This window comes from Argopecten irradians, chromosome 8, assembly GCF_041381155.1.
Source record: "Argopecten irradians isolate NY chromosome 8, Ai_NY, whole genome shotgun sequence".
Lineage (NCBI taxonomy): Eukaryota > Metazoa > Mollusca > Bivalvia > Pectinida > Pectinidae > Argopecten > Argopecten irradians.
Genome location: NC_091141.1, coordinates 19,063,990 through 19,136,078, shown reverse-complemented (window position 1 = coordinate 19,136,078; position 72,089 = coordinate 19,063,990). Strand labels below are relative to the sequence as shown.

The following is a 72,089-nucleotide window of genomic DNA, read 5'->3' as shown; positions in this document are numbered from 1 at the left end:
AAAAACGACACTAAAAAAAAGTATACAATTTTGTATAAAAAACTGATACTACATTAGAAATATTTTGTATAGCTGACACTCAAAAAAGACAAATATTGGTAAAACGGACACTAAAGTCGACAAATTTTGAGTATAACGTATACTATAGTAGTACTTGTTTTGTATAACGGAACACTAAAGTAGACATGTTTATTGGTATAAAACGACACTAAAGTAGACATTATTTGTTAAACGGACAAACTAAAGATAGACTGGTTTTTATAACGGAGCCAGACACTAAAATAGAATTATTTTGTATTTACTGTACACTACAAACGTAAACATATTTTGTATAACGGACACTAAATTACAGAGTTCACCATATTTTTGTATAACGTAACGGAAACTAAAGTAGAAATATTTTTGTATAACGTATACTAAATGTAGACATGTTTATGCATTAACGGAAACACGAAATTAGTAAAGATTTGGTATAACGCGGATACTAAAGTAGACATATTATTCTATGAACGGACACTCAAAAAAAGTAGACATGGTTGTATAATCACTGACACTAAAAGAAGACACATTGCTGTTTATACATAACGACTACTAAAGTAGACAGGTTTTATATAACTGACACTAGAAGTAAGAAAAATATTTGTGTAAAACAGATACAAAAAGTAGACATGTTTTTGTAATAACGGGACACTAAAATAAGAGTAGACACATGTATTTGTATAAACGACACCTTATCGTAGAAATATTTTGTAATACAACGGGATAACTAAAGTAGACATATTTTAGTATAACGACACTAAAATAATGTAACAGCGTGTTTTGTATAACGCACACTAATAAAGTATAAATATTTTGTGCTATTACGCGGACAACTTAAATAGACATATGTTTAGTATAACGGCGGACACTTTAAGTTAAGTATGAACCCATCTCTTGTTATAACGGACACTAAAGTATAAAATATTTTGATATAAAACGACACTAAAAAAATGTAGAACATGTTTTTATAAAACAGACACTACAATAACAGTAGACGTGTTTTTGTATAACGGACACTAAAGTAGAATATTTAGTATATAACGGACACTAAAGTAGAACAAATTTTGTATATAACGGACACTAAAATAGACATGTTATTGTATAACGGGGACAACTAAATAAAAGTAGACATGTTTTTGTATAACGGAAACACTAAAGTAGACCACATTTTGTATAACGGATACAAAAGTAGACATAATTTGTAAAACGGACACTTAAATATAAAGTAGACATGTTTTTGTATCAAAAAACGGACACTAAAGTAGAAATATTTTGTAAACGATACTAAAAGTAAGACATCGTTTTTTGTATAAAAACGGATTCTTAAATATAAATATTTTGTATAAACGTGGATACAATAGTAGACATTTTATATATGTTATAACTGGACCACTTAAAATAAAGTAGAACATATTTTTGTAAAACGGACACTAAAGTTAAACCAAGTTTTGAATAACGGATACTAAAGTAGACATGTTCTAGGTATAAAAACGGTGTACCACTAAAGTAGAAAATATTTTATGTATGACGGATACTAAAGCAGTCACATATTTTTGGTTATAATAAGCGGAACGACGACTAAATTGAGAGTAGACAAGTTTTGTATAACGGAATACGAAAGGAAGAAATATTTTCGCGTATAGGCGGGACAACTAAAAATAGAACCAAAATATTTAGTACCTGGATACTCTAAAGTAGACAAATTTATGTAAAACTGACACTAAATTAAAGATAGAACATGTTTTGTATAAACGTACACAAAGTAGAACATGTTTTTTGTAAACACACTAAGGTAGAACATGTTTTGTATAGACGGACACATGAAGTAGAAAGACAGTATGTTTGTTATATACGGACACTAAATTATAAGTAGACTTAATTTGTATAACGGACACTTAAATTAGGAAATATTTTTTGTTGTTATACGCGGACCTAGACAAAGTAGTAACATGTTTTGGTATAACGCGGACAACTAAAAGTAGAAATATATTGGTATAAACGGCACTAAAGTATACATATTTTGTATAACGGAAACTTAATTAAAGTAGACTATGTTTTTATGGATAGACGGAACACTAAAGAAAAATATTTTGTATAACGGAATACTCAAGTAAGACATATATTGTATAACGGTACAACTAAAATAAATTAGAAGTGTTTGTGTATAACGGAGCACTAAAGTAAACATTTTTTATGTGTATAACCGGGATACTAAAGTAAGCAATATTTTGTATAACAGACAAACGGATACACTAAAGTAAAGAATATTATTGTATAACGCGACACTAAAGTAGACATATTTTGTAATAACGGAGGACACAAAATAGACAAGTTTTGTATAACGGACACTAAATAGAAATATTTTGTATAACGGACACTAAAGTAGACCATATTTTGTATAACGGAACACTAAATTAAAGTAAGACCATTTTTGTATAACGGATACTAAAGTAAAATATTTTGTATAGGCGGACACTAAAATAGACATATTTTGAATAACGGACACTAAAGTAGACAAATTTTTGTATAACGGAATACGAAAAGTAGACATGTTTTGTATAACGGACCAGGCTACTAAAAAGTAGACATGTTTTGTATAAACTGGAAAAGCCAAAGTTGAAATATTTTAGTATAACGGGGACACTAAAGTAAGACATGTTTTTGTATTAACGGATACTAAAGTTAAAATATTTTGTATAAACGGACACTAAAGTAGAATTATTTTTGTATACGGACACTAAAGTAGAAATATTTTGTAATAACTATACTAAATAGAAAAAATTATGAATAACTGATACTAAAGTAGACATGTATTATATAACGGACACTAAAAAGTAAGAATTTTTTTTGTATAATGACACTAAAGTAGACGTATTTAATATTTTTGGTGGCGTTCCTTATGATAGCCTTTTTAATTCGATTTAATGCGGTTGTATTAGTTTTATCAAATACTCTAATATATGGCTTGCTTTTGATTGCTCCTGAACATGTTTTTTTTTACTACATAATCCGTTTACAGGCGGTAAGTTATTCGTAATTCCGAGCCTACCCGTATTCTAATTAAGTATGTGGGTGATATAGTTTGAATAGAGTTACGGATAAATTCGATGGTTTGTATGCAATGGTTTGTTGTGCACTATTTCTAAGGTCGTTTTCAGTAACATAAAAGATAATATTGGATTTTTTTTTGGAACCGTGGTCTGTAAACGCCACATGAGCGACAATAATTATCAACTGACGTCCATATATTCACTAACAAGATCCACAAACACATAACTGAATTAGACCAACCAATTTTAATTAACACCTGTGAAAAAGTGAGCGCACCGGGGGAGAATAATATTTTTCGGGGAATTTTTAGGCCATAACAAATAAATAATGTCTTACATGTGATCCTATGTGATACACATTTTTCCTCCCGCCCGCTCCCGCCCACCCGCACCCCGCATGTGCCGCATTCATTGGGAAATGGTACTTCCATACTTTGTACTAAAAAAATAAATACATTTAATTATCATACTTACGCTGATATTTTCTGGAAAAATATACACGGGCCTTTTATTTTTTTTACTTTAAAAAAACGGGCTTTAATTTGCAGAAAAAGTGTATTTTCACAGTGTCCTGTGATATCGCCCCCCAATGAAATACTTCCGGTAGACCCTTCTATTTCACGTCATTAATTGTCTGTTAATTGGCCGCCGTAATACACATTTAGTAAGAGCAAACGGCAGCCAATCAACTTCGCTTCCGGTTTTATTTTTAAATATCCACGTGTAGTTGAAAGATAAACAAAATGCTAGCCAGTTAGAGTTTTTAAAGTAAAATCATGGTCGACATACACGACATGTTGTCAAATATTCAAATTGAACACGACTATTGCTGGTACCGCATAACTTTCGCGATATTCACGTTGCATATACATGTAGCATATACACGGTAGAATTTTGTTTATCTTTCAACTACACGTGGATATTTAAGGATTAACTTGAATAGATTTTTTATGTTATGGAGATATAACACAAAAATCTGAGTGTACTCTAAATAAACCGCGAAGCGGTTTATGATGAGAGTACACTCAGATTTTTGTGTTATATCTCCATAACATAAAAAATATATTCAAATTAATCCTTATAATTCAATTTACTAAAGATAATCTCTTCAACATTTAAAATTCATTTTGGGACTCTTTTGTCTATGAAATTATTACGCCGTCATCTCAGCCAATCAGAAGCGACGTTACAAACGGCGACGCCATTTTTTCCTTTATGGGCTGATAAAGTAAATTTTTAAGCCAATGAAAATGCTCGTAACAAGCAAAAATGAATTATTTAAAAATAAAACCGGAAGCGAAGTTGATTGGCTGCCGTTTGCTCTACTAAATGTGTATACGGCGGCCATTACAAATGTGTGAAATAGAAGGGTCTCGGAAGTATTTCATTGTACACAGTTGTTTAATTTCATAAATGGGATGTAACATGGGGGCAAAGGAGTACATAAGATCCCAATATAAAGGTATGTGTACGTTTTCCTGGCATTGCATGGACGATATATTAGAAATATGCCGCTGACGTAGCGTAGGCCAAATCTGGCCTACGATTTCACATTTTTAAGAGGTACCGCGAGCTGACTATATATTAGGCAAAATTTTTTTTTTAAAAAAGCCTAATAATATAGGCAGGTTTAGCGGACTATATATATACTAAAGTATACCGCTCTGTAACCTCTATATGTATATAATAAAGTATACCGCTCTGTAACCTCTATATATATACTAAAGTATACCGCTCTGTAACCTCTATATATATACTAAAGTATACCGCTCTGTAACCCCTTTATATATACTAAAGTATACCGCTCTGTAACCCCTTTATATATACTAAAGTATACCGCTCTGTAACCCCTTTATATATACTAAAGTATACCGCTCTGTAACCCCTTTATATATACTAAAGTATACCGCTCTGTAACCTCTACATATATATACTAAAGTATACCGCTCTGTAACCTCTACATATATATAATAAAGTATACCGCTCTGTAACCTCTACTATATATATAATAAAGTATACCGCTCTGTAACCTCTATATATATACTAAAGTATACCGCTCTGTAACCTCTATATATATACTAAAGTATACCGGTCTGTAACCCCTTTATATATACTAAAGTATACCGCTCTGTAACCCCTTTATAAATACTCAAGTATAATGACCGCTCCGTAACCTCTCTCTATATACTAAAGTATACCGCTCTGTAACCTCTCTCTATATATACTAAAGTATACCGCTCTGTAACCCCTTATATATACTAAAGTATACCGCTCTCTGTAACCCCTTTATATAATACTTAAAAGTATAATCCGCTCTGTAACCCCTTTATATAAACTAAAGTATACAACTCTGTAACCTCTATACATGTATGTATACTAAAGCATACGCTCTGTAACCTCTAATATATATACTAAAGCATACGCCTGTAACCTCTATATGTATACTAAAGTATATACCGCTCTGTAACCCCTTTATATAAACTAAAGTATACAACTCTGTAACCTCTATAGTGTATATAATAAAGTAAACGCTCTGTAACCTCTACATATAAATAATAAAGTATACCGCTCTGTAACCTCTACAAATATAATAAAGATATAAATAATAAAGTATACCGCTCTGTATCTATATATATACTAAAGTATACCGCTCTGTAACCCTATAATTATAATACCGCCTACTAAAAGTATATCCTTAACATGTATATAATAAAGTATAACGCATCTGTACTGTATAATAAATATACCGCTCTGTAACCTCTATATGTATACTAAAGTATAACCGCTCTAGTTCCTCTTACATATATATTTATAACGCCTGAAACCGTCTTTATGATACTAAAGTATACGTGGTGGTAACCTCTACATATATATTAATACAAATAATCTGTGCTCTACAAATATTTAACCCGAGGTGGTGGTAATCAACAAATGTAATTATTGCACGAGGCCGAAGGCCGAGTGCAATATAATATTTGTTGATTACCATCACCGAGGGGTAAATATTATGAACTAGAGCACAGTAACCCATGAAATATTTGTTTTATTACATAATCACCAGTTTTTCAGTTGAATATTATTATAAAATGAATACGACAATCACTTAACAAAATCATCAGCACCGTACCGTACGGAAAAGCTTCAAATCCTATTGAAGATTGACGTATAAACCACGTACGTCACGTTGTAACTCCGGTTTGGATCTTCTTTAACAATATTAGACCTGCATGCAGCCTTTTGATCTAATACATTCGCCGTGTCCGTCCTCTACTCGATAAACGTCTACATGACGTGCTTGTTTCGAGATCTATAAAGCTAGCGCGAAATTGAACGTGAACCTTTGTGACGTCATAATAACGTAACTCACTGTTACGCGCGATTCCTCGGAGGTTTTCTACAAAACTAGACAACAACAGCGAGGTGTTCCTAAAGCCGTGCAATATAACATCTCGAACCGTGCAATATAACGTTTCCATGGGAGCGTGCAATATAACTTCGAACCGTGCAATATAACAAGGTTTTATTGAACGGTCGGTGTAATAGTTGAAAATATTATATTTCTTCATATATAGATTGGTGTAAACAAATTATGTAATAAATATATATATATATGTCTGTAACCTCTACATATATATAATTAAGTATACCGCTCTGTAACCTCTACATATATATAATAAAAATATACCGCTCTGAAACCTCTATATGTATACTTAAAGTATACCCGCTCTGTAACCTCTACATATATATAATAAAGTAATACACGCTATGTAACCTCTACATGTATATAAAGTATACCGCTCTGTAACCTCTATATGTATACTAAAGTATACCGCTCTGTAACCTCTACATATATATAATAAAGTATAAACCGCTCTGTAACCTCTACATATATATAATAAAGTATATACCGCTATGTAACCTCTACATATATATAGATAAAATATACCGCTCTGTAACCTCTACATATATATAATAAGTACTAAAGTATACCGCTCTGTAACCTCTACATATATATAATAAAGTAATACCCGCTATGTAACCTCTATATGTATAATAAAGTATACCGCTATGTAACCTCTACATATATATAATAAAGAATACCGCTCTGTAACCTCTACATATATATAATAAAATATACCGCTCTGTAACCTCTACATATATATAATTAAGTATACCGCTCTGTAACCTCTACATATATATAATAAAGTATACCGCTCTGTAACCTCTTGATATGTATATAATAAAAATATACCGCACTGTAAACCTCTATATGTATATAATAAAGTATACCGCTCTGTAACCTCTATATGTATATAATAAAGTATACCACTCTGTAACCTCTATATGTATAATAAAGTATATCGCTCTGTAACCTCTACATATATATAATAAAGTAGTATACCGCTCTGTAACCTCTATATGTATATAATAAAATATACCGCTCTGTAACCTCTACTTATATATAATAAAGTATACCGCTCTGTAACCTCTACTTATATATAATGAAGAATACCGCTTTGTAACCTATACATATATAATAATAAAGTTATACCGCTCTGTAACCTCTACATTATATATAATAAAATAAACCCGCTCTGTAACCTCTATATGTATATAATAAAGTATACCGCTCTGTAACCTCTATATACATAATAAAGTATACCGCTGAAGAAGAAGAGTTTTTACGTTCCGTGACGCTTTATAAAACGTTTCGGGGCACGAGAAAAGTAGGAAGAGCAAAGTATATAGAGAAAGCATAGAGTGAGGAGTCGTCTGCTATACCTATATCTATTAATTTGGAAGACGACTCCTAGATCCTAAAAGGTCCATGGCATCGTCTAGCAAGTAACTACGACTGTATCCCATAACCATCAGGAGCAGGGTGAAAAGGAAGGAAACCTAGCCTATCAATTTGGTATATTAGATTCAATAAGTTTTGAATGCCCTTCTAATTTATTTCTATGTAAAAATATTTAAACTATAACCTGTTTACCTATACTCTATATCCTCCTGGGCCGGCGTTATCACAACCTACTCACTTCTTGCGTGAAAGGTCCCGCAGAGGGTTTTTTATCGTGCATGGCTGGGCAATACCTCACACGGGGACCGTTATCACCGCTCAACTGAATGCAGTCAAGTTTTCACGTACCGTGATGCGCTAAAACCACTATAACGTTTCGGTCGGGGCCCGTATACCGCTCTGTATAACCTCTAATAGATATACTCAAATTAGTAAATCACGTGACCAGAAACTACAGGATTCTGATTTGGCTACACACATGGGTCACTATTTGCAATAGTTTCCCGGGTAGGCGGGCACTATGATAATACTAAACATATATTTCTTTCATACTCTAACGTTCTCTCTATTCCTGTCGCGTACGGCAATGGCCATTTGAGATTGAGATACTTTTACATTGTAATCGATCTACGTAATCTTATCTTCAAACATACAAATTATTCTGAGATGATAACTGTGATTCTATGTCCGTTTTGTTTTGCTTCTATTCAAACCGCAGGCTAAAATTTGATTCCGCTATGATTTCTCGATATTTCAACATTTATACCACTAGGCAAAAATACTAAATTTGTATATAAATCACATTGTTGAAATTCCGAGACGTTAACCACTTACAGGTAGCCTAAATGTATACGTAACAACTGTACATACATGTAGAAGGTATTGTCCTCTGACCCCATTACATTTTTTCACAAGCTTCTCACTTACAAGATAAACATGACGACTTGTTCGGTAACAGTTTACGATCGATACTAACGTCGTCTGAGTACGTCAACGGAGATGGCGTGATCGGAAACTAGCTCCGTCCAATTGTTACGTCACCTAGCAACTGATGGCGTGATCGGAAACAAGTTCCGCCCACCTCAATTCTGATTGGTTAAACGGAAATACCCGAGTGCAAGGGTGTGCTAGCTTCCAGGGGTGTGCTAGTTCGATGACTAACACACAGCTGAGAGAGGTTTATTTAACAAAGTATCTTTTATATAGTGTAAATAAAGTAGAGGTATATTAAATGTATATAAAGTATACCGCTCTGTAACCTCTATATATAATAAAGTATACTGTACGTTTTTTTACCGAATTTCTAAAGATCAGGAACAAGTAGGAAAATACATAGGGATACAATTGTAGAAAGCGATTCTCGATTTGTCTCCCCTGATCCGTTATAATGCGATATATAATAAGCGACCCCCTTCCCTCCGCATTTAGTCTGGCTTTTTAAATGATTTAGTCGGATATGGATGATACGTATGTACTTACATGTATGTCTTTATGCCCATGATTAAAAAAAATAAATACATTATCGTTTGTCAGCAACGAATTCTGATATATTTTTTTTTCGTTTTGAAAAACAATAATTTCCCGATCTGTGTTAACTCAACATATGTTTTTGGACTTGTCGTGAAAACCACAGGAATCTGAGAATCAGTTATATGTTATGTAATCATGGACCAACCAGAATGCCCATAGGCCCTTTTTAGGCGTTTTAGGGGTCTAGGTGTCTAGATCACAAATCGATAAATTTCGTATTCTACAATATTACAGAAACCTATATATGTTTCTGACTAAATAATTACTCTACACGTACAATGTATATACATGTAGTATTATGAAGTATGCAGAATACAATTGTTACCGTTTTTTATCTAGACCCCTGGCTAAAACGTCTAAAATGGGTTGTGGACATTCTGGTGGCTCCATATTCATAGATCCATATGATCTGTGTCAACTCAACAAATTTTTTCTTTGCTTTACCGTGGAAACTACATGTACCAGGCCTTTCGAAACAATTACTAGAATGTCCAATGTTCTGTCATAGCGCACTTTTTTCTTCTTTTTTTTTCTCAACAATTTACATGTGTCTCAAATTAATGGAAAATCCAAAAACATAACACCGAATTACATTCCTAAAATTGTGCCTACACCCAGTGTTAAATATGGAATTTGTCGTTGGTTATTTACAATTTATAAATGTAAGTTGTGATAATACCCTTAACTTGGTCATCTCCTACACAAGTAATTATAACTCTACATTGTTGATGTTTTAGATTGATGTAATCAAAGTTTTACTATAGTAACACGTGTACTGTTTATTATTAGTGATATAGATCTAGTAGATGTACAGGACCAGACAATCACACCCATTCACATATAGACATTTAGCTGCCACCAAGGACATATTAAAAGATTAATTTTTCCACACACAATTACAATGGAACATCCTATCGGTGACTACAGTACAAAGCTCTACACAAGAGGTCTTCAAGTCACATATCCTAAAAACAGAACTTGAAGACCTAAACCGCATTCCCTAAAACTCGATCAATTTTTTATCTAAAACTATACACTAAAAACATGCACCTTCACAATAACTGTAAATAACTTCACTCTTTTTTTTACAATCACGCCCCTGCCAGTCCACTCAATACAATCATCGACATCGATAGAATTGTGTCTACTATAAGAAGAAGAAGGCCTATTCAGATATTTCAATCTTATTTCTGACCTATCCTAATTGTGATTTATCAAGGATTTATAAGTGAATATACGTCCTTGGATTCACAGGGATCTGAGAATTAGTTACAGATATTATAATCATGGAGCATGGACCCACCAGAGTGTCCTAAGACCATTTTTAGACTTTTAGATTTTTTAGATAATTTAAAATTATCGTTATTTTATCTAGAGCTCTAAAACGTCTAAAATGGTCTTAGGGCACTCTGGTGGGTCCGTGGTTATATAATCTGTAATTAATTCTCAGATCCCTGTGCTTGGACTTTGTTAATGTTTCTGATCTTAATTTCAAATTTCATCAAGGACTTATAAGGATAAGTCACTCGGGGTTTTAGACGAATACGTTTGACTTATAAATACTTGCAATTCATTAGTTAAATTTTTATTCTTACGTATTTGCCGCGCGTATGTACTATATATAGCTGTAGCGATAAATCAACAGATGGCGCTGGTCAAAGACAAGGTCAGAGGTCAAAGCATCTTCCGCCAGGTGAAAGAAATAGAGAGTGTCCAGAAAAATGACCACCCATAGTACGCTCGATGAGAACATGGTTGTCAAACGGTTTATTGAAGAGGTAAATTGCATGCTTATTGTTACTAGAGTAGTCGACATTTGATTGAAAATTCGTAGAAATATTCCACACATCGATCTGGTACGCGAGCTGTATCAGCTGACTGATCTACGCGGCCAGGCCGACAGGTGTAGTTGTTTATAAAACACAGGTATAAAATTAGGTAGATAGTGGACACACTGAGTGTAGTCTATCGTCGAGTTAGGTTTGAAAATGTACTTTACTTAAAACACAATAAATCTGATAAAGAAGGTTATAAAACATAGCAGCCCCCCTACTGTGATACCGTTATCTCTACGTGACATCGCTGGTATGTGGAGTTGTTTACGTTTGTCATAAAGGGGACGTAACTCGTCGTTTGATTTGACAGGTCCTCTTTACTTTTCTTTACTTTTGTGAACCACTAATGCATCATACCTATGCGTGGTGATTAATAAATTTTCTTATATCTATAAAGCTCTAAAAATTAGAAATTGCGTAAAATTAATACACTGCCCATTTAATTGCATTTAAATTATTAATCAATTTGTGACCTGTACATGTATGGTACATTGTATAAGCAGAAACATGTGTATATTAATTGTTTCTGTATACTTATTGTTAAAGAAGTAATATTAGGCTGATAAAACTGAATAAAATTTAAAAACCGATCGATCAATGCGTATAAATATAATTTCTTTTTTTACGTTGTATGGTACGTGTCATATTTTTCATACTCACAAATCACAAAATGCTTTTCATATGGTGTTCAGCACTAAAAGTTACCAACAATTTGATAATAACAACACTTTAACAAGTACAATTTATAGCTGAAAATGATCGCTTGCAGTACTGCCAAAATTTTATATTTAATATAAACACAAGAGTTTTAAAGTACATAGCATCCATGTTCTAACTAAATGTTTATAAGGCGTCGTACATGTTTTATTGTCCATATGAATGGTTTTCAGTTTAATTCATCAAACCTGATGGGTGTCAATAGATTACGGAAGAAAATAAAAACATGTCAAAATTTTCAAAAGTGTTCATGATTGCTCATGAACTTTCTGTAAATGTTCATGAATTGTTCATTAATTTTTTTGTATTCTTTAAGTCCATTAAGTTTTCATTCATGAACATGAGAAGAATGTTCATGAACTTTGTTTAATTCATGAACTATCATGAACATAAATCTTAATATGTTCATGAACTAAATTGAAATAACTAGTCTTGATTTTTATTGCTATTATATTTATTTTAATTTTTTCTATCTTTCAAAAATGTGTGAAGCATAAAAAAACTTAATTATTTTTTTCATAAAATCAAAGAAAAGCCTCTTGTATGGCAAACAATCTGGCTTTAGATTTGGTGCTGGAATATAGGTGTAAAGAGCTTAAAAGGTCGGGAAATAGCTGGACTCAAATGGCCATATACTGACATTATATCTTCATCATTAAAAACTACAATATACAGGTTTATTCAAAATATTAGCTATCAAAGAAATTTTTTTTCCAATCTCTTTAAAAAAACAAATCAAATTAAACAATAATATCATTTATTGTATGAAATGTATGGTATTATGACATCAATTATACTATTATCAATACTTGAACATCTTGCTAATACCCATCTGTCATACGACTGTTACAACAATGATAAGACACTGAAAAATCCAAGATAGCAACCACATAGATCGATGTTATCAGGGGGGTTGTCCGCAAATAAGACCACCCACCACTTTTGACCTTTACCGGGTATTTCTTCTCTGGGTGGGGGGTCTTATTTGCGGTTAAATACAGTCTATGAGTTTGTCATTTTTTCTTAAAACAGAAATTCATTGCTTTAAAAATAAACATGCTTGGAGACATTTTAAAGATTTTTTTTGTTCAATATAAAGTAGAATTGTTGTCATTGTAATTCACTACAAGTTTTGATTCAGTATGGTTTTTATTGCAGTTCATGAACACTTATTCATGAACTGTTCATGAACTGTCATCAATTTGTTCATAAACAGTTCATGAAGGATTGTTTACTATTTTTGTTTGGCCATTCACTTTTATGAACAGTTCATCAAATGTTCTTAAACCTATTGATGAACTATTCATGAACCAGTTCATAAACTAAATGTTCATTAACAGCTCATGAGCAAGTTTTGAACTGTGCATGGAAATGCTGTGTATTATTTCCATAAGGCCATGTACATGTTCAATAAAATTATGGAATGTTCATGAACTGTTAATAAAAAGTTCATGAATAGTTTATGATTGTTCATGAATTATTCATGATCAACTCGCAGGGAAACATCTCCCTTACCCCACCCCCCCCTCTTGTTTCAGTTTAGGTTTATGTATACCTGAAACAGTTCCTATCCTACTCTGTGATTATACAACCCACTAGTACAGGTCCTAGTTCCTATCCTACTCTGTGATTATACAACCCACTAGTACAGGTCCTAGTTCCTATCCTACTCTGTGATTATACAACCCACTAGGACAGGTCCTAGTTCCTATCCTACTCTGTGATTATACAACCCACTAGTACAGGTCCTAGTTCCTATCCTACCCTGTGATTATACAACCCACTAGTACAGGTCCTAGTTCCTATCCTACTCTGTGATTATACAACTGACTAGTACAGGTCCTAGTTCCTATCCTACCCTGTGATTATACAAACCACTAGTACAGGTCCTAGTTCCTATCCTACACTGTGATTATACAACCCACTAGTACAGGTCCTAGTTCCTATCCTACTCTGTGATTATACAACCCACAAGTACAGGTCCTAGTTCCTATCCTACACTGTGATTATACAACCCACTAGTACAGGTCCTAGTTCCTATCCTACTCTGTGATTATACAACCCACTAGTACAGGTCCTAGTTCCTATCCTACTCTGTGATTATACAACCCACTAGTACAGGTCCTAGTTCCTATCCTACTCTGTGATTATACAACCCACTAGTACAGGTCCTAGTTCCTATCCTACACTGTGATTATACAACCCACTAGTACAGGTCCTAGTTCCTATCCTACACTGTGATTATACAAACCCACTAGTACAGGTCCTAGTTCCTATCCTACTCTGTGATTATACAACCCACTAGTACAGGTCCTAGTTCCTATCCTACTCTGTGATTATACAACCCACTAGTACAGGTCCTAGTTCCTATCCTACACTGTGATTATACAACCCACTAGTACAGGTCCTAGTTCCTATCCTACTCTGTGATTATACAACCCACTAGTACAGGTCCTAGTTCCTACCCTACTCTGTGATTATACAACCAACTAGTACAGGTCCTAGTTCCTATCCTACTCTGTGATTATACAACCCACTAGTACAGGTCCTAGTTCCTATCCTACTCTGTGATTATACAACCCACTAGTACAGGTCCTAGTTATCCCCACTAGTACAGGTCCTAGTTCCTATCCTACCTGTGATTATACAACCCACTAGTACAGGTCCTAGTTCCTACCTACTCAGTGATTATACAACCCACTAGTACAGGTCCTAGTTCCACCTATCCTACTCAGTGATTATACAACCCACTAGTACAGGTCCTAGTTCCTACCCTCTACAACCCACTGTACAGTCTAGTTCCTACCCTACTCTGTGATTATACAACCCACTAGTACAGGTCCTAGTTCCTATCCTACTCTGTGATTATACAACCCACTAGTACAGGTCCTAGTTCCTATCCTACACTGTGATTATACAACCCACTAGTACAGGTCCTAGTTCCTATCCTACTCTGTGATTATACAACCCACTAGTACAGGTCCTAGTTCCTATCCTACTCTGTGATTATACAACCCACTAGTACAGGTCCTAGTTCCTATCCTACTCTGTGATTATACAACCCACTAGTACAGGTCCTAGTTCCTATCCTACTCATTGATTATACAGCCCACTAGTACAGGTCCTAGTTCCTATCCTACTCTGTGATTATACAACCCACTAGTACAGGTCTTATTTCAGTTTTAAGGTTATCAGTTCTATATTTGTTATAACATGATAAGAAAGCTATATACAAGAAAACTCTATCGGAAGTTTGGACCCATAACACATATCAAAAGCCTATCATTGACTGTGCCGGCCTAGTATTGATAAAATAGAGGAATATTGCATGTAAGACTTGTGTAGTGAAGATTAAGTTTTATGTCATAATAATATTAAAATCAGTATTGAACGGATTGCATCAAAAAAGGTTATATAATCATTGAGGAGATAGGAAATATGGCGAAGCCGACCAACGCGGGCGCTGACTTTGCTAAAAAGGTAGGTATACATTTACAAGGAAGTGATGATCTTTGTCTACCAGACTATCCTAGGTTTTTACACCCTGGCCGTTATCCCGCTATATATAATACTGAAGAGTGTAATAGTTAGGGGGTATGTAATCTCTGTTAGGTACCAATTGCAATAATAATGAAGGTAAATCTAAACCCGTACCAGCATGCTGTATATTTGTAACATTGTTGATATCACTTCCTGCCTACCCACCATAACTGTACTGTTAGCTAATGATGAGGTGTCAGAGAATACATTTGTACCTGAAAAAGATAATTTCATTTAAAAATTAATAAGTGGACCTGGAAAAAGCACCTGTCACATCAATTAAACTGAACTTTGGATCATCCCACGTCTCTGATATAAATGTAGTGAATGTGATATCGGAATAAATAATTGATAATTCAGACAGTTTTCAATGTCTTTTTTTATTTCTTCTCACTCTGACCTAACTTAATAATGCATGTTAGTTATTAATTTGGCCTTACCTGATAATTTTTTTTTTCTTCCAGAGATGACTTGTTTAATCTTTCCAATGTTCAGTCAACACACTATAATCATTCTTCATATGCATGCAATTTCACTCATTCCAATTCTTAAATAATTCAATTGTCGTGAATAAAGAAGATTGCAAAATATAGATTACAATATTGTTAATACTCCAACATGCCATCAGGCTATTTTAGTTGATCATGGAGTGATTCTGAGGGTGTAAATATAGGAGACATGAGATTCCATGGTAACATAAGGAACACAGCTTTAAACAGCTGAATCAATAGTAACATTTAATATACTGATGTATGTATGTACAGTATATTAATAATCAAGAAAAATATTGACATATGTAGAATGAATGTGTTTCTCTCTGAGAAATATGGGAACACTAATAAGGGGAGGTGTAACATACAAAAACATGCATGTACATTTGAGATGAATAATTAGGTGAATGTTTACCAGAAAATGATTGGATTAGATGAATATTTATTAAGAAATGATTGAATTAGTTGAATATTTGTTAGGAAATTATTGAATTAAATGCACATTTACCAAGAAATTATTGAGTTAGTTGAATGTTTTTCAGGAAATGATTGAATTAGATGAACATTTACTGATAAATTATTGAATTAGATGTAGTTGAATGCTTGCCAGGAAATTATTGAATTAGATATTAACGTTTACAAAAAAATGATTCAGAAATTAGGTGAATGTTTAATATATAGCTATAAGAAATGATTGAATTAGATGAATTAAATTTTACCAGCTAGTAAATGATTGAATAGTGAATGTTTACCCGGAATAATCAAACTTGATGCATACTTACTACATGTATATAAATATATATATGTTGCCTGCCTAGCAACAATGTCTGGAGTATTTTTCTTTATACATTTATATTTTGAAAGATATGTTGATTTTTTGCTATATGTATGGCTATATATAAGAAATGATTTAATTACATGAATGTACATATCTCTGAATTGGAACTGCATAGTAAAATAAATGTCAAGAAAAGGTTAAGAGCATCTACTTATTTTGCTTCTTTTTACAACAGGTGAATGACTTGGTGCCTGTGAAAGATAGAGATGTGGTGTTTGATGCTCTGAAGAGATACAAATCGTAAGTACAATGTACAGGACACAAGGACCTTTTGAGTATAAACATGTAAAGGGTACAAATTAAAATTGCATTTAATTTGTTGATTAGAAAAGGTAAGCTCTCTAAACTGTGTAGTTTTTACCAAAATTGAGACCTAATGACGTAACATTTGCTGCCATTGAAATACATACAACCTGTACTGTACTTGGCAGCATTGATATGATTTAAAACACACTTATGACTTTGATTGCCTCGTTGGTATCGACAGGTCGACGGATCTTCAGAGGCTGATACAGGACCTCAAGTCTGTACTAGATGACCCTGCTAAACTGGAAGTGTTTGAGTTTGTCAGGTGAGTTTACTAATTGTTTATCAGGTAATCTATAGGTGATATCATAGATACAATGACTTATAAATTACTAAAAGAGTACAATGTTGCACTACCAGGATTTATTGATAGACATTAGAGAGTCTTATTTTGCCGTGAAATTGTTGGTATTTATAGGATATATAAGAAGAATAAGATAATAGTAAAATGTGGGGAATTGCTTTGTAGTATTATCAGTAAAACCCCTCTAACTCGAACCCGGATTCCTCGAATACCCCTTATTACGTCGAACTGGTCGTACGGTCCCAACCTTGTCCCTATCTAATCTATGTAACAAAACCCCGGATAGCTCGAATAGCTATTCCTCGAATACCCCTTATTCCTCGAACAGAAATATATCCCCGTTTCAGCAAATACATAGTATCTACCCATGTATTCTTCGAACAGGTGTTCGGCCCTTGATATTTTTTTTACCTGTGTCACACCTGACTGCACTGACCGTCACGGATAATAGCTCACGACCTGTGTTTATACAGGTGTCGTATCAAGCCTTTCGGTAATTAAGGGATTAACGGTGTCAGTATTACCTACATACACGATAGCCAGTCGTTGTTTGATGCATAAACTTTATTTAAGAAAAGGCATTAAATAATCAATGTCTCTCTCGTAATAATTTTCGCTTAAATACGAAAATACGGAAGATGTTGATTCGTGTTAATAGAAAGTACGCATTGTGAAATGACAAAAGAGTCGGAAGAAATCGCTGACGTCTGACTTCCTATATAAGTTCAATTTTTTTTTATTTCAGTGTTGTTTTTTTTTTCAAAAGATATAAACGATACCAAAATTTGATAGTGCAAAGTACAAACCAAATTGACCCATGTTCGTTTTTATCAGTGTGTTCTGTATCTTTTCCCGCATATTGTATTTTCGTAACTTTCCTCGTGAACACGTGTAACCTAACGCTTTTACAAGGTAGACATAGGTATCGTTTTTTGTTCGTAACTATGCTGGTTAATAACTTTATAGTGTTGTATTTATTTTGTAAATGTGTTAAATGATTTTTGATAATTAAATCATCGAAATTGTACACATTGTCTGTTTGAACCAATATGGTATTTTGTACCACGTTTGACGATCGTTTACATTTGATTTACTTTGCCGTCAGTATTTTCAAATCATCATTTTATGTAATACACATATTTTTTTCAACTTGATATTGCTATCAAAAAACACTTTCATAAAAAATCCAAAATGCTGAAATTTCGGTAATTAAAATGTCGTTGCAATGCATTGTTTGTCGTAAAAAAACCGGACATTTTGACTGTCAACGATCGATCATGACCAACCTCGGATGAGTCGAATACCCTGTATTCCTCGAATTATTGATCTTGTCCCCTGCTGTTCGAGTTATAGGGGTTTTACTGTATATCAAACTCTCCGTCTAGGTATCATAATAGCTACATTTCACTAGTACTATCATGGTAAAGAGCAAAAAGTGGTCATATTTAATGTCTACTGTTTTCATTAAAATAGCAGATATTAATTTGGGGTCAGCTGTCTGCCTTAATGTAACATATACACTTCATTTCTATGGGATAACTGCAACAAAATTCTCAAATAGAAATGTTCAAGGACAAGTCACTCAAACCTGCTATAATGATCACTTCCGTATCAATATTAGTGTGTGTTAAAGCGTTTCCCTTTGTCCCCTGTGTAGTCTTGACTGTATAATATAGAGCCCTAGAGATGCAAGAGTCCTATCATAATCACTTGTGTCTATATAACTCTTCCACCATGTAACTACTTTTCAAAGACCGAAACGGTGTATTGTTTTAAAATATAGATGTGCATTAGGTGTTTGAATTTTCCCCCAAGAAATCCAAATTTAAAATGGCCTATGATCAATAAATTTCAAGGATGTCAGAATTTTAAAATTGTCCAATTTCAATGAAAACTGGTATAGGGTTTTTTTAGTGGACTCTGAACATTATGCACTATGTAAGTCCTGAAGCAGTCTTGAAACCCAAAAGTAATAAAAAATGGCTGCAATTGCCTGTAAAGGGGTGAAAATTTAAAGGGACATAGTCAGGCATATTATATATATAACCACGAAGTAAAATAAGATGAATGTATTGTTCTACATTGGTTATGAAACATATAACAAGAAATATTGACAAATTCCACGACATTGTTAAGTATTTTGATTGATACCATTAAAATTCCAAATTATTGATCAATATGATTAAGAAGGTATTACATGTACGCTGTACCCATACCCGAGCCAAAGTCACATAGGTTACACAAATGCAATACATAACCACAGAGGATTTGATGAAATTATTTTTAGACAAGAACATGCATCTATTAAGGTAAACACCCACTAACCGTAAGAGCGATTTCAGTAGTTCTAGAAAAAAATTTCTTTACTACACTGGAAAGGGCCAGGGTTCGGCATACAAGACATCCGACCACTATGTGTAATGGTGGACACTGGACAGTTAGCGAGTTTGAACATTTCACATACATTTCACTACAATCGGCTTTTCTGACATATCACAGTAAAACCAATTAATCTATTTCTATTATAGAACTGGTTTGTTTCTGAAATACATGCAAATTTAATGTTCTCTTAGACTGAATTGTCCCTTTAAAACTCATTTGATTTCAATGAAATTTGTGCATCATGGTACAGTTGTACATATAGGTGTTCTGGGTCACTAGTATATACATTCAATTTGGTAGTATAGAAATTGTTTCAAACTGATGCTGGAACAAAAATGGCTGCTGTTTTGACAGATTGATGTTTTGGGGAATATGGAACACATTGCTTAGGTACTATTTTTGAAAACCTCTCGCCAGACATTTTTCAAATAAAAATCAACAAAGAACTTGAGCAGTATGAAGCTCCATTTACTGTCTAGGTACAATGTATAAAGTGAACTCAATGTGTTTGGTTGTGGCTCCTTGATGGGTATTAGATTTATACTTCTTTAAAATATCAACTGATTGCCCAATCTCTTAGGATTATTTACTCTACCTGTCATCAAAGCACACAAATTACATTATTTACTCTACTGTCATCAAAGCACACAAATTACATTATTTACTCTACTTCATCAAGCACACATACTGTCTTATCAATCAACAAATTACATTATTTACTCTATCTGTCATCAAAGCACACAATTACAATTTACTCTATCTGTCATAAGACTCTATAAGCACAAATTACTTATTTACTCTATCTGTCATCAAAGCACACAAATTACATTATTTACTCTATTGTCATCAAAGCACACAAATTACATTATTTACTCTATCTGTCATCAAAGCACACAAATTACATTATTTACTCTATCTGTCATCAAAGCACACAAATTACATTATTTACTCTATCTGTCATCAAAGCACACAAATTACATTATTTACTCTATTTGTCATCAAAGCACACAAATTACATTATTTACTCTACCTGTCATCAAAGCACACAAATTACATCATTTACTTATTGTAAACAAATTAAAACTCATTAAAAATTACAACACAGTATGTATATCCTGGCACAATGGTACAGCACTTTCCTTGTAACTTATTAACTCCCATTAGCATGATCTTATGGGAAGGGGAATCAAAATTGTACAAATGATGGGGTTGACCCCCTGGGGGCCTGAGGGGCGGGCAAAAGGGTCAATTTGGATACATTATTGTATTTACTTATAAAAGACTTAAATTCTTCTCTGAAACTATAAGCATTGGATAGCTTTCATATTGCATTTATATAGCATCCCTATGGGATGGGGATTCAGAATCATGCAAATGATGGGGCCGACTTTATGGGGGCCTGAGGGGCGGACTAAAGGGACAATCGGCTTTTTCTAACTGTTTAAGTTTTTGGTGATTGATACTAACTAAACCAGGTGAGCGATGCAGGCTCTCTGGGCATCTTGTAGTAGTACCTGCAGCTTGTCTTACAATACCAGTCATTGTGGTTATTAGACCAGATAGACTGTATAATACATGTACATCTGACCTTCTCATGTCCTTAAATGCAAGAAATATGTATACCATTGTGGAATATTAATCATGCATTGGTAACATTTGATCCATGGATAATCTACTCTCATGTATTCATCTTTATCAATGGATAATTGTTTGTTGCTAAAATGCTTAAGTTTGCAAAAACCACAACATGCATCCAAATATATATGTATGACGTTGTGATGATATGGTCCAGAGACACCTGTAGGAACTGACTGTAGGTATATACATGCTATTTTGTATATATATATATTGTACATACTTTGTTGTATTTGTGCAGTGATGTCATTTTATATTAATATACACATGTAGATTGTAAAAGTGAGCAAACAGTTTATTGATCTGTTTATTGAAACACATTTGAATCACAAGTGAGTTATTTACCATTTATATACGCTAAGTTTACATTTTCTGATCGCGATAGCCATCCTGTTGGACTGTTATATACCTGGTATGAATTATTGATACCCGGTAGAGACTTAGACGGAACCTGAGGTGATTACATACCATATTTACTCTAATACAAGGTCTCCAGCACAAACTCATTGGGTGTCACAATTAAGCTAAATAACATCCAAAATAATATGGAGATTGTTAGCTATCATAAATGATTACACCATATTTAAAAATTTTGAAATTAAGGTTTTTATTAACTTAAACATTGTACAATCTTTTGAAAAGATAATAGTTGTTGTCATTATAAGGTGAAATACGGTAGTGTTCTGGTCATTAGAGTACAGGTATGTTACTTATATTGTAGGTTATGATGTAGTTATGTCTGCGTGGGCTTCTTTATTGATGACTGTCAGCGATTATTTCTCTGTTTTCTCTAACAACGACCTACACTTCCTCATACCGTCTTGATGTTTGACTTCTGGTCAGCTGTGTCGGTTCATCAGAACGAAAGTTTGATTGTGGAGGCTGCAGTGTGATCTCAGATATCAAACACCAAGTTTCTTGATTATAGTCCTTAATTCTAAACAGCTATTAGTTAACTATCACATTTTTCTGTTATTGTGATATACCTGTGCTTTGTTCTGTTATATAATTGAGATTTACCTGTGCTTCTGTGCGTTTGGGAAAACTTGGATGTGTATAATTCAAACTTAATTATCAGTCGCAAGAAGAACCAGAAGTGTAGATTATTTTATTTATGTAAAGATCTACTAATGATGACAGAAATGTGTTGCTGATTGAGGATAATTAAGAGGTATACACACTGCATTAACCAGGAAGCCAGATAGTGTGTGCAAATGGATGGACATGCATGATGATAGGAGCAATTCATTTTTAACAGGATTTTAAGATCAACAATTGTAGATTTATTAATAACAGCTGAAACTTAATCTTACTGAAGAAATAAAATGAATTGTTGCTCCAATCCGGATAAAAAAAGACGAAAAAAAATTCGGGCAATTGAGACAGAAAATTGGATCCACAGATTTCACTCGGAGTACTGTTGGGTCAAACGCTTACCAGAGCAAATTCACAGGTAAACAGAATGGTTGAAAAATATAGGGTGATATCTTAAAATCGCCACCTCAGGTGAAGGGAATGATTTTAGTCTTTACAGATATTATTGATAAGGTATAAAAGGTGGTAAATTGTAGACAGTAATTTGTATACCTGAAGGTTAATTACTTATTAGTTTTACTAATCTGTTATATTGTCAGGCCCCTGATTCCTGCTAAGCATCAACTCGAGTTTGACCGACTGGCACCAACACCTCCTGGTCGTGGTCGGCGAATCATCAATCTCCGGCGACGAACTAATGAAAGTCTGGGATTCGCTGTCAGGGGAGGTAAGTATATTCCATTGTCAGGGGAGATAATTACATGTTATTGTAAGAATATATTTAATGATATCAATCATTCAGGGGAGATAATTATACAGGATATTACCTGGGGGGATTATCAAATTTCATTGTATTTTATTGCCATAGGGGATAATTATATTTTATTGTCATGGGATTAAAAAAAATATTGTCAGGGGAGATAATTATATTTTATTGTCAGGAGAGATAGTTATGTTTTATTGTCAGGGGAGATAATTATATTTTATTGTCAGGGGAGATAGTTATGTTTTATTGTCAGGGGAGATAATTATATTTTATTGTCAGGGGAGATAGTTATGTTTTATTGTCAGGGGAGATAATTATATTTTATTGTCAGGGGAGATGGTAATTATATTACAGGATACTGTCAGGGGAGATAACTACAGGTTACTGTCAGGGGAGATAACTTCTCTGAGTGAGTGAGATATTAAACTGTCAGGTGAGGTAATATTTACACTGTAAGAATGAAATATGAAATCTGCATAGTAAAAAGATTATGCAGGCATTCCAGAATAACATTCTGGAATAACATATTTCTTCTGTATACATATATTAATTAAATGAATCAATGTTTCAGGTTTTGAACATGGAATTGGGGTGTTTGTCTCCCACATTGATCCAGGATCTCAAGCTGAGCGACAAGGACTGAGGGTAATAATTTGGTCACAATTTTGGCCGATATCTGGGGATAGAATGTAATCGGGATTACACCGCTGATTTAGGCCTTTTTTCTGACATTGGACAACACTGGTCAAAAAATTTGTTTCACATCATTAACATAAAAAGGAGGCAGTGCGGTTATCGTATGATGTCTCCAAAGAGAAATTTTTGGGTGCCGACCGAACATCTAATGCTAATCGGCCTATTATCATATGATGTCCTGGCACCTATTCACCGGACATCGTACAAATATCGCCCGGGTATCTTACAGACAAGGAATGATAGTTGTACTAGGCCTAGCCAAATGTCGGGTAGTGTGATTGCTTCTCAATTCCCGGCCAGACATAAGACGATACTTAAACGATATTTGAAGGGTATGTGATACATGACCAGTTATGAAAATCTACGGGAACCTGGAGAGATTTTAACTTCGAGTTAAAACTCTTCAGGCACCTCTCCGATGCTGCCTAAGTATAGGAGCCATGGCCACCGCCCGGCCTTGTCTTGTTTCCGGCCGGGAACTTTGCCAAAATGGCTAAAAAAAACATGCCGGGAGTACAACCTAAGGCTAATTGGAGGGGTTGTAACCAATGCAAAAGTCACACACAGTGGAGCGTAACTGTGTAATTAAACATATCTGTGTGTATACTTATATATCAACAATACTTAATGATGCTTATAAATGATATTTGTTGTGTAAAGATTTCTCTTTAAAGTTGTATGTCTGGCTGGCATTGTGTGTACAGATGATATATCCTAATGGATATTGTTTCTAGGTTGGGGATGAGATTGTGAGAGTGAATGGTTACACCATCTCACAGGCCATACACGAGGAGGTCCTGAACCTGATCAAAGGTCGTGATGCGGTGGAACTCAAGGTCACAAGTAAGTTTTATCAATACTTATTTACATATTGTGGGACAAGGATGACATTATTGTTTAACTACTATAACTCTATATCTCAATGATTGGACACCTCCAGTACTACAGGTGTGAGGTCAGATTGTAACATCTTATTAAACTTTAGAGATTATGAAAATGTCACATATTTATCATCACTCCTGAGTTAACAGCTATATGTTATATACTGATTTGTAATGTGATCTTTCTGCATCCATTATACTGTAAACTACATTTCTTCACAATCACTAAATCATGATTTCCATTTTAAAGGATCAATGTTTGGAGAGATTAAGTTTCATGGATTTAAATTTAAATACATGTACAGTAAATTTATATTCCTTCCATAATTATTTTTGGAAGATATCAATTTGTGGACTAATCTTGATAGCAACATTCGCAAAAATAAATTACAGGAAAAATAAATTTGGTCTACAGATATTCCTTTCCTTTTTCCATTTAGATATTGGGATGCTGCCAGTCAAAGAGTGAGTATAACCAAGGTCAAGGCCATTTGTTGTAATTGTGGTATTGTAAGGTACACATTTGGTTTTGTATTTAGTGAAGAGTTATGGTTGATAAAAATGTGGATTTGGTGGAGGTCGGATAGAATTCTTAAATATCTCCAGTCTATGGTCAATATACAGCCACAAAACTAGCAAACGATCAACACAAAAAGGTAATTTAATGTAAGCCAGAGACAGAGGGCGTAATTGTGGTAAATTGTGTTTAACTTAATGTAACCCAGAGATAGAGGGGGTAATTGTGGTAGATTGTGTTTATAAATAAACTTAATGTAAGCCAGAGACAGAGGGCGTAATTGTGGTAAATTGTGTTTAACTTAATGTAACCCAGAGATAGAGGGGGTAATTGTGGTAGATTGTGTTTATAAATAAACTTAATGTAACCCAGAGATAGAGGGCGTAATTGTGGTAAATTGTGTTTAACTTAATGTAACCCAGAGATAGAGGGCGTAATTGTGGTAGATTGTGTTTAACTTAATGTAACCCAGAGTTAGAGGGCGTAATTGTGGTAAATTGTGTTTAACTTAATGTAACCCAGAGATAGAGGGCGTCATTGTGGTAGATTGTGTTTATAGATAAACTTAATGTAACCCAGAGATAGAGGGCGTCATTGTGTGTGGTAGATTGTGTAACCAGAGATAGATAGTTTAACTTAATGTAACCCAGAGATAGAGGGCGTAATTGTGGTAGATTGTGTTTAACTTAATGTAACCCAGAGATAGAGGGGGATAATTGATTGTGTTTAAACCGAGATTAATTGTAACCCAGAGATAGAGGTTTTAATTAATGCCAGTAGAGGGCGTATTGTGGTAGATTGTGTTTTATGATTAAACTTAATGTAACCCAGAGTAGAGGGCGTTTGTGTTTGTGTTTATAGATAAACTTAATGTAACCCAGAGATAGAGGGGGTAGTTGTGGTAGATTGTGTTTATAAATAAACTTAATGTAACCCAGAGATAGAGGGGGTAGTTGTGGTAGATTGTGTTTATAAATAAACTTAATGTAACCCAGAGATAGAGGGGGTAGTTGTGGTAGATTGTGTTTATAAATAAACTTAATGTAACCCAGAGATAGAGGGCGTCATTGTGGTAGATTGTGTTTATAGATAAACTTAATGTAACCCAGAGATAGAGGGCGTCATTGTGGTAGATTGTGTTTATAGAAAAACTTAATGTAACCCAGAGATAGAGGGCGTAATTGTGGTAAATTGTGTTTATAGATAACTTAATGTAACCCAGAGATTAGAGGGGTAATTGTGGTAAATTGTGTTTAATTTAATGTAAGCCATGAGATAGAGGATGTAATTGTGGTAAATTGTGTTTAACTTAATGTAACCCAGAGATAGAGGGCGTCATTGTGGTAGATTGTGTTTATAGATAAACTTAATGTAACCCAGAGATAGAGGGCGTAATTGTGGTAAATTGTGTTTAACTTAATGTAACCCAGAGATAGAGGGCGTAATTGTGGTAAATTGTGTTTAACTTAATGTAACCCAGAGATAGAGGGCGTAATTGTGGTAAATTGTGTTTAACTTAATGTAACCCAGAGATAGAGGGCGTCATTGTGGTAGATTGTGTTTATAGATAAACTTAATGTAACCCAGAGATAGAGGGCGTAATTGTGGTAGATTGTGTTTATACTTAATGTAACCCAGAGATAGAGGGCGTCATTGTGGTAGATTGTGTTTATAGATAAACTTAATGTAACCCAGAGATAGAGGGCGTAATTGTGGTAGATTGTGTTTAACTTAATGTAACCCAGAGATAGAGGGCGTAATTGTGGTAAATTGTGTTTAACTTAATGTAACCCAGAGATAGAGGGCGTAATTGTGGTAGATTGTATTAACAACTTCAATCTCTAGCTAAAATTATGTTCAAGAAAGGTCTGTCATATATATATGCCCATTTTTTGATAAAATGAATAATTTAACCTCTTGTTACTTAATGCAAAGACCATATCTAATAAACTTAACCCATCACCCATCATTGTTTTTGTAATTTTACATTTGATGAAGTAGATTTATTTTTTCCTAAATTTTGTTAATTAATGAAAAGACCTGTCTTTGATGTAGAAGAGTTCAAACGTATCTTCAGGGCTGAATGAGTTAAAGTATTTAATTTAGAATTTGTGCCAAAAATTATTTTTGATGATAATGGTCTGGTGTGTCTGGCTTGTATATTACAGTAGAAAGTTATTGATCTGGGGTCATGTACAATTCATATTGTCGTGTTTTTAGTTCATAAACCATCAATATTTCTAAGCATGCCAGCTAATTAATATTGAATTTTTAACGATGAGATAACGAGGCTAACCTTGGGTTTATATTCTATTGTATAAGGCTGTAATACAATCTATTTATCTGGAGGTAAAATTTCCCAGTAGGTATTTATCTCATTAAATATTCGTCCAGAAGTCCCCATCATTATCAATATTAGATGATTTCGTCATTAATTATTATAATTTAGTGCAGGATTCTGTTTGTATAGGTACGCTATAGTGACAAAAGTATGTGATGTGTGCACTGTATCTGTAGGACTACTAGTCTGACTGTTATTGTTGAAATATACTCTATAATTCAGTTGTGTATTTCTGTATAAATAATTCATCCACCATTAATAGGCTTTACAAACCTATGTAACTGTTTAAGCTGCTAGAATAGTCATATTGTCTTCAAAAATAGACGGCCTTTATCAAGAATCACAAATTTTTAACATGATCATAGATATAGATAATTAAAAGGGGGGGGGGAGGGGGGTAGACAGGTCCCCCCCCCCCCCCCCCCCCCCCTCTAAATCCGCGACTGATAAATATATATATATATAATGTCTAAAAATAAGTGTATAATATCTTGTTACAGAATATATACTATGTCTCAGGATGACCAGTGTATAATATCTTGTTACAGATAATATATACTATGTCTCAGGATGACCAGTGTATAATATCTTGTTACAGATAATATATACTATGTCTCAGGATGACCAGTGTATAATATCTTGTTACAGATAATATATACTATGTCTCAGGATGACCAGTGTATAATATCTTGTTACAGATAATATATACTATGTCTCAGGATGACCAGTGTATAATATCTTGTTACAGATAATATATACTATGTCTCAGGATGACCATGTATAATATCTTGTTACAGATAATATATACTATGTCTCAGGATGACCAGTGTATAATACTCATTGTTACAGATAATATATACTATGTCTCAGGATGACCAGTGTATAATATCTTGTTACAGATAATATATACTATGTCTCAGGATGACCAGTGTATAATATCTTGTTACAGGTAATATATACTATGTCTCAGGATGACCAGTGTATAATATCATGTTACAGATAATATATACTATGTCTCAGGATGACCAGTGTATAATATCTTGTTACAGATAATATATACTATGTCTCAGGATGACCAGTGTATAATATCTTGTTACAGATAATATATACTATGTCTCAGGATGACCAGTGTATAATATCATTGTTACAGATAATATATACTATGTCTCAGGATGACCAGTGTATAATATCTTGTTACAGATAATATATACTATGTCTCAGGATGACCAGTGTATAATATCTTGTTACAGATAATTATACATGTCTCAGGATGACCAGTGTATAATATCTTGTTACAGATAATATATACTATGTCTCAGGATGACCAGTGTATAATATCTTGTTACAGATAATATATACTATGTCTCAGGATGACCAGTGTATAATATCATGTTACAGGTAATATATACTATGTCTCAGGATGACCAGTGTATAATACTTGTTACAGGTAAATATGATACTATGTGTAGGATGACCAGTGTATAATATCATGTTACAGGTAATATATACTATGTCTCAGGATGACCAGTGTATACTATCTTGTTACAGATAATATCTACTATGTCTCAGGATGACCAGTGTATAATATCATGTTACAGATAATATGTACTATGTCTCAGGATGACCAGTGTATAATATCATGTTACAGATAATATATACTATGTCTCAGGATGACCAGTGTATAATATCTTGTTACAGATAATATATACTATGTCTCAGGATGACCAGTGTATAATATCTTGTTACAGATAATATATACTATGTCTCAGGATGACCAGTGTATACTATCTTGTTACAGATAATATATACTATGTCTCAGGATGACCAGTGTATAATATCTTGTTACAGGTAATATATACTATGTCTCAGGATGACCAGTGTATAATATCTTGTTACAGGTAATATATACTATGTCTCAGGATGACCAGTGTATAATATCATGTTACAGGTAATATATACTATGTCTCAGGATGACCAGTGTATAATACCATGTTACAGGTAATATATACTATGTCTCAGGATGACCAGTGTATAATATCATGTTACAGATAATATATACTATGTCTCAGGATGACCAGTATAATATCTGTTACAGATAATATATACTATGTCTCAGGATGACCATGTTAATATCTTGTACAGTAATATATACTATGTTCAGATACCATGTATAATATCTTGTTACAGATAATATATACTATGTCTCAGGATGACCAGTGTATAATATCTTGTTACAGATAATATATACTATGTCTCAGGATGACCAGTGTATACCATATGTTGTTACAGTAATATATTACTATGTTCAGGATGACCAGTGTATAATATCTTGTTACAGATAATATTACTATGTCTCAGGATGACCAGTGTATAATATCTTGTTACAGGTAATATATACTATGTCTCAGGATGACCAGTGTATAATATCATGTTACAGATAATATGTACTATGTCTCAGGATGACCAGTGTATAATATCATGTTACAGATAATATATACTATGTCTCAGGATGACCAGTGTATAATATCTTGTTACAGATAATATATACTATGTCTCAGGATGACCAGTGTATAATATCTTGTTACAGATAATATATACTATGTCTCAGGATGACCAGTGTATAATATCATGTTACAGATAATATATACTATGTCTCAGGATGACCAGTGTATAATACCTTGTTACAGATAATATATACTATGTCTCAGGATGACCAGTGTATAATATCATGTTACAGATAATATATACTATGTCTCAGGATGACCAGTGTATAATATCTTGTTACAGATAATATATACTATGTCTCAGGATGACCAGTGTATAATATCTTGTTACAGATAATATATATACTATGTCTCAGGATGACCAGTGTATACTATCTTGTTACAGATAATATATACTATGTCTCAGGATGACCAGTGTATAATATCTTGTTACAGATAATAATATACTATGTCTCAGGATGACCAGTGTATAATATCATGTTACAGATAATATATACTATGTCTCAGGATGACCAGTGTATAATATCTTGTTACAGATAATATATACTATGTCTCAGGATGACCAGTGTATAATATCTTGTTACAGATAATATATACTATGTCTCAGGATGACCAGTGTATAATATCTTGTTACAGATAATATATACTATGTCTCAGGATGACCAGTGTATAATATCTTGTTACAGATAATATGTACTATGTCTCAGGATGACCAGTGTATAATATCTTGTTACAGATAATATATACTATGTCTCAGGATGACCAGTGTATAATATCTTGTTACAGATAATATATACTATGTCTCAGGATGACCAGTGTATAATATCTTGTTACAGATTATATATATACTATGTCTCAGGATGACCAGTGTATACTATCTTGTTACAGATAATATATACTATGTCTCAGGATGACCAGTGTATAATATCTTGTTACAGATAATATATACTATGTCTCAGGATGACCAGTGTATAATATCATGTTACAGATAATATATACTATGTCTCAGGATGACCAGTGTATAATATCTTGTTACAGGTAATATATACTATGTCTCAGGATGACCAGTGTATAATATCTTGTTACAGATAATATATACTATGTCTCAGGATGACCAGTGTATAATATCTTGTTACAGGTAATATATACTATGTCTCAGGATGACCAGTGTATAATATCATGTTACAGATAATATGTACTATGTCTCAGGATGACCAGTGTATAATATCTTGTTACAGATAATATATACTATGTCTCAGGATGACCAGTGTATAATATCTTGTTACAGGTAATATATACTATGTCTCAGGATGACCAGTGTATAATATCTTGTTACAGATAATATATACTATGTCTCAGGATGACCAGTGTATAATATCTTGTTACAGGTAATATATACTATGTCTCAGGATGACCAGTGTATAATATCTTGTTACAGATAATATGTACTATGTCTCAGGATGACCAGTGTATAATATCTTGTTACAGATAATATATACTATGTCTCAGGATGACCAGTGTATATAATATCTTGTTACAGATTAATATATACTATGTCTCAGGATGACCAGTGTATAATATCTTGTTACAGATAATATATACTATGTCTCAGGATGACCAGTGTATAATATCTTGTTACAGATAATATATACTATGTCTCAGGATGACCAGTGTATAATATCTTGTTACAGATAATATATACTATGTCTCAGGATGACCAGTGTATAATATCATGTTACAGATAATATATACTATGTCTCAGGATGACCAGTGTATAATATACTTGTTACAGGTAATATATACTATGTCTCAGGATGACCAGTGTATAATATCTTGTTACAGGTAATATATACTATGTCTCAGGATGACCAGTGTATAATATCTTGTTACAGATAATATATACTATGTCTCAGGATGACCAGTGTATAATATCATGTTACAGATAATATATACTATGTCTCAGGATGACCAGTGTATACTATCTTGTTACAGGTAATATGTACTATGTCTCATGATGACCAGTGTATGCTATCATGTTACAGGTAATATATACTATGTCTCAGGATGACCAGTGTATAATATCTTGTTACAGATAATATATACTATGTCTCAGGATGACCAGTGTATAATATCTTGTTACAGGTAATATATACTATGTCTCAGGATGACCAGTGTATAATATCATGTTACAGATAATATATACTATGTCTCAGATCAGGATGACCAGTGTATAATATCTGTACAGATAATATACTATGTCTCAGGATGACCAGTGTATAATATCTTGTTACAGATAATATATACTATGTCTCAGGATGACCAGTGTATAATATCATGTTACAGATAGTATATACTATGTCTCAGGATGACCAGTGTATAATATCTTGTTACAGATTATATATATACTATGTCTCAGGATGACCAGTGTATACTATCATGTTACAGATAATATATACTATGTCTCAGGATGACCAGTGTATAATACCATGTTACAGATAATCATATACTATGTCTCAGGATGACCAGTGTATAATACTATGTTTACAGATAATATATACTATGTCTCTCAGACCATGACCAGTGTATAATATCTTGTTACCAGTGTATAATAATATATTACTATGTCTCAGGATGACCAGTGTATAATACTTGTTACAGATGTATACTATTCTCATGGATGACAGTGTATAATAACTATGTACTGATAATATACTATGTTCAGGATGACCAGTGTATATACTACCCTGTTACAGAATAAATATACTATGTCTCAGGATGACCAGTGTATAATATCATGTTACAGATAATATATACTATGTCTCAGGATGACCAGTGTATAATATCTTGTTACAGATAATATATACTATGTCTCAGGATGACCAGTGTATAATATCTTGTTACAGGTAATATTAATTATACCAGGGAATAATCTATCATCCCTCTACCAAATATTATATTAAAATGTAGACAGCTTTGACACTTCAGCTAATATTTCTGCTGATCAATTTTTCATGTAAACACCTGGAGTGAGTATTAGTGTTTACCGTAGCGTGTATACCTGTTCTTGTAATAATTGATGATTTATATTTCATAATTAACATTTTATACCCCTGGGTCTTTAATAACTCCCTGACATATTGTGGACTGTTGTCTATTGTTGTACACTTTGACATCTGAAACAAAGAATTATTAATTATAAATGTTTTTAATCAATGTGATATTAATTAAAGTGATATGATTGAATTTACTCCAGCAGAACTTTTAGTACAGGTGCAAATAGGTCTGGTTCACTGATTAATTATTTGTAAGATATAAAATGACCTGGCTGTTTGATACAATATTCTTTATTATAAATTAGCCGTTTTACTTTAACCAAAGGTGATGTACCATACTGACTGCTTTAAGCTGAATTAAGATGCCTAATATATACAGTCTGCCTGACGTGGTTTATATAAATGTAGTAATGGAGAAGGCAATATCTTCTGGTATTAGTGTTAATACTATTGTTATATTTATCATCACGTTTCTGAACTCATGAAAAGTCTGTTTAAAATTTTCTCTACTCAAAGTTGGCAGGACAAAGATTGTCAATCAAACCTCCAGGCTAAGGTGTACGTGTGACTTTGTTTACTGTCAGTATATTCTATTGTGTTACTTTGCTCCAACATTAAATAGAAATGTGTGCATGTGCATACAGGGCACCGCTACATATGCTGTCAATTGATCAACAGAATCTTACATGGATCTGTCAAGTGGACACAGATAATACTCAACCCAAGTGGAAGATTTTGGCTAACCAACACGAGGATTGCTGATCGAGAGGGGGTCGAGAAACCCTGTTCACTTGACAGAACCATGTTTTATTACTTCTAACATACTTAAAAAAAATTGGGAGATTCCAATTGTTTCCATCTTGCCATCATAACAGGAATGTTGTTTTGCTGCGTCATAATTGATGATGTCATTGACAATGTACAGGTATATGTATGCTGCAGTTATGTCCCTTGTACTGATAATGTCTTAAAAAATTATAATCCAAGTGAAAAGGGGTTTTCTCTTACCATAGACAGGGATATTCCACAATTTCCACCACGGTGGAGATTTTTTCTATTTTTCACGGGTGGGGAGAGAGATTTTTCTATCTCACCCTTAGGGGTAAAAGACAGACTACACAAGATCTTTGCATGTGGCTCACTCAGGGTTATGAGAAAAAGAATCTTGAGAGGAGGATATCTCAACCCTCGAGATAAAAATTTTTGAATTCTTAAGCCATGTATTTGACAACTTCAGAATCTTACCCCTCAGGTCAAGATTCTCCTGCCTCACCCCAAAACAGGTGAACAATTCCATTAGTCTCGCCCCAAATAGCTGGTGATACAATTCTATAAGTCTCTCGCCCATAAGAGGGTGAACAAATTCTATTAGTCTCGCCCCAAAGAGGGTGAACAATTCTATTAGTTTCACCTCAAGTGGAGTGTGAACGATTCTATTAGTCTCGTCTCGCCCCAAAGAAGCGTGTAACATTCTATTAGTTCCATACCCCAAGTGAATGATTCTGTTAGTCTTGCCCCTAAAGCTCTAGTGAACGATTCTATTAGTCTTCTGCACCAACAGTGAGTGAACGATTCTATTCAGTTTCACCCCAAGTGAACTAGCGATTTCTGTTAGTCTTTGCCCAAAGAGGTTTGAGCGATTTTTTTGTAGCCTTACCCCAAAGTGAGGTGAACAATTTTTTATTAGCCTCACCCCAAACCCTGTGATGTGAACGATTCATTAGTCTCAATTTACTTTGATTCTACTTAGTCTGATGCAATTGGGATTGAACGTTCTATCCAGTCTTGCTCCAAGTGAGTGTAACGATTTGGGTAATAGTTTTCACCCCAAATCGAGTGAACCGATTTTCTAATTATTCTTTGCTCCAAAGTGGATGAACGATTCAATTAATCTCACCCCAACAGGTAAGTTAAACCAATTTTATTAAGCCTCATCCCAGAAGTGAGTGAACGGATTCTGTATCTCGCAGAAAGCGGGTAGTAATTACTAAAACCCATGTAATGATTTTTCTTGTGTTTGCCCCATGTAACAATCTAGTAACTAAAATGCGAAGTGATTTTTCTCCTATTGTCTTGCCTTAAAAGTTCATGAACATGTAACTAAATGAGAATTATTTTTCTATTTGTTTGCCCTGTTCATCCAGTAACTAAATTCGATGATTTGATTAGGTTTGCCTTGTTTCATCTGTAAGCAATGAATTCTTCTTAGATCTTGAGCAAGCAATGTTGGGATCAATTTGGTTGATGTGTACATGATTTTTCATTGAGTTTTGCCCTGTACATCAGTAACTAAATGTGATGATTTTTCTTTGTTTGCCCTGTTCATCATGTACATAATATAACTAATTAAATGTTCTTTGTTTGGCCTGTTCATCAGTAACTAAATGTAATGATTTTTCTTCTAGTTTTGCCCTAATTTCGCAATAATTAAATGTGATGATTTGTTCTTCAGTAATTAAATGTTTTTTTCTTTGTTTTGCCTTAATTTGTTCATCATAACTAAATGTGATGATTTTTCCTTTGTTTGCCCTGTTCATCCAGAAATGTTTGCCTATGTTCATCATGTAATTAAATTGTGATGATTTTTTCTTTGTTTGCCCTGTTCATAACAGTAATAAAATGTGATGATTTTTCTTTGTTTGCCTTAATTTGTTCATCAGTAACTGTGATGATTTTTTCTTTGTTTGCCTTGTTCATCAGTAACTAAATGTAATGATTTTTCTTTGTTTGCCTTGTTCATCAGTAATTAAATGTAATGATTTTTCTTTGTTTGCCTTGTTCATCAGTAATTAAATGTGATGATTTTTCTTTGTTTGCCTTGTTCATCAGTAACTAAATGTAATGATTTTTCTTTGTTTGCCTTAATTTGTTCATCAGTAATTAAATGTGATGATTTTTCTTTGTTTGCCTTAATTTGTTCATCAGTAACTAAATGTGATGATTTTTCTTTGTTTGCCTTGTTCATCAGTAACTAAATGTAATGATTTTTCTTTGTTTGCCCTGTTCATCAGTAAATCTAAATGTAATGATTTTTCTTTGTTTGCCCTGTTCATCAGTAATTAAATGTAATGATTTTTCTTTGTTTGCCTTGTTCATCAGTAACTAAATGTAATGATTTTTCTTTGTTTGCCCTGTTCATCAGTAACTAAATGTGATGATTTTTCTTTGTTTGCCTTGTTCATCAGTAACTAAATGTGAATGATTTTTTCTTTGTTTGCCCTTGTTCATCAGTAATTAAATGTGATGATTTTTCTTTGTTTGCCCTGTTCATCAGTAATTAAATGTGATGATTTTTCTTTGTTTGCCTTGTTCATCAGTAACTAAATGTAATGATTTTTCTTTGTTTGCCTTGTTCATCAGTAACTAAAATGTAATGATTTTCTTTGTTTGCCCTGTTCATCAGTAACTAAATGTGATGATTTTTCTTTGTTTGCCTTGTTCATCAGTAACTAAATGTAATGATTTTTTCTTTGTTTGCCCTGTTCATCAGTAACTAAATGTGATGATTTTTCTTTGTTTGCCCTGTTCATCAGTAACTAAATGTAATGATTTTTTCTTTGTTTGCCCTGTTCATCAGTAACTAAATGTAATGATTTTTCTTTGTTTGCCCTGTTCATCAGTAATTAAATGTAATGATTTTTCTTTGTTTGCCTTGTTCATCAGTAACTAAATGTAATGATTTTTCTTTGTTTGCCCTGTTCATCTGTAACTAAATGTAATGATTTTTCTTTGTTTGCCTTAATTTGTTCATCAGTAACTAAATGTAATGATTTTTCTTTGTTTGCCCTGTTCATCAGTAACTAAATGTAATGATTTTTCTTTGTTTGCCCTGTTCATCAGTAACTAAATGTAATGATTTTTCTTTGTTTGCCCTGTTCATCAGTAACTAAATGTAATGATTTTTCTTTGTTTGCCTTGTTCATCAGTAACTAAATGTAATGATTTTTCTTTGTTTGCCCTGTTCATCAGTAACTAAATGTGATGATTTTTCTTTGTTTGCCTTGTTCATCAGTAACTAAATGTAATGATTTTTCTTTGTTTGCCCTGTTCATCAGTAACTAAATGTAATGATTTTTCTTTGTTTGCCCTGTTCATCAGTAACTAAATGTAATGATTTTTCTTTGTTTGCCCTGTTCATCAGTAACTAAATGTAATGATTTTTCTTTGTTTGCCTTGTTCATCAGTAACTAAATGTAATGATTTTTCTTTGTTTGCCCTGTTCATCAGTAACTAAATGTAATGATTTTTCTTTGTTTGCCCTGTTCATCAGTAACTAAATGTAATGATTTTTCTTTGTTTGCCTTGTTCATCAGTAACTAAATGTAATGATTTTTCTTTGTTTGCCCTGTTCATCAGTAACTAAATGTGATGATTTTTCTTTGTTTGCCTTGTTCATCAGTAACTAAATGTGATGATTTTTCTTTGTTTGCCTTGTTCATCAGTAATTAAATGTGATGATTTTTCTTTGTTTGCCCTGTTCATCAGTAACTAAATGTGATGATTTTTCTTTGTTTGCCTTGTTCATCAGTAACTAAATGTGATGATTTTTCTTTGTTTGCCTTGTTCATCAGTAACTAAATGTAATGATTTTTCTTTGTTTGCCTTGTTCATCAGTAACTAAATGTGATGATTTTTCTTTGTTTGCCTTGTTCATCAGTAACTAAATGTAATGATTTTTCTTTGTTTGCCTTGTTCATCAGTAACTAAATGTGATGATTTTTCTTTGTTTGCCCTGTTCATCAGTAACTAAATGTAATGATTTTTCTTTGTTTGCCTTGTTCATCAGTAACTAAATGTGATGATTTTTCTTTGTTTGCCTTGTTCATCTGTAACTAAATGTAATGATTTTTCTTTGTTTGCCCTGTTCATCAGTAACTAAATGTAATGATTTTTCTTTGTTTGCCTTGTTCATCAGTAACTAAATGTAATGATTTTTCTTTGTTTGCCTTAATTTGTTCATCAGTAATTAAATGTGATGATTTTTCTTTGTTTGCCTTAATTTGTTCATCAGTAACTAAATGTAATGATTTTTCTTTGTTTGCCCTGTTCATCAGTAACTAAATGTAATGATTTTTCTTTGTTTGCCCTGTTCATCAGTAACTAAATGTAATGATTTTTCTTTGTTTGCCCTGTTCATCAGTAACTAAATGTAATGATTTTTCTTTGTTTGCCTTGTTCATCAGTAACTAAATGTAATGATTTTTCTTTGTTTGCCCTGTTCATCAGTAACTAAATGTGATGATTTTTCTTTGTTTGCCCTGTTCATCAGTAACTAAATGTAATGATTTTTCTTTGTTTGCCTTGTTCATCAGTAACTAAATGTGATGATTTTTCTTTGTTTGCCTTGTTCATCAGTAACTAAATGTGATGATTTTTCTTTGTTTGCCTTCATCAGTAACTAAAATGTTATTTCTTTGTTTGCTTGTATCAGTAACTAAATGTAATGATTTTTCTTTGTTTGCCTTGTTTATCAGTAACTAAATGTGATGATTTTTCTTTGTTTGCCCTGTTCATCAGTAACTATATGTGATGATTTTCTTTGTTTGCCTTGTTCATCAGTAACTATATATGATGATTTTTCTTTGTTATGATGCCCCCTGTTCATCAGTAACTAAATGTAATGATTTTTCTTTGTTTGCCCAGTTCATCAATAACTAAATGAATTTCTTTATCCAGAAAAACAGGGAGATGCGCTGACATGGATAGTATGTAGAGAAGCGGGACCGCAAGAAAAGTGTTGTAAGTACTCTTTACTTCGTAACATCACCTAGTATGTTAATTGTAATTTACTGCTGAGTATATATCACTGTGACCTATATTATAACTTTGTAACATCACCTGAGTATATATCACTGTGACCTATATTATAACTTTGTAACATCACCTGAGTATATATCACTGTGACCTATATTATAACTTTGTAACATCACCTAGTAGTACGTTAATTGTAATTTACTGCTGAGTATATATCACTGTGACCTATATTATAACTTTGTAACATCACCTAGTAGTACGTTAATTGTAATTTACTGCTGAGTATATATCACTGTGACCTATATTATAACTTTGTAAACATCACCTGAGTATATATCACTGTGACCTATATTATAACTTTGTAACATCACCTAGTAGTACGTCAATTGTAATTTACTGCGGTAAGTATAAATCCATGTGACCTATATTATATGACACTTGACCTAGTTCCATGAAAAATCTTGTTCAAGTTTATGAGGATGAAGTGCTTTAATGAATTCCTCAAACCACCTGACTTCAGTGTTATAAGCCTTTAATCATAATTCTTGATTAGATGAAGCAGCAACAGCAGCGTCCAATGGCGGAGGAGGAGGGAGAAGTAGTCAAGCTTTTTGCCAATCTGAGGACCTCCCCTTCTCTAGGATGTAGGTCAGTAACAATATCAGATAATGTAAACAATTTATATATCTGTGTACTTTCTTGCTCTGATCATAATTCGGAATACATTATACATAATCAGATCATAGTGTGCGTTAAGAATACTATTCCCTGCTAATAAAAGACTATGCCTGACCTGAACATGCATGTTCATGACTATATAGCATACGGCTGCATGGGGCCACAGTGGCTGAGTGGTTAAGATGTCCTGACATATTGCAACAAGCCCTCAACATCTGGGTCACAAATTCGAATCCCACGTGTGGCAGTTGCCAGGTACTGATTGCAAGTCAGTGTTTTTTCTCCAGGTACTCCGCTTTCCTCCACCATCATACCAAACACATCTTTAAATGACTGTGATTTTTAATAGAAAACTAAATAAACCAAAAGCCTATAAGGGTGCATGTATTAGGTAGATTTACGTAATTTTCACAAAATATAAACCTTGTTACATATTTGACATGTATAACATATACAAAACATTTTGGATGGCCCTGAGATGTGTGCACGAGGGGTCTTGGATTTGGAGGAAACTAGAGTTCTTGGAGAAAACCTAAATGATTTTGCAGGTGAGCCCCAGCTAGCTATTAGTGAAAGGAAGGACTAGCTTAATTAATATTTTTGTATTTATGGAAGGATATTGGGCTGGAGTATGCGATGAAAATCACAGAAATCTGTACAATTTGTAACCACAAAGCTAAACAGGACTTTTAGAGATCGAGGACGAATGATAATCTGGTAATCTACCAGATATCATATACGTATCACAATGCTTCAGTGACATAATCTCGTAATCTACCAGTCAACATATACGTATCATAATGCTTCAGTAAAATAGCGCTATAAAATTGACAAGAGTTTTCGTTTTCGCAGAGACAGCATTAAAATATACTGCAGTCTCCAAAAAAACATAGACATTAACACTCCCATCAAACTGCATACAAGGGAGCCCTTCATTAAAATACCCTGCTGTTAGTAAAGAGCCAAACCAATCAACCGATTCATTTTCAGTTTAAATATACTATTTCTATATATAGTTATTTATACAATATATTGTATATAACAGAATAAAATAGCATTTTTTGTTTCCTTCTTATTTAGTATCATGAGTGGTCCCCAGGGGCGGGGCATCTACATCCAGAGAGTAGGGCCACAGAGCCTCGGGGAGCAGATCGGCCTGGAGGTCGGAGACCAGATCCTAGAGGTCAATGGCATCAGCTTCCTGGACGTGTCCCATAATGAGGTATAAATCACATTTGTATGAAACTGTATAATTAGTGTAAGGATAATTCACGAATACTGATGCAACTTGAATCTTTATTGTACACAATACTTAAATAATTTCAGTAAACTTACATGTACTTAATACTTAATATTTCACTACTGAACAAGAGAGGATATTCAAAGTTGTGTGTACATTGCAAATTTTGTCTTTGCATTATACAGAGTTCCGTCTGTCTGTCTGTAACGCTTAGTTTCCATGCAATAACTGCCACAAATTTTAAGTGATATTTTTGTAACATGGTCAAATGGTTAAATGTGTCCAGGGCTCAGATGGTTTCGCTAGGCATTATAATCAAACCCTCTTTGGCAGAGTTATGGGCCTTTGATTAAAGAAAAATACCATTTTCCTCTGTTTCCGTTCAATAACTTTTAAAAATATAAACAGCTTTTCTAAAAACTTAAAACTTGATAACATGGTTAAATGTCTCAGTGCTTTGGCCACTAGTTCAATCGGCACTTTCATAGGACCCTATTTGGCAGAGTTATGGCCCTTTTAATAACTAAAGCAGGGGATAGAAATTCCATGAATTTGCTTGTTTTTATCTCAACTCACTCAATTTGTTGTTTTGATCCACTGAAAAACTTGCAATCACATGACATCATAAACAATGCCTATACACAATGGCAGATAACTCATTAATATTCATCTGATTTAATTACACGTATTCTGATTTAATATGATTTTTAATATTGTCCAGGCAATTGTGGCACTTAAAAGCAGCAAGGAACTTAATCTAGTCATCAGAAAGAAGTCGGTAAGTGTGCAAACAAGAGAGACAATTTAGGTAATCCCTGGACATGCATAGGTCCTATAAAGAAATAATATCAAAAAGAGGGATTTACGCTTTATATCACAGTAATAACAGATATACTTTGTAAAGAGATGGGGACATTCTGTTAATTTTCTAAATTGATAACAAATAAAACAAATTCCAGTGATAGATGGCATTAAGTAATTAGTAATTAATTTGTCACTAACAGTGAGACACTGCTTTAGGCCCATATATAACATCTACTGCTTTCGAAGCATTCATTACCAAAGAATTAAGAAATATTTTACTAGTTATATGTAAACCATTGAGTGTGAAATTTGATCTTATCCAGGGAATACATATCATACAATTTGATAGATCTTATATATCCAGGGAAAACATATTGACAATTTGATTGATCTTATCTAGGGAATACATATACAATTTGATTGATTTTATCTAGGGAATACATATCGTACAATCTTCTGCAATCAACACTCGGACTCAGACACCACGAGATCCTCCAAAACATGAACAGGTCGAGTCAAATCCTCTCCATGATGAGGAACGGGTGGATCCTAATCGTTACCGTGACCAGGAACCAGAATACGCTGTGGTAATGAAGGAGAAGAAGAAGGCAGCCCCGCCCCCTGCCCCCACCCTGGTGTCAACCCCCGCCCCTCCGCCACCCCCTCCCCCACTACCTGTGGACCAGACTACAGACAGGTATGGCTATAGTCACTACCAAGACGAGGATGAAGAAACTGTTATGGAATTATTTTGAAAAAGTTTTGTCTTGTGGCACTTAATATATCAATTATAATTATTTACAGATCATATTTTGATTAAGTTTCTAGTCAAATTTTCTTCAATCAGTAATATTTTTCTATGAAAGATTTCCTGCTTACTCGATGATACGCTAGTCATTTAATGCAGGGGAGACAACTCCACACACTGTAACAGTTAGATTAAAAAAAGTATAATTTTATTACACAACAGAGTAACCTATTTATTAAAGTGAACAGTCGGGCAAGGATGGCTGAAGTTGGTAAAAATGGTGTGAATGTATCCAGTATTAATTTCTTATGAAATAGAAAAATAAAATCTCTCGTCAAAATCTGTCTGCGTACGAAAAAAATTAATTTAAAGTATGAGAATTCTAAAACGTCCTCCCGGGCTCACTATGTCTGTGGTTACATTTCCACGCAGCCTCGCTTTCAATGCTTTCAACTTTACTCTAATGATCAGAAACTGGGAAACTAAGCAGAACTTGACCGTCCTATTAATATGTGAGAACTTTTGGAAGGCCAATAAACGCATTTAGACTGGTTTTCTTTGCCCGACTATTCACTTTAAAGTTACAATTTCTACTTATGTCTGGAGAAATGATTATATACCTTGGTAAATCAAATACAGCTTAACTGTATAATAATTATGGAAAAAAATACATCAATACTGATTTGCAGACCTGAATATCAATGCATGGTTATTGCATGTAGACATTTTATTTGTGTATTGTATATGTTTGTTTGATCATAGTTTATCTTCTTAATTCTGCACAATCATCACTTACTGCCTATATTTGACGTTTGAATTTTCTGAGCCGTCTAAATTCTAGTTTGATTTCAAGTAACTGTGCATGACTGCAATTACATATTTCTAAATCTATTTTATGAAGAAAAATTCTGAAGATTCAAACTGACAGAAAAGAATTTGAAGTGCACAGTTCATAGAAATGTGTATACATACCTTATAAGAAGTTGATTATATACAATTTATGCATGAGAGTATATTTAGATTCAGTAGTTTAGTCGATATCCTTTTGTGTGATATTCCTTCTGTCCTACCCAGCTTAATTTACTGTATGCCACTTTATCTTTATTTATAAAATATTTCTTGTGTTTATGTAATTTTCATCAGTTTATTCATTATATCAACATGTAAATATATGATAAAGCAATTTTGTCTGCTATTTTGCATTCATTTTAGATATGATATCAGTATTATTTGGTAAACAGTGCGTTCAAGCTCACTTGCGAAAATCTACATCTCATTAAAATAAAGTGGTTTACATTGTACTCCCTCTTCAAACTTCAGTATATATATCCAAGAATTAACATCAAAAATCTGTGGATGATTGGTTTTCTTTTATTCAAAATTATGTTGCTCATTTGTTAACGACACTGACAATTAAATATACATATGTATTTTGTTATTGGTTTTGTCACAGACTGTGTAAAACTTTGTTTTTCTCATGCAGTGACGTACAATGTTAAGAATTTTCTTAGCTAAGCAATGACATTTTTTTTCAAAGAGATTTCACATCCTGCATTGTTCTGATATACTTTCTAATCACCTGCATGTGTGTTGTACTACATCGTGTTTGTACTTTCTTTCTTTCCTGTGATAATCCCCGAGACAGGTCCAATTTGTACCTGTTCTTCTATATACAAAGTCAATATATAGATTGGTTTGAAAACAATAAAATACTACTTTCTATTTGTGAGAACTTTACCTGAACTAAGTTAAAACAGCGGTGGGCTTATTACTGAGTGTGGGCTTACTGATGGATGATTGTGGCCTTATTACTTACCTTCCTACCACTATACTGCTTGATTGTTATTCTGCTGTTTCATTGGCTGTTGTGACCATGCTTGACTTTGATTGGCTGTTGCATGTTTCTGTATGTAAATGTTGCATGTCTCTTTATCATAATAAATAATTTTTATCCTCCTGCTTGTGACTATTGTCTTCATTTTTAGGTCATCTGTCCCGAAGGGTCAGGATGACCTATTGTCATCATGCACCGTCCATTATCGTGCGCCGTCCACCTTGCATAAACTTTTCATTCAAACGACTTCTTCCCAATAACCAATACACCCAGGGTACTGATATTAGGCCTGTAGCATGCTGGGATGAAGGGCTACCAAGTTAGTTCAAATGAATGACCTTGACCTTCATTCAAGGTCACAGGGTTCAAATAAGCGAAAATCTTTTAAATAACTTCTTGTGAATATCTAAGAGGCGGTAAGAGACCTGATATTTCGCTGTGGCATGCTCGGATGAAGGGCTACCAAGTTTATATTTAAATGAATGACCTTGACCTTCAATAAAAGTCACAGGGGTCAAATAAACTAAAATCTTTAAACAAGTTCATGTAAATAACCAAAAGGCCTAGAGAATGGATATTGGATTTGTAGCATGGTGGGGATCACCTTCATTCATGGTCTAATTCATCAACTATATCGGAACCTGGACTTCTTCGAATAAAAGGAGTTCTTTTGTATTTCCTTAATTGTTTGCCACTGCTATATTTCTTTGAGGTGTTGTTTTGTGCCAAAAGTCAGGTGACCGTTAAGGCCCATGGACCTCTTGTTCTACCTTTAAAATGACAGATCTACCTAAATGTTTGTAGTCAAACTGTTAAGAATATATTTAAAAAACAAATAAAAATCTGTAAAAATTTAATTCATGGGAAATTGTAATTTATTTCATGGGAAATTATTATTGATTGTAATTATAACCTTGATCCTTACAATGTTGGGATTATATAATGAAAACAGCAAAACGAAAAACACAAAAAAAAAAAAAAAAACTGTAGCAAATGTATTCTCTTTAACTCAATGGACATGTACATGTATGTGTATAGACCTAGAAAACTGATGCAACGACAGTTTGAATAAAGAGCTGAAGGTCATGATTGAATGGAGTGTTGTCATTAGCAACACCTAACAGTATATTGTGATGAATCAGACATGCTATATTGTCCAGCTTGTCTCTGAATGAATGTGTTCTATAGAGTCAATATAAAGAAAATTTAGTGTCACATACATGTATGTACAAAATTAACATTAGCACTGTAGCATTATTTCTACAACAAAACAGTCAGGGTTAATAAATTTTCATTCAACTTCGGATATCCACATACATGTATGTAAGATTACATTAGTCGTCAGTGAAACATTCCTGTCACAGCGGTTTTAGCATGTAATGTTCCATAATTACCATTACACACAAAGCTTTGTGTTTATCTACGTAGACCGAAGACAAAGAAAAAAGCACCTGCCCCTCCGTCAGTACCTCCGCCAAGTGTCGACTTTACAGAAGGTAAGGTCGTTTAATTCCTTCGTGTTCAGACTGACCTTGTATCCCATGTCCTCGCCTAAATCTCAATAAACTGCATGTGACAAAGATGACTTTTCCTGTGGTGCATCATTCATTGCTGTAACCAAATTGATTCCTTGCTTAACTCATTGAGGTGATCCTATAATGGTTTGAAGAGTTTTGTGTTCGCTAAGTCTTCAACAACTTTGCTAACCAAGGTAAGCCAAGGGTATTTAGTCCGATTCTCTTCCTACTACCCTTGGCATATCTCATTTCAGAACAGGTGTTTCTGCTTTCCAATTCTAATTGGATGCAGCTAGGTTCAGGCGACCAATGAATATAGGAAGAGAATCGGACTAAATACCCTTGGCTAGCGAAGTTGGGTCTTCAAAATCAAGGACTTAAGAAAAGGACCAAAATTATCTTTGATCTTCTCTGCAATTCAGAAGCTCAATTTGTAGGGTATCTATTTACTCTTCAAAGAGTAATCAGGTTATGGGACTAGGACTATACACAGGCGTCTGCTTCTGGTTTGATAAAAATATAATAACCTACCCCTAGTAGTTCATATAGTAGGGGTAGGATATTTTATTTTTTCCAAAACCAGATGCAGACACCTGTGGACTATGCATATCCCTACACTTGTGGAGTATATTCTAAAGAACGAATGTCTGTCTCAATATCGTTACATTTACACAGTATTCTATAGAATGAATGTCTGTCTCAATGTCGTTACATTTATACAGAATTTCTAAAGAACGAATGTCTGTCTCAATGTCATTACATTTTTACAGTATTCTAAAGAATGAATGTCTGTAATGTCATTACTTTTTACAATTCTAAAGAACGAATGTCTGTCTCAATGTCATTACTTTTTATACAGTATTCTAAAGAACGAATGTCCTGTCTCAATGTCCTTTACATTTTATACAGTATTCTAAAGAACGAATGTCTGTCTCAATGTCATTACTTTTTATACAGTATTCTAAAGAACGAATGTCTGTCTCAATGTCATTACTTTTATTTACAGTATACAGTATTCTAAAGAATTACTTTTTATACAGTATTCTAAAAGAACGAATGTCTGTCTCAATGTCATTACTTTTATACAGTATTCTAAAGAACAATGAATGTCTGTCTCAATGTCCATTACATTTATACAGTATTCTAAAGAATGAATGTCTGTCTCAATGTCATTACATTTATACAGTATTCTAAAGAATGAATGTCTGTCTCAATGTCATTACATTTTACTTAATGTCATTACATTTATACAGTATATCTAAATGAGATGAATGTCTGTCTCAATGTCATTACATTTATACAGTATTCTAAAGAATGTCCTGTTCTCAAATGTCGTTTCTTTTTTATTTCTGTATTCTTATGTCTGGACTCATTGTCATCATGTCATTATCGAATTTATACAGTATGTTATACTAAAGAACTGAATGTCCTTTACTTTTTATACTGTATTCTAAAGAAACAATCTCAATGTCATCATTTATACATTTAATGAATCGAAATGTTCTGTCTCTCCAAATGTCATTTACTTTTATTTTCAGTTTTCTAAAGAATGAAGGTTTGTCCTCTCTCAATTGTCGTTAGGTTTATACAGTATGAAAATGGTTTATTTTTTTTATATATCTATCGTTACATTTATGACAGTACTCTAAGAGAGTGAATCTCAGACGTCAATGCGATTAACAGGACAATAAAGAGATCTAAATGAATGAATGTCTGATACTTTAGAGGAAGGGACATTTTATGGTGGAGATTACTCGGGGAAGAATGAATGACTGAGAGTGAAAGTCACAGACTGTAACATATAAAATCTCCAGGTTAAATATGTACTGTTCCTCAATGTCGTATAGGTCAGATCTCATGCCTTTGTTAAAGAATAGGTTAAAAAAAATCGTCATTACTTTTTATACAGCTGGACTAAAGAATCGACATGTCCTGTCTCAATGTCATAATACATTTATAATCTACAGGTAATTCTAAATGTGTAATAGTCTGTCAGGAGGTCTGACCATATTAAATTCTACAGGTGTAATGTATGAAATAGTTCAGAGGTCATACCATATAAAAATCTACAGGTTAAAAATGAAAATGTATAATAGTTCAGGAGAAGTCATACCTGGATAGGGATAGTCGGACAGAGAGTGAAGAACAGACTGTAACAGGTAAAATGTAATAATAGTAGAGGTCTAACCATTTACAATCTACAGGTAAAAATGTACAAGTAGTTCGTTCAGAGGTCAGGACACACTATAAATCTACAGGTAAAAACGTATAATAGTTCAGAGGTCATACCATATAAATCTACAGGTAAAAATGTATAATAGTTCAGAGGTCATACCATATAAATCTACAGTAAAAATGTATAATAGTTCAGAGGTCATACCATATAAATCTACAGGTAAAAATGTATAATAGTTCAGAGGTCATACCATATAAATCTACAGGTAAAAATGTATAATAGTTCAGAGAGGTCATACCATATAAATCTACAGGTAAAAATGTATAATAGTTCAGAGGTCATACCATATAAATCTACAGGTAAAAACGTATAATAGTTCAGAGGTCATACCATATAAATCTACAGGTAAAAATGTATAATAGTTCAGAGGTCATACCATATAAATCTACAGGTAAAAATGTATAATAGTTCAGAGGTCATACATATAAATCTACAGGTAAAAATGTATAATAGTTCAGAGGTCAACCATATAAATCTACAGGAAAAAATGTATAATAGTTCAGAGGTCATACCATATAAATCAACAGGTAAAATGTATAATAGTTCAGAGGTCATACCATAAAATCTACAGTAAAAAGTATATGTATAATAGTTCAGAGGTCATACCATATAAATCTACAAAAAATGTATAATAGTTCAGAGTCATACCATATAAATCTACAGTAAAAAATTATAATAGTTAGTAGGTCATATCATATAAATCTACAGGTAAAAATATATAATAGTTCAGAGCTCATGCCATTTAAATCTATTGGTAAAAATGTGTAATAATTCAGAGGTCAGACCATATAAATCTTCAGATAAAAATGTAAAAAATTCATAGGTCATACCACATAACTATATTCGTAAAAATGTATATAGTTCAGAGGTTATACCATATAAACCTACAGGTAAAAATGTATAATAGTGCATAGCTTTTTCCATGTAAATCTACAGATAAAAATGTATAATAGTTCAGAGGTCATGCCATGTAAATCAACAGGTAAAAATTATAATAGTTTGTATGTCGTACCATTCAAATCTACAGGTAATAATGCATGATAGTTCATATATGTAGGTCATACCTTATAAATCTACAGGTAAAAATGTATAATAATTCAGAGGTCATGACATATTTCTACAGGTAAAAATGTATAATAATTCAGAGGTCATACCATGTAAATCTACAGATAAAAATGTTAACGTATATAGTTCAGAGGTCATACCATATGGATTTGCTACTACAAGTTTGTAGTTAAGTCACAAAGTCTGCAAAAGTTGCAAATTATGTATATTTAGATGTAAGTGTCACTCTAAATCAATCTGATTAAAATACAGATCCTTATACCCACTCCGTTATATAAAGGATCTGACAATATCCCATAGGGGGTCACGTCCAGATGACCTTTATACCACGTGGTCTTCATATAGGATACATTTTCTACACCTTGTCACATCCATTGAAAACGATATTTCGTCCCAGTATACTTATACAATTAGCTTTATTGTGCTGTTTGGGCGAGATGGCTACGTAAACCAAAATAATTCTGACAGTTTTTTTCAAAATATTTCGTCCCTGAAATTCACTGTCAAAATTTTGCAAGTAGAGATTTGATTGGCTTTTTTAAAAGGTCACCTGGACATGACCCCTAATGGGATTTTCTCAGATCCTCTTATCAAACGTAGTAATAATAAGGATCTGTATTTAAATCAGATTGCTCTCTAAATATACATAATATACATGAAGATATATAACATTACCTCATAATAAACCTTGTATATCACTTATAGGAACTCGTGATGTAGAGGGCACTGCTAGACTGGAGAAAATCCTACAGCAGAAACAGGCGAGCCAGCGTCAGATTGAAGAGAGGCAAAGGCAAGAGGTGAGAGGTCATAGGTCATACTCAAGGTTTACACTTTAGCCTAGTAATATCACCATTATCCTATGAGGAATAGAAACGATACATTGTAAGTTGCTGAAGAAATCACTCAGCTCACTCTACAAGACATTTAAGATTTATAAATTACTAAATAAATATATATTAATCACTCAGATATAGAATAATGAAAAGTTTCGAATTAAGCAAAACACTTAAAGCACTGGCTGGTTTTAAAAGGGCTGTATATTGTTGCATGGTAAATGTGTTAGGCATGTTTGGTGTCTAGAGGATTTCTTGTTGTGCTGAATTTAACAATTAGTGTTTGATTAGAAGTATAGGAGGAAAAAAACAATTAAAATTCGTGTCAGTATAAGTTATGTAGGTGAAAACCAACTTCTTAGATTCTGCATTAGAATGCAATGTATGACTTGTAATAAGGTGTATGAGAGTAATCGGAGGAAGAGAAATGCCCTGGAGCATAAATTACTACAAGAAATCCGTCAACATAAGAGGAATTCTAAAAAAGACGAGCTCAAACTGAGGCAACAGCGGCGACAACAGGATGAGGATGAGATGAAACGGGAGGTCAGAGCCGTGGTATCATTATCACACAGCTTATCTCTTCATTTTGTCACCGACCAGTCTCACCCTTTTATTGTCACCAACCAGTCTCACCCTTATGTTGTCAATGCGACTAGTCTCACCTTATATAGTCACTGGTCAATGTCAAGGTCAATGTCACCTTTATATGATTATTAGTCACAGGTCAATGTCAAGGTCAATGTCACCCTTATATTATTATTAGACACCAGTCAATGTCAAGGTCAATGTCACCCTTATATTATTATTAGTCACCAGTCAATGTCAAGGTCAATGTCACCCTTATATTATTATTAGTCACCGGTCAATGTCAAGGTCAATGTCACCCTTATATTATTATTAGTAGACACTGTCAATGTCAAGGTCAATGTCACCCTTATATTATTATTAGACACCCGTCAATGTCAAGGTCAATGTCACCCTTATATTATTATTAGTCACTGGTCAATGTCAAGGTCAATGTCACCCCAATATTATTATTATTAGTCACAGGTCAATGTCAAGGTCAATGTCACCCTTATATTATTATTGGTCACCGGTCAATGTCAAGGTCAATATCACCCTAATATTATTATTAGTCATCGGTCAATGTCAAGGTCAATATCACCCCAATATTATTATTAGACACCCGTCAATGTCAAGGTCAATGTCACCCTTAGATTATTATTAGACACCTGTCAATGTCAAGGTCAATATCACCCTTATATTATTATTAGACACCAGTCAATGTCAAGGTCAATGTCACCCCAATATTATTATTATTAGTCACAGGTCAATGTCAAGGTCAATGTCACCCCATATATTATTATTAGTAACAGTCAATGTCAAGGTCAATGTCACCCTTAGATTATTATTAGTCAAGGTCAATGTCAAGGTCAATGTCACTCTTATTGATGCTGTGAAACAGCATTCTTAGGTACACTCGGAGAGCCTGTGCACATCAAAACAATGAAACCTCTCCGCGATGAAAATTAAAAGTTGTTTTGTTCATTTCACGTAATACTCAATGGTATAAAAAAATAAAACCCTAATATTCAAAACCACAGACATAGAATTTGCACATACGTATACACCATGGATGGAATGTTTTAAGTGTTCAGTTGGGACTTTATGATATTTTGTATTACTCCGAGAACACTGTTCTCCCAAAAAATCACGAACAATGCCTTCTTCGCTGTCTTCCTCGCGACACTTTCGATGATTGTTTATTTGTTTATTTAAATTTTACGTAATTCATGCTAATGATCGATTATTGTAATCAAATGTTAGGAAGGTAACTGTAAAAGAAAGTTCTTATAACGCTTATAAAGTTTTTTGTGTTGGTTGTATTGACGAACTATATCTGAGATATTATTGCGCAGTAAAAGTTAATAGTTTAAATTTGAGTATGTGCTTCCTCCCTTGATCTGTCACTGGGAGTTCTGTCTTTTGTTTATCGACAACTGCGGTATATTGAAAGGGAAAAAGTACCAAATCTATTAACATAAACTTACAAAATATAATGATAATATAGATCTATTTATGTACGAGTAACTTAAAGTGACAAGTGAACTTATATTGCCGTGTAATGTACATTTACGGTAGCCTTATGAAGACTTGCTAAAGTCTGATGTATTACAGGAAGTTTTCTTGATGATAGCGTTCTTATGAATTAAAAAGAAATTTGAATGTTATAAGTAACCAAATAATGTACCCTTTACTTGACAAACGTATATGGCCATGTTTTATTATAAGTCAAAAGTCGGCAAAGCAAAACTCACGATACCGTAAATGTTCTGCACGATAATATCTCGCCAACCAGTTACTGCTATAGGCTTACGAAGACTTGCTATCCGATACATTACATGAAGTTTTCTTGGTGTTAATGGCTAGCGTTCTTGTGAATTTAAAAGAAATCCGAGTGATATTCGTAATGAAATAATGTACCTTTTATTTGGCAAAAGTATCTGGCCATGATTTATTAGTCAAAAGTCGTCAAAGTAACCCATGTTAGTTTTCTAAAAAGGAAACCAAAACATATCCGGAAATGGTATATTTCTAATGTTATATTTTTCCGAAAATATTCTTCAATGTTAAGTGGATATTAAGATACGAAAATGTTTACCTATTATTTTTTTGTCTTTGAAGAGACATTGATGAAATTGATAATTTAGCAATTAATAAAGAATTATAAAAAAATGATACTCAGATTCTGAACGGTTTCATTGGTGTTGAAATCGTTATTTCAAAAATAATTTAGAAATAAAATTTGTTACAGTTATTTCAGGATAATAAATTATTCAACTTATTGTTCTTGAAAAACTTCAAATATCATAAAATAAATAAGGTATATCGTAAATATTTTTTATCAAACTCTGAAATTCAACACTGCACACTTATGTATAGTTTACTAAATTCTATATTTAAATGAAAAACCAATTTCTTTATTCCTTTGTTTGAGTCCTTCATTCACAGCATCTATGAGTGGCCTTGGCACTTTGATATTATTATTAGTCACCGGTCAATGTCACAGTCATTGTTACCCTTACATAGCCATGCATTGGTTAATGTCATCGCGAAATGTCCTCCCAATTTTATAATTTTAACAACACACATCTATAAAATCTTTATATAATGATTTCAACATTTTTTCAAATGTTTTTCGTTTTCCCCACACACATGCAAAAATATGTATGAATAAGTAATGTACTATAGTTATATGCTTAGAAGTTTTACTCTAAGTATGTAGTGTTTTAGTATGGTGTGTCATGTCCTTTGTTGTTTACCCATAGCTACGTACCAATAGGGTATTGTAGTAACACAAAACTTTGGTTAGGATATCAGGGTAAGACTTCAAATTTTCCTAAGTATTGGAGTAACTGAGTTAATCTTTATTTTCATTTTATCACGCTGGTTCAAGTTAACTGGTGAATTACCTTGACCTTCATGGTAAAATATCTTACAAACTTGTAATTTCATCAAAAGAATTATTATACAATCTCTTAACAGGTAATTGTTTATCAAATAATAGAGGAGCTTTTTTTGCCTATTTAGTGTTATGTATTTTATCTAACTTGAATCCTTTTTTTCCTCTTTTAGTGTTTTGTATTTTATCCAACTTGAATCCTTTTTTCCTCTTCTATTTAATATTTTGTACTTTTACTATATATGTTGTATTGTATTGATAGTCAAATGACCGTTACGGCCCATTTGGCATCTTGTTAATTTGATCTTTTAATGAACAAGGCATGTTGAATACATAAAAAGTGCAATGTATTATCTAAGATACACTATGATGTGTATTAATGTAACTGAAATAGTTTTTGTTGAATTTACTAAATTAACCAGGTAGGCAATACTTGGCAAGGCCCTCAAGCTCTCTGGTATATTTAATTATTTTTTTGTACAGTTAATCAACAAAGCTATTCGACAAATAATGACTATTTCATGTTTCTCGATTTAGTCTATTCTGATCTTTTTTTTATGATGAACTGTTTTTGTTTTCATTATTTGTAATTATAGTTATTAATTGATTAATGGGTCAAAATATGAATTTGAATTGATTAACTCATACATATGCATGTACCTATATATGATAATAGTATGCTATTCTAATTTTTGTCCCAACAATTTTTGCATGAATGATTTGATTTTTTTGTGTATTTCAATATCTTATACATTGTATGTTCAAAATATGCATGTGCTCCACTATTGTATAATACAGTGTTTCAACTATTTACCTGTACAGCATGACAACTATTTACCTGTTAAGCATGACAACTATTTACCTGTACAGCATGACAACTATTTACCTGTACGCTATGACAACTATTTACCTGTACAGCATGACAACTATTTACCTGTAAAACATGTCAACTATTTACCTGTTAAATATGACAACTATTTACCTGTATGACATGACAACTATTTACCTGTACAGCATGACAACTATTTACCTGTACAGAATGACAACTATTTACCTATACAGCATGACAACTATTTACCTGTACAGCATGACAACTATTTACCTATACAGTTGACAACTATTTACCTGTACAGCATGACAACTATTTACCTGTACATCATGACAACTATTTTGGGGTACAACTTGACAACTATTTACCTGTACAGCATGACAACTATTTACCTGTACAGCATGACAACTATTTACCTGTACAGCATGACAACTATTTACCTGTACACAATGACAACTATTTACCTGTACAGCATGACAACTATTTACCTGTACAGTATGACAACTATTTACCGGTACAACATGACAACTATTTACCTGTACATCATGACAACTATTTACCTGTACACATGACAACTATTTACCTGTACAGCATGACAACTATTAACCTGTCTGTACAGCATGACAACTGTTTACCTCTACAGTATGACAACTTTTTACCTGTACAGTATGACAACTTTTTACCTGTACAGCATGACAACTATGTACCTGTACAGAATGACAATTATTTACCTGTAAAGTATGACAACTATTTACCTATTTACAGCATAGAGAGGCATTTATGTCTAAATACTTTACATCAGTTGAGAATATTACCCAACGAAATGATCAAATGTCAAAAGGACTGCCTATGTTCCTATTGTAGTAACTAGAAGGTGAACAGTTGAAACAATCTGTAACATATATGTGTGCTTTTTCACCATTTCCATGCTCACTAGACGGAACTAAAAACATGGACGCCATTATATGAGGCAGATTTGACCTCAGAAGAGAAAGTAGGCTATGTTATTGTACTTTAACTACATAGAGGTTTTAAGTATGAATTATGTTTTCTATTGTGGTATTGTTTCTATGCTATTATCAGGAAAACAAAGATATCCATGAGAGGGAGAGCCATGAGAGTCATGATTTCAAGGCAGGTTAACGGACATTTTTTGTGCTCCTCATGAAAATTGTATTGCTATTCCTGGTAGTTGAAGAGCTTAAGGCTACAAAGCTTGATAGAATAAATTACATGTACTGTACCCTGACCTTCATTGAAGGTCACATGAGTGTTAAATAGACTAAAAAAATTCAACCACATAACTAGCTAGGTAGTTTTGACGTCATAATCTATATATGATTGCCTCAGTAGACGGAAACGTCACATCTGAGCCACATTTCTACCATTACAAAATCTTAAATCTTACTTATAGTTTTATCATTAAAAGTTATGATAGGAAGTCATTCATAGAGGATCGTTAACATGATGACTTTGTGATGTAAAATTTATCAAACAAGTTCAATAATTTGATATGCCACTCGCCTTTTACTAATATACAGTTTATATATAAGAGACCAAGAGACCATGTATTAGGCCTGTAAGATGCTTGGATGAAGGGTTCTCTTATTCTGCTGAATGTACTTGAACGTCAGTCAAGCTAGGTCACAATGTCAAGTACATGTATGCAACAATCTTTAGATAACTTTTTGTTTCATAACTTAGAGGCCAATAGACCTGATATTGGGCATGCTAGGATCAAAATTAAGGGCTAGCTAGCAAGTTTTGTCTTTGAATGACTTTGTAAATTTACAAATGTCTGGCATGATTGACTAATTTCAGAGTTTTTATGTAACAACCAGAAGGCCTTTAGATATTGTACTATACCTGGGCATGTAGTAGCATGGAATGAAATTACCAGGTAGCTGGTTAACAATACAGGACCAAGACTATGATTTATTGTTTAGATATTTATATAGTCTTTATTCGTTACAGTCAGACATACTACGGGGGAGAGGTCGACCCCTGAGGAAGGCTGACCTTGAACTTGTAGGACCAGATCCAGGTTTTAGCCCTCCTGTCAAGGTTGGTATTTTTTGTGAAATACAACAACAGTTATCATGCAAACATTACCTTGTCTGATATATAATTAAAAAGTTGTCGTGAATTTCTCAATAACAGATAACTATGAATTTCTCTGAGATTGTATGATTTGCACTTATTCCATTATACTAGTACACCGGTACTTGTTACTCAAGACACAGTGTTGTTTATTGAGATTATCTTTATTTTACCTTACCTAAAATAAATACTTGCAATTGTTATTATGATCTTGACATGAATAAGTGTAATTAACTTGACCTTGACCTTATATTTGGTTACAGAGCAATCCATCATCTCCAGCCGGTGGATCAGAGTCGGAGGAAACGTAAGTTATATACCTTGTAATCAGACCTGGTATAATCCTACATTCCTGATACACCTATCATATGGATACCATCTTATGTTGAATGCCAAATACAATAGGCTGTCAACTGTAATCAAATATTCTTCATGAAATTCTGGTAAATCAGCTAGATCTCATGGTCACCTGTGTATGTGTGTAGCTTATAGCATGGTGAGGCATTTGGAAGGTGGATCGGTCTTCTGTCAGTAATTCATCTAGCCATATATATAGTAGCTATGACCTTTATTCTATTTCAAAACCATTGAAGAGACATACGAATGGTGGTCTTAAAAATCTCTTGTTCATTTGATGTCAGAAAAAAGTTTGTTGTCAATAACTAATGGGCCCAGATCTGGCCCCGATTTCTGGAAACAAACTTAGGTCAAAAACTGACTTAAGTCATGAATTTTCATTTGAGTTACATAAAGAGAAAAACTTAACTTTTGACTTAAGTCTGCACTTTTGTTTCACGAAATCGGGACCTAATATTGGGCATGTAGCATGCTGGCTGAAAAGAATCTCAACTTTCAAATAATTGACCTTGACCTTCACTCAAAGTCATTCAATTAATTTCCATTGGACGTATGTATGTGTGTTAGGGGAGGGATGTCAATTCTGTGCTCAGGTGAAAAGTGTCTTAGTTAATCTTGTAGTACCTTTATCATTTTATCATTTACCTGTAATTAATCATTGATCACCTGTCTGTGACCAGGATTAGCCCGCGGGTTTTCTGTAAGTATACTTTGTGTTGGGATGTAAGGTTCATTCTGTTTTCTCCCCTACACATGTTTTTTTCCCACTCACAAGGCATGGATACAAAGTACAAGTAGCGTTTATTTTTATTATTTCTTGTTGCAAAGATATTACCGTAGTAACGGTTAATCCTGAAATATCACCTGTCACTCATCGTACATTTTCGTTGGTTGTGATATAATTTTTTTTCCACAAGATATTTTATTTAACATTGCAATGATTCAAGTATTATGATCAACCATGATTTTGATTTGATTTTCATGATCCTGGGGCCTCTGACCTCAAGTCCAGTACATTGACTTGTGGTCTATATGCCAGCATTATCAATATACCAGTTATAACATCATCTGGTCATCTGAGCTTTGTATAAGTACTGAAATAAGATATATTAATATTGAATAATGTGACATTAAATCTTAGTTTTCTTAAATATGATACTAAAAATATCTTATCCTGATATGTTCAGAATTCTTTGGCAGTTTCCAATTTTGTACTTTCATTAACAAATTATCATTATTATTTTTGGGGCATACTAAAATGATGATTTTTATCTTATGTTAACAGATACTTATATCCTAGCAATTAGAGTCAAGGTGTTTCTGTTACCATGGTAATATTGTGTTCCAGTTACCATGGTAATATTGTGTTTCTGTTACCATGGTAATGTTGTGTTCCTGTTACTATGGTAATATTGTGTTCCAATTTCCATGGTAATATTCTGTTTCTGTTACCATGGTAATATTGTGTTCCTGTTACCATGGTAATATTGTGTTCCTGTTACCAGGTAATTTCATGGCAATATTGTGTTCCTGTTACCATGGCAATATTGTGTTCCTGTTACCATGGCAATATTGTGTTCCTGTTACCATTACCATGGTAATATTGTGTTCCTGTTACCATGGTAATATTATGTTCCTGTTACCATGGTAATATTGTGTTCCTGTTGCCATTACCATGGTAATATTGTGTTCCTGTTACCATGATACTATTGTGTTCCTGTTACCATGGTAATATTCTGTTCTTGTTACCATGGTAATATTGTGTTCCAGTTACCATGGTAATATTGTTTTCCTTTTGCCATTACCATGGTTATATTGTGTTCCTGTTACCTGATGGTAATATTGTGTTCCTGTTACCATGGTAATATTGTGTTCCTGTTACCATGGTAATATTGTGTTCCTGTTACTGTAGTTATATTGTGTTCCTGTTGCCATTACCATGGTAATATTGTGTTCCTGTTACCATTACCATGGTTATATTGTGTTCATTCAAAGTCATTCAATTAACGTAGACCGTCCCTTCTGTGACGTCATACGTTTGTTACGTCGCTATCCGAATCCCGGCAAACGTATTTTATTTCTCCGTACCCATCTATTACTACTCGCTTCTGAAATCGGCATTCGAGCAAGTATTTCGTCTAGAACCTTTTCGAGTGTTTACTTGAAGTGTATCAATATAAAGGTGTGCCAATCGGTAAAAACTAACAAGGGTAGATGAATAACATAAAACGTTGAAAAGTGCTACAGATTCGCCAATTTTTTAACATTTTCAGACCAAAATTTAAGGGGTTGTAGGAAGCAAATCGGTCATGATTTGAAAAATAATGCGGTGAGGTATACTTTTTATTGGCTTTTCGTATTGCAAATAAGCCAGTCTTCATGGAAATTCTAAAACATCGATTTTTCTTGAGATCATTTTTTCAGAAAAAAAGAAACATTACTATTTTTATGCAATTTTTCACTAAAATTGGGTCCGGACTTAATTTAAAAAAAACGATATTTCGTTTTATTGTGAAAAACCCAGCTTATTGGATAGATGCTACAGGGAGGAAATATTATTCATTTAAAACCCCTTAAAATCCGGATTATTAAGTCATTTGTACATATCTTTAAGCAACCCTGGAAGAAAAATTAACCCGGTGACATATGATTTTTATGCGGTTTTTGTGATCAGGGTATATCTAAAATCAAAATATCAAAAAATGAACGAAATCCATAAGAGGAAACCAGAAGGGACGGTCTACCTTAATGCCCATTGGAAGTTTGTATGTGTGTATATTAGGCCGTCCTTACATGACCATAGCTGTTAATAGAACGTTAATTAATCAAAAAAACAAAAGTATATTAGGTTACTGGTATGTTATGTAAGGGGAGGGATGTCAATTCTGTGCTCGGGTGAAGTGTTACCATTATCGTGATTATATTATGTTCCTGTTACCATGGTAATATTGTGTTCCTGTTACCATGGTTATATTGTGTTCCTGTTGCCTTTATCATGGTAATATTGTTTTCCTGTTACCATGGTAATATTGTGTTCCTGTTACCATGGTAATATTGTGTTCCTGTTACTGTAGTTATATTGTGTTCCTGTTGCCATTACCATGGTAATACTGTGTTCCTGTTACCATTACCATGGTTATATTGTGTTCATTCAAAGTCATTCAATTAACGTAGACCGTCCCTTCTGTGACGTCATACGTTTGTTACGTCGCTATCCGAATCCCGGCAAACGTATTTTATTTCTCCGTACCCATCTATTACTACTCGCTTCTGAAATCGGCATTCGAGCAAGTATTTCGTCTAGAACCTTTTCGAGTGTTTACTTGAAGTGTATCAATATAAAGGTGTGCCAATCGGTAAAAACTAACAAGGGTAGATGAATAACATAAAACGTTGAAAAGTGCTACAGATTCGCCAATTTTTTAACATTTTCAGACCAAAATTTAAGGGGTTGTAGGAAGCAAATCGGTCATGATTTGAAAAATAATGCGGTGAGGTATACTTTTTATTGGCTTTTCGTATTGCAAATAAGCCAGTCTTCATGGAAATTCTAAAACATCGATTTTTCTTGAGATCATTTTTTCAGAAAAAAAGAAAACATTACTATTTTTATGCAATTTTTCACTAAAATTGGGTCCGGACTTAATTTAAAAAAAACGATATTTCGTTTTATTGTGAAAAAACCCAGCTTATTGGATAGATGCTACAGGGAGGAAATATTATTCATTTAAAACCCCTTAAAATCCGGATTATTAAGTCATTTGTACATATCTTTAAGCAACCCTGGAAGAAAAATTAACCCGGTGACATATGATTTTTATGCGGTTTTTGTGATCAGGGTATATCTAAAATCAAAATATCAAAAAATGAACGAAATCCATAAGAGGAAACCAGAAGGGACGGTCTACCTTAATGCCCATTGGAAGTTTGTATGTGTGTACATGTATATTAGGCCGTCCTTGCATGACCATAGCTGTTAATAGAACGTTAATTAATCAAAAAAACAAAAGTATATTAGGTTACTGGTATGTTATGTAAGGGGAGGGATGTCAATTCTGTGCTCGGGTGAAGTGTTACCATTATCGTGATTATATTATGTTCCTGTTACCATGGTAATATTGTGTTCCTGTTACCATGGTTATATTGTGTTCCTGTTGCCTTTATCATGGTAATATTGTTTTCCTGTTAACATGGTAATATTGTGTTCCTGTTACCATGGTTATATTGTGTTCTTGTTGCCTTTACCAAAGTAATATTGTGTTCCTGTTACCATGACAATATTGTGTTCCTGTTACCATGGTAATATTGTGTTCCTGTTACCATGGTGATATTGTGTTCCAATTTCTATGGTATTATTGTGCTCCAGTTACCATGGTAATATTGTGTTCCTGTTGCCATGGTAATATTGTGTGCCGGTTACCGTGATAATATTGTGTTCCTGTTACCATGGTAATATTGTGTTCCGGTTACCATGATAATACTGTGTTCCTGTTACCATGGTAATATTGTGATCCATTTCCATGGTAATATTGTGTTTCTGATGTCATTGTAATATTGTGTTCCTGTTACCATGGTAATATTGTGCTCCTGTTACCATGGTAATATTGTGGGTTACTCATTGGAATATTGAAAATATTTTCTTTTATTTCAGCACCTATTTCTGACATTGATGATTATGTTGTGGAGAAAAGAAGAGGCCATGATATGGATAATTCTGAGGTTACAGATATAGACAGTGTCAGACCACTAGAAAATTTACCGTACAGCTTTATACAGTAGCATCCTTAATTCCAGGCACCTAATGTTGGTCTGTGATATATAAACATTCATAAACAACATAATGGAAGAATAGACAATTTAACATCATCATTTATATTACCCTTTATTGTTAGTCACCACCTACATCACCTTTTTAAAATCTACATGTATTACTGATCTTTTCAATTTATAGCCCTTGGTTTTAATCGTGATTTTATTAATGTCATTGTCTCATTATATAATGATATGTACAGTGCAGTTCTTTATCAAGGTTTTATTTCAAAATGGTTTCCTATATGTCAGGGAACACGACAAGGGAGTATTCTCTCTCCTTGGCTTTATTCTGTGTACATTAATGATTTGTTAAATGAATTATGTTCTTCTAAGTCTTCTGTTTTCATTCAAGACGTTAACGTCACTTGTCCTACTCAAGCAGACGATATAGTTCTTCTTTCACTATCTAAACGTGATCTTGACAATTTAATGTATACTTGTTATATATATAGTTGTAATTGGAGATTTGAATATAATGCTTCAAAATCTATTGTTATTGTTTTTAATGAAAAAAGAAGTGCTTTTGTCAATACGAAACGTAAGTGGTTTCTTGGACCAAAAGAGGTAGTAGAGTCCTCTAATACTACACATGTTGGTATTTACGTGGACAAGTTTCGTCCTGGTCGTCCAGAAATGGACGAAATTGTGCATAAGTTGCGTGGACAAACCTTTGCGCTTATGCAGTGCAACTTGCTTGGCACAGGGATTAACCCCCTAACAAATTTAAAACTTTATAAGTCTATTGTTCTTTCTAGAGCTTTATTTGGTTGTGAGCTCTGGTTTGCACTTTCTTTAACCGATTTGCGGCGACTAGAGACTACCCATCATCTATGTACCAAACTTATACAGAATTTTCCAATACGTACTAGATCAGATATTGCATTGGGAATGTTAGGTATAGTATCTCTATCTGTATATATTGAACAATGTAAGTTAAGATTTTTTTGCTGCTCTGTGTAAATGTCAAGTCTGTATGTACTGCGAAGCAGTTGTTTTTGTTACGTCTATACCACATGTATTTAGGTATATATATAAGTCGAAAACAGGTTTTATTTTCGACGTATGGAATATTTTTTCATAAATACAACTTGCAGTCGTTTGTTTATGATTACTTAGAGTCAACCTGGATTCCAAGCAAACGTACATGGAAATATATTGTTAAAAATGTCTTACTTCTTGAGGAAAGTAATCAATGGAAACAGCGTCTGACATTAAACCCTGAATTGCGCAGGTTCAGAAATATTCACATGGAATTTTCTCCATCGATTTTGTGGTCAATTTCCAAAGTTTCTCCATCTTTTTCTGGTATCTGTAAACGCGTCTCCAAATTATGGATTACTCCCCCTGATTGTGAGTTATACTGTGCCAAATGCAATTTATGTGTGTCTGACGCTGTTGCCCATTGTACTTTAGATTGTAGAAATATAGATATAGTCGCAATTAGAGATACGTTTTTTACAAAAGTTGTGAATATATATCCCGTTCGCGTATATGTTCTATTAGACCAAGCGGACAGGGAAGAACAAATACATATTATTCTTGGCCGCCCAAATGAGAACATTATTCTAGCTCTCGGTGATGATAATACCGTATATTCATTCGTTCAAGATTGTTTGTGTTTCGCAGATAAAGTGTCTGCATTGACCTTTCAGTAATTAAATGCTCTATATACCATTCGCTGTATAGTGTAGCTATTTGATGTCTTTTCTCATAACTGTATTTGTAAGTTTATACTTACTTTTCAATTAGTGGCAATACAGTAGATTCAATTCAACATGTTTGTTGATAGTCAAAGTTAAACTGATGCTTTCCTGTGCATTCATATAGATTACAATTAATGATACTATTTCTATTCTATTTCCTTTTTTACTTTTTTGCCTTGTGTTCTCCCTTTCCTTAATGCTATCTCACCTTTTTTTGTTTTGTTATTACCTTGCACCTTTTTTTGTTTGTATTCTTATATGTTCATGTAACTCTTCGTTTACGGAGGAATAAAGATATGAATGAATGAATGAATGGTAATATTGTGTTCCTGTTGCCATGGTAATATTGTGTGCCGGTTACCGTGATAATATTGTGTTCCTGTTACCATGGTAATATTGTGTTCCGGTTACCATGATAATACTGTGTTCCTGTTACCATGGTAATATTGTGATCCATTTCCATGGTAATATTGTGTTTCTGATGTCATTGTAATATTGTGTTCCTGTTACCATGGTAATATTGTGCTCCTGTTACCATGGTAATATTGTGGGTTACTCATTGGAATATTGAAAATATTTTCTTTTATTTCAGCACCTATTTCTGACATTGATGATTATGTTGTGGAGAAAAGAAGAGGCCATGATATGGATAATTCTGAGGTTACAGATATAGACAGTGTCAGACCACTAGAAAATCTACCGTACAGCTTTATACAGTAGCATCCTTAATTCCAGGCACCTAATGTTGGTCTGTGATATATAAACATTCATAAACAACATAATGGAAGAATAGACAATTTAACATCATCATTTATATAACCCTTTATTGTAAGTCACCACCTACATCACCTTTTTAAAATCTACTTGTATTACTGATCTTTTCAATTTAGGTCCACGCTCAGATGGACTGATCTAGGTCCACTCCTAGATGAAGCGATTCAGGTCCATGCCTAGATGGACTGATCTAGGTCCATGCCTAGATGGACTGATCTAGGTTCACACCTAGATGGACTGATCTAGAGTACAAGCGTTATTAGCTAAGAGTATATATTGACTTGTTGTTGATCAATCACATCTTAAATACAGGGTTTAAGGAAGGTCTGAAGGATGTATTGTATAGTTGATCACTATGTGTGTTACTACAGAATTATGTTTATCATGTGTGAGAGTGTCTAAGGGAAGTTACAAGTCCGTCCTACTGCTGATTCCATCAATGTTCATTTTGATTTATTATTGTGTACATGTTATTGTTGTAAAGGTAATTACAATGAACAGTATAAACTCTGTGTATTTGTAACCCACGTTTAGGTATATGTAAGCATTATATCTGTACAGTCATTGGTTGAGGAATACTACCTAGTTCTTGCCACAGGGATCTTAGTTAATTGATTGCCAGGTGATTAATGTGTTAGCTTCCTGTGTATCAGAAATATGATAACAATGTAATGACAGGGCCAGTAAAATAATTATATTGACTCTTGTTACGAGGAATCATGTAAATTGATGAATTAAAAAATAAAGATAGGAAGTTTTGTCCGATTATTGTTTTTTCATGCAACAAATTGCATTTAAAAGCAATACAGTACTAGAGTTGTTAATTGGTTAGCACTGTGCCAATGTACTGACAAAATTACTAGATAATATTGACTGTTCATAAAAGTTTGAAGACTTACAGACAATTATAAAAAAAAAGCATTTGCAGTTGCAACATTCGAAGGTTTAGAGACAGTTTTCAAGAAACTCAAACATACCATTAGAAAGACGATTATCAAGAAACGCGTTTGAATTCACGACATTAGAAGGTTTAGAAACAATTATCAAGAAACATTTGCCGTTGCAACATCAGGAAGTTTAGCCATTTAACACAAAAGCATTTGCAGTCACAATTGATCATGAAAGTTTAAAGGTTTAGAAGCAATTATATACTAGACATTGCCATTATAATACAGACAATTTGACAGGCTTTTCACCACATATTAACAAACTTGGTAGCCCTTAATCTCAACATGCTTCAGGTCCAATTTCAGGTCTCTAGGCTTTCCAGAACTTCCACAAGAAGTCGTTTTTAAGATTTTAGGTTATTTGGCCCCTGTGACCTTGAGATCATTCATATTAACAAACTTGCTAGCACTTTATCACTGCATAATCATTTATCTTGTCATGTTTGATGCCCAATAACAGGCTAGGCCTCTAGGACTTCCAGAACTTCACGAGAATCTGTTTCAAGCTTTCAAGGTTTTCCGGTCCTTGTGACCTTGAATGTAGATCCAGGTTATTCATATAAACAGTAACCATTTATATCAGCATGCTACAAGCCCTATATCATGTCTCTAGACCTTCCAGGAGAAGTTGTTTCTTTAAGGTTTTATGTGTTTTGGCCCCTGTGACCTTGAGGTCAAGATTATTCATATTAACAAACTTGCTAGCTCTTTATCAGTGCATACTATAGATCCAGTTTTAGGTTTCTAGACCTTTAAGAATTTCAAGAGAAGTAATTTCAAGATTTATTTTTTTGCCCCTGTGACCTTCAACAAAGGTCAAGGTCATTCATGTTTAGAAATTGGTAGCCATTTATTCTAAGCATGCTTCATGCCCAACGACAGATCTCTAAGCCTTCCAGAACTTGAGAAGATTTTTAATGATCTTTTCGAAAAATTGCACTTTTGAACTTTGACCCTTATTTCCAGTTGGAAGTTGACGTTTTATAGAAATGTTTTACATAACTGTTTGTTCCACTTTTTATTCTACATACAACATATTCTACAAGAGGCACATAGGTCTAAACGGTCATCTAACTTGACACAAAACAGCAGTCAATGTATACTGTAGGACCAGATCAACTTTACATAAACTCAAATGGAATCGAATTGACCGAAAATGTTCACCTTTTCTTCAACTAACAATCAAATGATTGGTGGTATACTAGAAATTGTCAAGAAGTTTTACGTTTCTGCTTTATTTGACAGCTGTGAACTTGAATGAAGGCCAAGGCCATTTGTTGGAACAAACTTGGCTCTTCATTCCAGCATGTCACAGTCCCAATACCAGGTTTCTAGGTCTCTAAGTTATTCACAAAAAGTTAATTAAAGGTTTTGGCCATTTTGACCTTTGCGACCTTGAATGAAGGTAAAAGGTCACTTGTTTGAACCAACTTCTTGGTTCCTTTCATCATAACATGTATTAAGCCAAATGAATTAAAGACGTACCTGGTGATTTTATGTTGTTTTCAGACATAAACGAACAACTAGCTCTAACCAGTCGAAAACGGCCATGATCTCTAGGCCTCTTAGTTATTAAGAAGAAGTCGTTTAAAGATTATTAGTCTATTTGACCCCTGTGACCGTAAATGGCGGTTAAGGTGATTCATTTGAACAAACTAGGAAGCCCTTCACTCCAGCATTCTACAGGCTCAATAAGGGGTCTCTATGGGTCTTAGTTATTCACAAGAAGTCGTTTAAAGATTTCAGCCTATATGAACCCTGTGACCTTAAGTGCGGGTCAAGTCCATTTATCTGAACAAACTTGGTAGCTCTTCATCCCAGCATGCTACAGGCCAAATATCAGTACCCTAGGCCTTTTGCTTATTAAGAAGTTGATTGAATGAAAGTTTATGCACGGTGGACGTCGGGCAATGCCTATAAGGGTCAGGTGACCTAAAATGAAAGATATCTGTCAGGCCATTAAATAGATATCAATTTAAGTTTAAAATCGGGAGTGAGGCCATACCGGTCATATTGGATCTTTGACCAACATAACATGCTGCTGTCACACCTCCAATTCATGCTATACAATCTGGCGATACGTTCATTGATGTAAATTTTACCATTTCGGAGATCATTCATATACATCTTTGGATGCAGAAAAATAATAATTAAAAAATGGAACAAAACAGTAGGTCTAATAGTTCAAAATGCTCAGATTTGCAAGTCCCTGAACGAGGTTTTTTTTCATCTTTTGTAAAATACCCTCAGCCCCGTTTCTCTGTTCTTTAGCTATTTTCTTTACACACTAATTCAGTTTCGCTACAAGTTCGTGTAACTTGACCTGCTGAAAAACTATCCCTTGATTACGATTTAGTATAATTCACTCAGTTTAACACACTAATTCAGTTTCGCTACAAGTAAATACACTTCGGGTTCATGTAACTTGACATGCCGTTAAAATATCCCCTTGTTTACGATTTACCATAAGTCACTCAGTCTTCACTTCCCCTCTCTCATTTTTTCATCCCTTCTTTCTTCCTCCCTTCCTCTCTCCTCTGTTTTTTCTCCAAATTAGAAGCATCAATCAAATACTTAGTATTCAAAACTTACTAAGTTAACTAGTTCTCTATTTAGGGTTATATAATAGTACATATTTATAAAGGAGACAAATAAATATTACATTTAATCCTTTTTCTGAATCATTATTTTATAATATAATGATATCTATGTATTTAATTCAAATAAAATATGGTTTAAACTAATTTAAAAAAAATCTCTTCTGGCGTTTTCCATAGACAAAGCACGTTGGATTTTCGGACATGGGATATTGGATAGCATTATCCGGTTCTATTACAAATACACCGTTACAATGATAATAAACTAGATTTGGAAAGCAGTGCTTTGATTGGATCGTTTTGCTCTTTCATTGTTTAGAAACAATATAATATGTGACTGGGAAATGCCATGAAAGACAAAAATTATTGCGTGCGAACGCAATTGTAGATACATGTATACATGCGTGTAATGCGTTCGTACCAATAACTTTTTTTATTTTTCATGTCCTTTCCCAGCCACCATACTATAGTAGTACGTCTGTATATCAACAAGAACAACCCTCCTAACTAAGGATATATTGAACTTTTAAATGGATAACGGGGTTGACTGTCAACTCCAATTTGCAGCTGTTTGCGAGAGTTGCTACATGTTTATATGATTAAGAATCAGCCTAGAAAATGACAACTGGAATGGAGTAAAATGGAGCATTAAATATATAAACAGTGTACATGAAATATGTACAAACAGTATAAAACTACATTATGGAATACATATACGAAGTCAAGACTGAATGTAAGAGGCGGAGTTTGGAAACGTTTTATTATTATCATTAACTGGGAGCGGAAACTGAGGAAACTTTATGACTTAAACCCCGGTTATATGAAGAGAAAAACCTCCATATTATTTTTATTAATAACTGCATATCGGTATAAAGTCTGGCGTAGGTAATCCTGTATCGGAAATCTATCATTAATAGCATTCATGTTGTAGAATATAAAACGTACATAATATGTATGTAAATGTATGTAAACGTTATTCGACCATCATTGCTTTAAATCACATACATTATGCATTAGTCTAAATTATAAAATAAATGTAAACGCAATTTAAAGACCCACTACCTTCTAGGAGCAAAATTTAAAGGTTTCTTAAAAACATTAATAACATAAGGAAAAAACATATCGATGGCCTTAGATGAGGCAACAACACCAAACATATGCAAGATTTAATTTTCTGCGTAATATATGATAACTGTTGATTCGCTGTTTTGCCGTTTGGGACCACCGGGCGGTATTTAGGACGACGCCGGGAAACATAAGACGACCCGCGTTATGAAAATTAATATTATACTTAATTTAATTAAATTATTCAGAATATGACCATAAGTGTAGTATTAACGGTAAATTAATAAATTTTGCGACTTTACAAAATTATCGATAATTAAAAGTCGTTTCAGAAAGGTAGTGGGCCTTTGAGTACATGTGTTATAAAAAAAAAATGAAAAGGTGGGGCTACATCAGTGGACATTACTGTAGGTAGGTCGTTTCGGTACTTAGTAGTTTCGGTACTAAGTTTATAGTTTCGGTACTAAGTGTACATGTAGTTTCGGTACTTGCGGAAGTCGTTTCGGTACTTGCGGAAGTAGTTTCGGTACATGCGGAAATCGTTTCGGTACTTGTGAAAATAGATTAGGTACTTGTATATTAATAATATAAATTATTATCTACTAATAGTTATCTAAATAAAGAGTTATTATTCATGTGTAAATTCATATTTCATATAGCCAGAGGGTTTTCAAGAGTGTGTCAGCCTGTTATGATATTTAGCATACACATATATAAATATCCATATATACTAAATAAAAAAAATCATGAATACAGGTGATATTTATATATATTAATGATGTATATTATCTATCTAGTTTGTGCTTTTTCTGTCTTATTGAGATGCCCGGGCCGTTAACTTTTCGTTTATTCGGAACAACCGGTGCGACCGTTTGTTAATGTTATATATCGAGTAAAAATTCAGACGGACCGGCAGGTTTTGATACAGGCCTGTGAGGGCTTTGTCAAAGCTTGTCTGAAAACAATATAAAATAACCAGGCCCGTCTTTAATTCATAAACGAACAACTACATGTAGGTCCAACCAGTCAAACCGCGTAATCGAAAACGACCCTGTTCTCCGACCTACTAGCGGAACGATTGAAGTGCCCATGTATATACGGCGATAATTGCTCGGCAAATTAATCAATTAATTAAACGAATAGTGATACTTTACGTGGAGATTAGGAAACAATTATTACAATGAATTAAAACGACTTATAGAAGAAGTTGTAGTTTTGATGTAGCCGTTAAGAGCCGGATACGGCAAATTACATTGTGTATATCAAGAAACAAACTATAATAAACATTAAATATTTAACGAAACAATTCAATACTTAATGTAACAAACAACGAAAAGACATACAGTACATGATATCTTGTTTTATTCATTGACAAAAGAAAATGCCGAATCGACTTTGAAGAGTACCGAAACGACTTCCAAAAAAGTGCCTCGTAAGAAACGAAACTACTAATTAGTACCGAAACGACTGTACACGAGATCTTCTATATATTTCCAGTCAGACCACTTTTTTATTTTAATGTTCGTACTTGTATTGATTTCTGAAGGTAGGGGAATCTGTGCACATACCTTCAATGTACGGACACCTTGTATGTGGCTGCGTTCGAGGTGACACTGATGATAGAGGGGAAGTAACTCTTATATTTAGTTATTTCAATCTCCTGTAGGTGGCGTTTAAAGTTTATTTCCACTTCCGTTGCAATATGGAGAATTTTTACGATTGCTGACAGCCAACTTGATTTTACCCATAATATGGGTACTAAAAATTATTTATTGGTCTGGCTTATCACGGTAGCCTTCACCATGATTGGTAAAGGTAAGTTTTCACAATGTACTAGGTCACGTGCGACTACCAACTTTGCAAATGAAGCTTGACCAGTCTCTGCAACTGGCGATGACTCGTTCTTCTGACGGGAGTGACGGTCTGTCAGACTTAGATTTACGTGTAACTTGTCAGATACTGTTCCAACGAACAAGGGTACTCAATAATAAAAGAGGGAACTTAAATGACAACATGGGCGGAAAGAGCGTACTTTCCTATTGGAACGGATTTTGACTATCGTAACAGTCTATATACAATGTACTCTAGATCTGTTAGCCTAGTGCATAATAGTGTTGAGATAAAAAAAATCGCGATCAAATAACCAGTAGGGATCTATGTATCTTGACGTACCTAACTACAGATAGCCTAGCTGCTGGACAGGAACCAATACCCATAATATTACTAACGTTTTGACAGCTACAACCATATTATAATTAACTTTGAATTATTAATTTCAATTCATCATGACACATAAATTTGAATAACTTATGATATATTTTTGAAGATATCATGATTATTTTTTTAACAGTTGAGTGCCTTGTCCCTCCGATTTACCTGGTTACCTCCCCTGTTGGGAATCTGACAGTTGAGGAAGGCCAGCCAATCAAGCTGTCATGTGAAGTTTTTAACAGTAATGGTACTGCTCAGCTACAGTGGGACCTACCGCCAACCTTTAGACTCAGAGCTCCTGCTGTCACATGGGAAGACAGACAAGCCTCTGCCAATCGCACAGGAAGGTCCAAGTTAATGATAGACGAAGCCATGATAGAAGATTCAGGCAGATTTGATTGTCGCGTCAACAATATTGTTAAGAGTGTTTATGTAACAGTTAAGGGTAGGTAGTTGTAGACTATCATGCAGATGGTCATGCTTAAGTAATCTAAAATTTTGTAAACACTTTGCTAACCTACAAACAATTATAAAATTTTGTATACACTTTGCTAACCTACAAACAATTTATACCAGATACATTGCTGGAGTAACTTTAAATTAGTGTTGTATAATTGGCTAAAGATGACAATCGATCATCAGTTCAAATCAGATGACCCATCCGATCTGATAATCGCACACAATGATCAGTTCATTATTGTAGTCAAATTGCCAATTTATGGCTACTTTTGTCTTCATTGTAAGCAGTGAAGAGAATGTTGAATGTTTTTCTTTCATTTTTTTTTACTATAAAAGGTGAAAATAATTGTAATGGAGAAATGTATGAAGGCATTCACACTGTAATTTGTGTTTTTATTGGAAAATTGTTAAAATCACAATAAGTTCCAATATTTACCCGATTAATCAATTATAAAATTTTTAATCGATTATCGGATCGGTTGAGGATCATCTAGTAGTTAATCGATTATTGCCGATCATCAATACAACACTACTTTCAATCTCTTTTTTTTTTTAAAATTAAATTATATAGCTATATAGCCATTTTCTTCCCATTTTATTGTAACGGGAGGGGACAAAATGTAACAGCTAGACCAGGATTACCATCAGAGATCTCCGAACACTAGTCACATGCTCTACCGATTTAGCTACCAGCAGGTCATCAATGATTGATCTAGCTAGTCCATATCTCACTATATCAAAAAATAAAAAAAAATGTGTTATGTTGATAATATCTAAAATTTCTCATCATCATGCA

The 72,089-nt window shown here is 33.6% G+C and overlaps 2 protein-coding genes across 3 annotated transcripts in view; both read left to right on the top strand.

Annotated features, from left to right (window-relative positions):
• Positions 1-17,031: 17,031 nt before the first annotated feature.
• LOC138329770 (harmonin-like) lies at positions 17,032-62,464 on the top strand. The gene is given in 20 exon segments (XM_069277061.1): positions 17,032-17,081; positions 17,329-17,412; positions 22,190-22,921; positions 23,103-23,230; positions 23,841-23,914; positions 24,700-24,808; positions 25,287-25,308; positions 38,936-38,966; positions 38,968-39,018; positions 39,578-39,663; positions 40,774-40,915; positions 41,655-41,711; positions 42,172-42,434; positions 45,748-45,815; positions 49,843-49,937; positions 50,373-50,531; positions 56,243-56,332; positions 56,632-56,675; positions 57,406-57,425; positions 61,377-62,464. Coding segments are annotated over 18 exon segments (1,695 nt in total). The 5' UTR covers positions 17,032-17,081; positions 17,329-17,412; positions 22,190-22,793; the 3' UTR covers positions 61,505-62,464.
• A 7,850-nt stretch (positions 62,465-70,314) lies between these two features.
• Positions 70,315-72,089, top strand: part of LOC138329592 (uncharacterized) — a 9,592-nt gene continuing 7,817 nt past the window's right edge. For both annotated transcript variants that reach the window (XM_069276680.1, XM_069276679.1), the window contains exons 1-2: positions 70,315-70,438; positions 70,974-71,279. In XM_069276680.1, coding sequence (XP_069132781.1) covers positions 70,375-70,438; positions 70,974-71,279 — 370 coding nt within the window. In that variant the 5' untranslated portion in view covers positions 70,315-70,374. The remainder of the gene's footprint in view (positions 70,439-70,973; positions 71,280-72,089) is intronic.